At 40.3% G+C, this 72,089-nt stretch overlaps 3 protein-coding genes and 2 long non-coding RNA genes across 10 annotated transcripts in view; 3 read left to right on the top strand and 2 right to left on the bottom strand.

Annotated features, from left to right (window-relative positions):
- celsr3 (cadherin, EGF LAG seven-pass G-type receptor 3) overlaps window positions 1-3,646 on the bottom strand; it is a 127,609-nt gene extending 123,963 nt beyond the window's left edge. For both annotated transcript variants that reach the window (XM_074644701.1, XM_074644703.1), the window contains exon 1: window positions 1-3,646. This exon is cut by the window's left edge and continues 2,821 nt beyond it. In XM_074644701.1, the coding sequence (XP_074500802.1) occupies window positions 1-2,883 (2,883 nt within the window). In that variant the 5' untranslated portion in view covers window positions 2,884-3,646.
- Window positions 3,647-23,600: 19,954 nt separating this feature from the next.
- Window positions 23,601-53,669, top strand: LOC141773053 (uncharacterized). 2 transcript variants are annotated; one of them, XR_012594996.1, is made up of 4 exons: window positions 23,601-23,657; window positions 44,773-44,907; window positions 53,206-53,382; window positions 53,499-53,669. It is a non-coding gene; the product is annotated as an uncharacterized LOC141773053 (long non-coding RNA). The 2 variants fall into 2 exon arrangements; XR_012594995.1 differs by lacking the exons at window positions 53,206-53,382; window positions 53,499-53,669 and adding exons at window positions 51,798-51,844; window positions 52,064-52,163.
- On the bottom strand, window positions 47,770-59,065 carry dalrd3 (DALR anticodon binding domain containing 3). Its single transcript, XM_074644698.1, has 13 exons — window positions 58,841-59,065; window positions 57,100-57,407; window positions 56,130-56,455; window positions 55,154-55,212; window positions 54,927-55,028; window positions 54,769-54,833; window positions 54,358-54,416; window positions 53,497-53,579; window positions 53,183-53,309; window positions 52,052-52,110; window positions 51,752-51,871; window positions 51,592-51,660; window positions 47,770-51,417 (listed from the first exon to the last, which is right to left on the bottom strand). Exons 1-13 carry the CDS (start codon window positions 59,063-59,065, stop codon window positions 51,298-51,300), a joined length of 1,722 nt encoding a protein of 573 aa, XP_074500799.1. The 3' UTR covers window positions 47,770-51,297.
- On the top strand, window positions 54,381-57,252 carry LOC141773052 (uncharacterized). The gene is made up of 3 exons (XR_012594994.1): window positions 54,381-54,857; window positions 56,138-56,464; window positions 57,117-57,252. It is a non-coding gene; the product is annotated as an uncharacterized LOC141773052 (long non-coding RNA).
- LOC141773049 (uncharacterized) lies at window positions 58,957-66,958 on the top strand. 4 transcript variants are annotated; one of them, XR_012594993.1, is made up of 4 exons: window positions 58,961-59,097; window positions 60,862-61,414; window positions 64,081-64,215; window positions 64,729-66,958. XR_012594993.1 is itself a non-coding variant. In XM_074644700.1 (3 exons), the coding sequence occupies exons 2-3, from the start codon at window positions 60,973-60,975 to the stop codon at window positions 65,016-65,018; spliced, it is 732 nt and encodes a 243-aa protein (XP_074500801.1). In that variant the 5' UTR covers window positions 58,957-59,097; window positions 60,877-60,972; the 3' UTR covers window positions 65,019-66,958. The 4 variants fall into 4 exon arrangements, 2 of the variants coding, with proteins under 2 accessions (XP_074500801.1, XP_074500800.1); XR_012594992.1 differs by having other exon boundaries at window positions 64,081-64,211; window positions 64,729-64,868; XM_074644700.1 differs by lacking the exon at window positions 64,081-64,215 and having other exon boundaries at window positions 58,957-59,097; window positions 60,877-61,414.
- Window positions 66,959-72,089: the final 5,131 nt, after the last annotated feature.

Raw genomic sequence — 72,089 nt, 5'->3', positions numbered from 1 at the left:
CCTCCTCCCCCTCTCTCCCTGTGAGATTTCATCATCTGCTACTATTATCAGTCGTTCCAGGCTCCTCTCCCCCCTTGTACTGTGCCTCTCCTCCTCCTCCCCTTCCACCTCCCTCTCATCCCCCTCTCCCACCTCATAGCTTTCATCTGCCTGGCTCTCTTTTTTCTCTGACTGTGTGATGGTGATGGTGGTGGTGCTACTGCCCCTATCCTGACCCTTTCCCTCCTCTGCCTCTCTCTCCTCCTCTGCTGCCTGGCTTGCCTTTGTTATTCCCCTCTCCCTCTCCTCCTCTTCTTGCTCTTCTCCCCCTGGTACTCTCCCTCCCATCAGCCGCGCCTCTCTTTCGCCCTCCCCCACCTGTAATTTTCCTCCCCCAACAGCAACAGCAGCGGACCCTTCCAAGCCCTCTCCCTCCCTCTCTGCATCCCTCTCCCTTTCTCCCTCGGCCCCCATCTGCCGCCTATCTGACTGTCTGACACCTTCGGGCTGTAATGGCACTTGCTTACCGGATTTTAATTGCATATGCGCGCCGTCCCTCTGCTCGGTGGCTGAACAGTCGGTGGATATACTGTCAGCGCACCCTGCCTTGACCAACTCTCGCAACGCGCTCTCCCACATGTCTTGTTGCTGTGTCTGACCGTGCCAAGGCGATTTTTCTAATTCAGATTCATATTCCTTTAACTCCCCCTCTTCGTTGTTATTATTACTGTTGGAGTTGAATTTGCTCCACAAAAACGCGCGCTGGGAGTCTGGAGGAGCTGAACTCACGTCTTTCACAGAGGGAAAGTGAAGTGCAGAGTCAGCCTGCCATGTGGTCAGGTTCATTTCCGAGAAAAACGTGTTTTTTTTAGCTGTGGTGTCATCAGGCTGAGAGAGGAGACGCGGTGGTTTAAAAGATGTTGCAGAGCGAGACGTGGCTGACTCAACACCGGGAGATTTAACAGGCGAGAAAAAGCCTGAGTCACCGGCAGACTCTGGAGTTACTTTTTCAGCACACAGACGGATCGAGTTGGATAGTTTTCCACTTTCTGCATAATCGCCTGTTAGTGTTTGAGGGGGCGTATCGAGCACCGGGCCAGGATATTCTGATGCGCTTTTGCTGGAGAGGAAACGTTGGCCGTGCGTCTCTGTGATGCTTCTGGGGGGAAATTGGATGGGGGGATTCCTCTGAGCTATGACTCCCACCGGGACCATAAACTCTGCTAAATATCCACCCCCTATTTCTATTCTGTCCAAACAACCAAAGCAACCACTGGGAACCTCCCCGCTTCCTCCCCGGGTTTGGCTGCTCTGCCCTCTGGTTGCTGGTGCTGATTTCCCATGCGGAAGCTCATTATCAGCCTTACATGGGAGCGTAAGAATCGGAATAGCCAAATCATTATCCGGATAATTAGATAAATTAATGTGTTTGTTGCCTTGGTTCACCCCAGCCTTTCCCTCCCTCCTCTTATCCATAATTCTGGCGTGGTAATACCTCGCTTTCGCCTCACGGACACAACAATCTAGACGTGCCAGGGTACTGGGGTTAATCAGTGCCGGTGCAATACATCTGTACCCGTCCTTCTCCTCCTCCTCCTCCTCATCTCCCCCACTCCTCCTCACCCCCTCCCTGCACCTAATGCACCCAGTCAAACAGCCATCATCATCCCCCTCCTCTCTGTTGCTGCTGGGATCGATAACATTGTGCCTTTCCAAATGAGAACAATTAGCAGCCCACCTGTCCACGCTGGCGGAGCCCCCATCAGCATCCCCAGCCTTATTATTATTGTTGCTGCTCCTGTAAACTGGGTGAATTTTTTTATCTGTGTGGCCGGTTTGGGAGGTTGCAAAATGACAAATGTAGTCCAATTTTGATCCCTGGATCAAACAGTCTGAATTGTTGGTGAAACAGGGATGAAATTTGCAGGTTTTGGTGGTGGAAAAATCACAAATGTAGTCCAATTTTGATCCCTGGGTACAATCTGAATTGTTGGTGAAACGAGGATGAAATTTGCAGGAGTTTGAAGCCTCACTGTGGGGTGAATTGTATCCAGAAGGAGGATGAATGCAACCGGTTGGCAAGGGGCCACAGGAGGGGTTGTTGGCCGGGGAGAGGGCTTGTTTGTCGGGGCTGAGATGCAGGGGTGTCAGGGAGCACCATGGAGCAAAGAGGAGCCTCCTCACCTCACCAGCCCACTCACACACCTCTCCCCATCTCTTCCTCTCTCCACTACTTCCGGGTGCCCTGCACAGGCCAGAGGCGTGCACAAAGGCTCCACGTTTGGCGAGGTGTGGCCTCGACGCTCTAGTCCTTTGTACTGCCCGTTTTGTGCCGTTTTGAACCGGCGAGGAGGAGGAAGAGAAAGCAGGTGGAGGAGAAACAACGCCCTTCTTCCGCCTCATCCTCCTCCCTCTCTCCACTCCCTCTCCTCCTCCATCAGAGCTCGACCTGCTCCTAATACCTAGATGGAGAGGAAGAGGAGGAGGTGATGGTGATGGTGATGGTGCCGGTGGGTCGTTTCCACTCCTCCAAAACGTCCCGACTCCTTCCAGTCTCTCCATCCATGCCCCATCATCCTCCTGGTGGTATCCTAGCAACGTCCCCCCTGCGCTCTGCTGCTCTCCTCCGGAGCATCCCTCGTTCTGTATCCGCTCTACGGTGCACCTGCTCGGGCGTAGATTCCAGCTGCTCCTCGGTGACTCCTCCCTTGCTTCCTCACTCCGCTGCTGTTGCTGCTGCTGCTGGCTCACTTTACCTTTACCGGCGTCTCGGTAGCAGAGGCCCGGGGTCCCTCCTGTAGTCCCCGTCCCCGGGGTGAGGGCGAACAAAGGGCCGAGGAGGAGGAGGAGAAGAAGCAGGTGGAGAGCCAGAGACGAGGTGAAGCCTGGTAGCGGTGCAGCCATTTAGTCTCTTCCCTTTCCTCCGTCACTCCCTCCTCTCTTCCAGCCTATTCTCTCTTTCTCTCTCTCGCTACTCTCTACTTCTTCTCTCGTTCCGGCTATAGTGGCCAGTTCCAGTTCCAGGACCGCCGGCACCGCCCGACACCTTCCCCCAGGCTCCCCCGTCTCTCCTCCGGCATCTACCCTGAGCTGCGGTCCGTGGAGCTGCTGGAGCTGCAGGTCTGAGCGTTAGAGGCGGCGGCGCGGCAGCAGCATCTCTCCTCCCGTTCATTCACATCCAACATGGCTTACACACTCACTCTGACTGACTGGCTGAAACACACACTAACCCTCCGAAAGTGTGTGTGTGTGGTGGTAGGCTACTATCACACACACACAGTCACACTCTCCTCCTCTCTTTTCTCCACCCCTCCCCCTATTGCATGCATCTCTCTCTCTCTCTCTCTAATGGTTGGCTCCGGTGCGCAGGGCTGTTACACATGCACCCACAGGCAGCCATATCCACAACTGGAATAGGAGGATGGATAGGAGGAATAGCCTGTATATCTTTACACAATCACACCGTCATCACTGTATCATCTGAAAGAATTATCATCTGCAGAAATAGCCCTGCAGGTCTGACATCCTTTACCAAGGTGATACAGTACATACAGACAAATCATGCAATGCTGGATGCTGCAAACCTGAGATTTTTGATATTTTAAAATGAAATGATGCAAATGATGCATTGGGATGATTGCAGAAAAGCAATTCCTAGAAACTGTATCCAAAGGGAAAAAAACAACATCAAGATTGTAGTACAGTATATTGTGACAAAACATGTGTCTATTATGAGATATATATTTAATTTATTTTCATAAATAAGCTTCAGTTTCACAGCATCATAACTGTATCATCTGAAAGAATTAACATCTTCACAAATAGCCCTGCAGGTCTGACAGCCTTTACCAAGGTGATAAATACAGACAAATCCTGCAAGGCTGGATGCTGCAAACCTAAAAATGAAATTCTGACATGTTAAAATGAAATTATGCAAATGATGCATTAGGATGAATTGCAGAAAAGCAATTCCTAAAAACTTTACCAAAAAAGAAAGAAAACAACATCAAGATTGTAGTACAGTATATTGTACACATGTGAGTCTATTATACTACTTACACTTTTATATTCTTTTTTTTCGTTTTTATCTAATGCACTTTGTGCTCTTTTATCTTGCTTTTATATATGTAAAGCACTTTGAATTGCCTTTGTGTATGAAATGTGCTATATAAATAAACTTGCCTTGCCTATTATGATATATATTTAATTTTTTTTCATAAATAAGCTTCAGTTTCGCAGCGTCATTTGTTCATGAGGACAACATTTTCCTATTCTGTGATATCATCCTCATCAAGCTGCTCACAGTATATTCCAGTCCAGTGACGTCAGCTCTGAATCGTCAGGTTACCTCTAGTAAATGTGACGTCATCTCCCGTATGATCACCGATGAGTAATTCACACACACACGCGCACAATCACATGCACACACACACACACAACCACACACACACACACACACACATGCACACACATATACAAGTAGCCTGTAGAAAACAGAGAAATTCTAATATTCAATGACTTTATGGTGAATAATGTTTTCTGTGGATGGATAAACCATATTATATATAATTTATAGGCTATAATAGTCCCATAGGGATTCATATATATCTGCTGCAGTATAGTAGCCAAATGTATTGTAGGATTAGTGTGATTCATTTCAATGGTAAAGTGCACATGCGCGCAATCACTCCAATTTAACACTAATTTGCGCATGGCTAAATGGGCAGATCCATTTCCTGATACTTGTTGGAAAAAAAATATAAAAAGAATCACATTATGCAAATATAATGTAGGCTACAAATTTCCTCCAACATTCACTCACAATCTCCTTCTCATTCAATACCAATTTATAATGCAGGCTGGGTGGTGTATAGTTTTCAAATGACACGGCTAGAATTGGATATGATTTCTTCCTGTGGCTGATGGGAGGAGATACACGAGGCGTGTCAGTCGGGAACCTCGCGCATCAGCGCCCAGAAGAGAGGAGCTCGAGGAGAGGAGCACGAGGAGCAGCCAAATCTGAGCCCTCTCGTGGCCGAGCATGCGCGTGCACGTACACATGCGTCCACACATCCCTCCTTATGTGTTCTTGCTCTCTGTCTCCTGAGTGTGTATGTATAATATTGTGTCTTAGTGCGAGTGATTTTTATGTTTTTTTTTATTTATTCATCCCATTTCAGTCCATATAAGGCTTGTTGGCACCAATCCTTAAAATTAGGATCAGGCTTATATTTGGCTGGGTCATGTGTGGGAATGATTGTCTATAGGACTATGGAGTATTGAACCTGTGTCTGTAGCACCGAGTATCACAAATTGTCAAGCACAGAGAGTTTTCTACTATTTATTTATTATTTGATGAGATAGTTTCCAGTTTAAAGGGGACATTTTATGCTCATTTTCAGATTCATACTTGTATTTTGGGTTTCTACTAGAACATGTTTACATTAGGGCTGTCAATCGATTAAAGTAGTTAATCGTGACTAATCACAAATTAATCACACCTTTTTTATCTGTTCAAACTGTTCCTTAAATGGAGTTGGAGTGGGCAAATATGCTTGCTTTATGCAAATGTATGTATATATTTATTATTGGAAATCAATTAATAACAAAACAATGACAAATATTGTCCAGAAACCTTCACAGGTACTGGTACAAAATATGCTCAAATCATAAAATAGCAAACTGCAGCCCAACAGGCAACAACAGCTGTCAGTGTGTCAGTGTGCTGACTTGCCTATGACTTGCCCCAAACTGCATGTGATTATCATAAAGTATGTAAAGGGGAGTCTGCTTAAGGGGAGACTTGTGGGTACCCATAGAACCATTTCTACATACTGTTCCTTTAAACAACAATGGAACAAAAAGATTTTCTTGTGTTGTCCATGCCAACTAAATTGAGGTGCGTAAACAACACTTTCTAGTCAAAATTAATTAAGACTAAATGTTGTGAATGATCAGCTAAATAGACTGTTGTCTAATGTTTTTCCCCTTAACTTAACTAAGTTGTAGTTTTATTGCCTAAACCTAAATAAGCCTTTTTGTTTGTGTTAAAAACGTAACGTTTCATGCAGTTTTACAAAATGTTACAACAATGTTGCTTTTACACTTTCACTTTTACAATGTAGTCGTAGTAGGCCCCTTATAACCCACATCTATGGTGCTCATAGCAACTGATAACGCCTATTTAACGGCCTGATAACAGTCGAATCGGGTGCAGCGACAGTTATTACAATACATTGGTATTACAGTGAGTTTATGTGTGTGTGTCCCAATCTGTTTGGATCCCTGCCTCTCTTCTTTCTTTTTTTTTTGCAGAGCTTAGCTTGAAACACAGCCACGGCAATATGGTGCTCCAAAATGCATATCCCCCTTTTCCAAATAAGATTTGAATGCACAAAAGAAAAAATGCTCTCCCTCCCTCCTCCTCCCTCCTTCCCTCCCCTCTCTGGGTGTCAGCATCCTCCCTCCAGCCTCGTGCTCTGTCACCAGGATTTGTCGCCGTTTTTTTCGATCGTTGCTCCGACACCCTAACACGCCTCAGTCAGTCAGTGTGATTACTGTGGAATGTAGGTTATTGTGGCGCAGGCTGGCGGCGTTAACAGGATTTGGAACGGGTGCGTGTCGGGGGAGCATGAGGACGTCTAGACAAGTTGAGAATAGGCAGCGTGAGAAACAGTTTGACAGGTATTACTCAGTTTAACCATTCAGTAATGACACTTTAGATGTAACGATCAACCGAGGAGGGGAAGCTTTCTTTTTCTTCGCCACCCATCAGAGAGGTCGGAGGTCAAATTACCCCCTGAAGGCACTTCACTGGGGCATAAAGCTTGACTTCCTCCAGTTGAATCAAGGTTTTTCTTCTTGCTGCTCTGCCCCCAAAATCTCTGAAACTGAAATGGTATATTGTTACGATGCTCCTTACACTCTTGGGCTATTACTGTTTCAATTTCAATGATTGTAGCACAATTACCAGCAAGTGAACCTCATTTCTAAGTGTGAAAATGAAGTTCAGTCAGGCAAAAACTGCAATGTGTCCCCAGCTGAAATACGAAAACGTAAAACAAGTTTACTTTCTCCAGTGGGAAATATCGTCTTAACTCAGATCTTATTTGCTTCAAAAAAAAAAAATTTCTCTCGCGAGGTAACTGGGAAATCCCAAATTGTTAAGAAAAGGCAAAAGAGGGTGCAATTGGTAAATTTAAGTTGTGTAATTTGGTAACACTTTATAATAACCATCATATATAAATGGTAAATTGATAGTTAATTAAACTTAGTTAATAGCAATTTTACTGTTAATAAACATTGAAATGATAATAATAATGTTTCATAATTATTAATAAAGCTATAATTTATGCTTTATTTATCATTAGTTTGTTTAATATGAAATAATTAGTTTATAAATGATATATTGTATCATACCTGATAAGAGATGATAACAATTACAGATGATTACAATAGTAAACTATCATTAACAGTTTATTGTCACACACATTATAACATTTTATATATTATATTAAGTATTTGTTAATGATAACAAAATTATTTGTTAACCTTTAAGAAACTGTTTGTAAAACATCTATAAACATAACATAGATAGATGGACCAGAAAACTATTATTAACCATTAACAAAGTATTAACTATCTATCTAAATCATGTTTATAGATGCTTTACAAAGTATTTAACTAACAAGGTGTTATAATCATCAGTTGCAACTTTATAAAAGCCATTCAGATAATGTTTATAGATGGTTTACAAACCAATTATTAACCATTAACAAAGTGTCTATGTAATTTTTTATAGATTTTTTACAAAAAAAATTTCTTTAAGGTTTGTTGTTGTCATTGTAACATTCTTGTTAAAATGTGTGCAACAACAAACTGTTAAAATAACATAAATTAAAGCATTAATTAGTAAATATAGTTAATTATCATTTTGTTGTTTGTTAACAGTAAAATAACTATTAATTCAGTTTAATTAACTATCATTTTACCTTTTATAAGTAAATTATTTTTAAGAAATGTAACAAATATTACAATAACCTACCTCTAAAAAATAGCACACACAGCAGAGGGGACTTCAGAGGAGGCAGAGGGGATTACAAAGCATATTTCACATGAAAACTATATTCCCTCTCCGCTTTACAGAATATGAAAACTAGTTTAATCCTCGTATGCCCTTGAAAGTCTTTGAGATATTAATAGCTTCGCTCTATCAGGACAAGTAAAACCCAGACAGCAGTGAATCCGCTGGGGGGGAAATTTCTGTCATGAAGTAATTCTGATTCCTACTCTGGAAGACGGACAGTTAATTAAACCGAATGGGAACTCTAATAATACGAGAACATGAAAACCTGATGAGTCTCTGTGTCCAACTTGTTGAGATATAAATAGTCTCAGATTGTCAACCCCAAACTACATGAGTCTCATTTGCAATTTTGAAGAACAGTGGTTGTTCTAGAGAATCAGTATGGGATAATACATTATTAATTAGTAGAGCCAGCAATGAAGAGAAATTGATCTGTCAAAGCCACATTAAAGGTGTAGTGTGTGTTCAGGCGTCCTCCGTTGCTCCTAATGGCATTTGCAAGATTTCACAGACCGGAGAAAAACAACCAATCAGAGCTGAGCTGGAGCCTTGCTGTCTCTGAGCATCTGTCAATCACTCGCAAACTCCGATCAAACGGTCAAACTAGGCAGCGCTGATCAAATATGAATCAATATTCTGTTACTGTAATGCCTATTTCTCTCCTCAACTTTTTTCAGAAACACCTTATAGTGTACTGTTTAGCTGTAAAATGAGAAAATTTGTAACCCAGCAGCCATATTGAGATCTGTTGAGGATATACCAAGTACCGATATACCACCAGCCGGAGCACAGCCAATAGGAACGCTCTCTCTCTGAAATGACCTGTGATTGTCCAAAGTCTACCGTCATGGGATAGATTTTTTAAAGCCTGAAAACAGAGCCATGAGGAGGTGCAGAAGTCTAGTTTTCTCTCAGAACACTTGAATTACAATATGCTGAAAGGTTATTGTGGAATTTTTGCCAAATGATGCCAAAAACTTTCTGCCTACTGAAGCTTTAACAGCTGTGACAAACTATCTGAAATCAGTTCTTCTTCACTGCTCTAAAACAGAAGTTGCCAGTGGCAGCCATGATACATCCAGGGCAACAGCACGGTGAAGGCTACTGTTTTGGAGCGGCAAAGAAGAATTTCCAATTAAACAAGTAGATTTTTTTCTGGGTTAATAAATTACGGTATCGGATCGGTGCATAGACTGGCATACTCGCCGATACCAAATACCGCATTTTGGGCAGTATCGGACGCATTTCCGATACTGGTATCGGTACCGAAACAACTCTAAAAAGATCGATACTTGACGTCCGTGTATCGATACAATATTGCAAAGCGAAATATTGCAATACTATGCTGTATCAAATTTTTCCCCCACCCCCAGTCAGAACCTCAAAGTACATTTGAACCCTTGAAAACTCTTGAATTATAAATAATTCTGACTGTCTAATCAAATAGAAATCTCTTATAAATCGACTGGAGCTGATCTCTCTCTGCTTGTCTGTGTTGCTCTAATTATGTACACAAAGTGATTCAGCTGTCTGCTTAGATAAACACATGAATAAATATTAGACTTCTTTTCATATTTTTATAGGATTTTACATTCAGGATGTAACCGTTTCATGTCCACCTTTATCTTTATTCTGTGCGGATGGTCAGATTAATTAGTTTGAGTAGGAAGTCTAATAGATGAAGTGTTGAGTGACAGCGATGAGGGAATGCTGTGCCACTTAGAGCTATTTATAATGGATCAGAGAGGCTGGACGGACTATAAACACTAAACGAAACTGACTGACAGACAGTTACTACAGCACCCTGTGGGGCTCTGACATCAGAGAGAGAGGAAGGATGATGGGAGGAGAGACTGGGAAAATAGGGTGAGCGATGAGTGGCGAGGAGACGGGGATATTGGGGGAGGAGGGAGAGATGGGAAATGAGCGAGAAAAGAGCAGAAAGTTAAGCCGCTGTAACACATGAAACTTGAAAAAATCTGTTTCTGGCTGCAGTTTAAATCTGCCTCCTCTGACTACTGTCTGTGAAATGTCGAAGTGTTCACACATAACATGAAAGGATATTGAAATTCGAGAAAGTAAAGAAAAACCACAGCTGCAAAGTGCATCATAAATAAGCAGGAAATACACACAGATCCAAGCAAATGCTCGCTGTGGGGAAGCTGCAGGGGGAAACACATTGACCCACACTCTCTCGTGATTGGTTTGCTCGCTGTATTTGTTTTATGTATTATGAATGAAATGTCATAACCTTTTGCATGCTCAGCCCTGGAGAGTTAACAGTCCTGGAAACATCAGGTCCTGGAAATATGCTGGATGATTTTAATCCAGAACATCAACGCCTGTTCACACACAATTCAAACAAATAACATTTGACTTTTCTGTTGCTGCACTCTTAAAGGAAAAGTGCATAATATATCTATATCTATATATTCATAACTATTTTTTCATTAGTGTATAATCACCTCAAACTAAGAATTGTTGTGTTTTCGTTAGCTTAGAATGAGCCCTTCATATCTACAAAGGGAGCGGGTCCTCCGCTCACATTACCGGAGGGGTACTCAGTTGGTTTCAATCTGCAACCAAAATCTTGAGTACTGTCCAGTCATTCAGTCATCTGCAGCTAAGAATGATCCAAAAAATTGTTTGCAAAACAGAGCCGCCAGATTAGCTCTCCATTGTTCAGTGCACACATCTGTTTTTCAAAATGCACTATAAACTCAATGTCTCAATCCAGTCTTCTGATCTTCTTCAGGAACGACAGGAAACCACAGTATTTTACTGATCAAGTAGTGTACATCAGTAGAGAACATAATTATCTGACAAGACAGGCCAGTTCATCTTTTACCACCTAGGCCGAAAATAAATCTCAAAATCTGCTGTTATTTACAGAGCCGTTGCAGGATGGAACTCTGAACCAAATCAAGTTACTAAAACATACACCAGAGCCGCTTTCCAGAAAGCATTAAAAGAGCATCTAATGCAATTAACTGCATGAACGAACCTTTAATGATTCTTCTGCCATTTTGTTTATTTGTTTGTTTTCTTTGTGGTGTCCTAAGGTTTGAAATATGTATACCTCACTGCATGGAATTTGCGAGTATAATCTTTTCATATAAAAGGTAATATGAGAACAGTGATTTTTTTGTATGTATATAATGAATAAATTGTTTGTGATTTCTGGCTCGGACCCCAGGTAGACTAACTGGCGTTAGCTAACGGGGATCCTAATAAACTAAACTTAACTAAACACCACTAGATGCCACCAAATCCTACACACTGTACCTTTAAGAGGGAGTAAAGAGACAAGAAAAGACGACTAAAGGTTAAAAAAGAGACAAGATAAGAGATGAAAGAGTGAGATGGAGGTGACGAGAGGAGGGGAAATAGTTAATTAGAATGAGAGATGAGGCATGCAGTCTGACTGCAAGTGTCCGAAACTAACGCTTTAATAACAAACACTGATCTTAAATCAGTCCATCGACTAACAGTCAGTCCATCAACAGCAGCCAAGCCCTCTCATTCAGGTCCATGTAATTACATTAGGTTATTTAATCATCTAATTCCAAGCTATCAAACTCCCATTTACAGATTGAAACCTTGACAGGTGTATATATAGCCCAGACTGAATCTAACCACCAGGCTTGTTAAGTGAGGTTGGATTTGAAGGTTTGGGCCTATTTCACAGCATCGCTGCCCTCAGAAAGAGAGAAGGACGAAGGCTGAGGCAATGTCGGCCAGCAGACTCAGAGCAAAACAGCAAGACACTGTTTTCTATTAACAGCTTACAATGTTCAATTCCCAGTGTGAATTCCCAGTAGACCATGCACATACTCCTTAACACTGACCTCAACCTGCTGTGTGTTTGTCTATTTCAGTTAGTCATTTCCTGCATTACCCAGAATGTTTCTCAATGCTTTCCCTCATAGCTGTGGACTGTAGTTATAGGAGCAGAGAGTGATATCGGAGGGATGTATTCTTTACTCTCTCTTTTTAAATTCTTTGTTTTTGAGAGCAGTTTAAAGAGGACTTATTATGCTTTGTGCTTTTCCCCTTTCCTTCAGTGTGTTATATAGTTGTTTGTGCATGTAGAAGGTCTGCAAAGTTACAAAGTCCACACCAAAGGGAGTTACTGTCCCCCACAGAAACACTGCTGCTGAACTGCCTGAAACACCTTGATCGAAGTTCTGTCTTTTCTTCCGTAACGTGGTGATGTCATCAAGTAACACACTTGCATAATACCTGCCTAACGGCTAGTTGGGCACACCCTCACAAAGCTAGTTAGAGCGGAGCTGGAGTGGAGACTGAAGACTTTGGTTCAATTGAACAGAGCATTTCAGAGGGTGAAAAGAGGTGCTGCAGCACAGCCAGTTTGAGAAGAATAAAGCATTTTTTTAACATTAAAGCATGTTAAGATGTTCTAGTAGAAACCCAAAATTCAAGTATGAACCTGAAAATGAGCATAATAGTTCCTCTTTAAATGACAAAACATACCTCAGAACAAAAGCAGTTTTATTTCCTCTGTAGTCCACAGATTTTTAAAAACATTTTCTAGCTTTGTAATTTTGTACATTTTGGGAGAGGTAGAGTGTGAATGCCAGAGCAATGAAAAATATGTCAGGGGGAGACTTGAGAGGAAATAGAGTAAAAATCAATGAGGTTTGGTAGACTAAGACAAGATTAAAGGGTCATCCATTCAATACCTCCACAAAATCTGTCCGTAAGGGCCGTTACATATTCCGCCGATTAGACTGTTGTCAGGCCGTTAAAGAGGCGTTATCTGTCGCTAAAACCAACATAGATGTGAGTCAACAGGGGCCTACTATACACAATATTGTTGTAGTTTTATTGCCTAAACTTAAAGATGTTTTGTTTTTGTTCAAAACGTAACATTTCATGCAGTTTTAGAACGTGTTGCTTTAAGTTTCGCTTCTACTTTTACAACGTAGTAGGCCCTTATTGACCCACATCTATGGTGCCCGATAAAAGTCACATCAGGTGTAATGAAGGCATTTCTTGAACGACAAAGAGAAAAAATCATCTTTTTTTATAACATATAACTGTCATTTACTATATCTATCCACTCCTGTACTGTGGGGGGTTCAGGAAGTAACCAGCGCCTTGTGAGCGCTTTTTTTATAATATGAAAATGTAGGGCTGTCTCCTCTTAGTCAATTAGTCGACTAATTGGCCGTTTTGGTTTTAGTCGACTAAGATCTCTTTAGTCGACTAAGATCTCTTTAGTCGATTATTTGTTTTTTATGCCTTTTTTCAAGCTGAATGACTTATTTCCAAGAAACTTATGCGCACATCTTTGGTAAACACAAGATTTAAATTGGTGCTTTTGTGTGATTCTTTGTGGAGAAACTCAGATTTACAGATCTGATTAAATTGACTAATCGATTAATCAACAAAATCGTGTTAGTCAACTAAACATTTCTTTGGTCAAGGACAGCCCTTCTTTACATTTTGTTTCATTTTGTTTTCAAGAGAAAAGTGCTCTATCTGCCCCTGCAAATAATAACCTGTATGATTTTTACATGTCAGTGCAAAGTGACTCGAAAATGATTTTCAAATTGATGTTTCAGGTAGCTGAAAAATATTCTGCCATCAATGTCCATGTTAGCTTCCTCTGGAAATATCCCAAACGCTGCAGGGTACATTGTAAGTATCTGCTTTTTAATGGTATGAATCGAGTTCAGGTCCATGGACAGCTACCTGCTGCAAATTTGATTTTCGACTCAGTCTTTCTTCTAAAGTGCAGCATATACAGTACAAACAAAAACAAACCAGCTTATGGCAGGAGGTTTACTGGCAATACCTAAGAAAATGAACTCTTCCGACCACAATCAATTTCCTGAGTCCGCGTGCAGCCTGTAATACCACTCGCCGTGCAGTCAGAAATGAGTAGACCTAATTCAAATGAGAAAATCTTATTCCCAGTTTAGCTGAGGTAATGTGGGTCAGGAGCAGCTGGATCCTGCTGCTGATCCACTCTGCTGTTGCCGTCTGCTCTGCAATCCATTAATAGCCGGGTTTATGCACACATGAACAGAATCTAATATTGTTCTCCAAACAGGAAAATAATGCAGCTTCCATGCAGCTTCGTCTGACTGCTTCGACAGGCTTGAAATGACCAGATGTTGTGCTAACTCCTATAGCCTGCTGACTGCACCTGAAATAAAGGCTTCTGATAGAAACAATTACATGGTAAATGAAGCATAACGACTGATTTCGGTGCACGTTTCTTGATGAGCGTTGGCAACGCGGCAATAACGCGGTGGCAACATTTTAGGCTTGTTTGGAAACTTTCTTCTCTTATTTCACGAAAATAGTTCACCGAAATGTGTTTCTGAAAACATTTGAGGCGAGAATTAAGCCATGCAATTGCTGAATCTGTCTTTATTTTGGATCGACAACGTTTATTTAAAAAGTTTCTCGGGAGTTTCGAGAGGCAACGAGTCGCGTCGTTACAGAGTTTGGACAGAGCCCCGTCCTTTCCACACTTCCCATTCATTATTTATGTAAGCAGCTGTGCAATGCATTCTGGTAGCATGGCGGCGCAATTAGAGAAACGGAGTGTCACGATGCCCGCTCCTTATTTGCATAAAGTTGAGGTCTAGTCTACTTTATGCAAATCACAGGCGTCTGACGCGACTCGCTGCCTCTCGAAACTCCCGAGAAACTTTTTAAATAAACGTTGTCGATCCAAAATAAAGACAGATTCAGCAACTGCATGGATTATTTCTCTCCTCAAATGTTCTCAGAAACACATTTCGGTGAACTATTTTCGTGATATAAGAGAAGAAAGTTTCCAAACGAGCCTCCATATTGTTTCCAGTTTGAAAGCTGGGAGCAGCAGCCCACGGAGGGAAAGCGTTCGTCCAATCAGGAGCCTAGTGCTTTGTTTCTTGTGACAGCCCACCAAGCGTCCAATGCTGGGAAGCGGCGCGTCCCCTCGCGATAAAAAAACGCCCCTGCGGACATGTACCATAATGCGGTGGCAACGCGGTGGCAACGCGGTGGCAACGCGGCGGCAACACAGCAATAACACGGTCATAACGTGGTGGCATATGGAGGAAAAGTATCATTCATAAATGTGTTTACAAATTAATTTATTAATCTATAAATAAATGGACAAAATCACAAAGTATTTCATCATTTGACATTTTAATGGGCAATAAAAAGATGAATTATGAAAATAATTTACAAATGAAATATTAATCCATCAATAAATACTTCAAATTAAAAAAAGGATTTACAAAAACACCATAAACAGTCAATAAGATGATGAAAATGATGAGTCTTGTTGACCAGCAGTTTAAATAGATGTGCCAGTGTGTGGGCTTATTGCATCCACATTAAATCAGAGGAGGTGGAGAAAAGAATTTCATCTCAGCTTGGGAGAGCGCTACAAACATTTATACAATTTCCTGTTTGTGTCACGCAAAATATCTGTAATGCTGTGAATTGGATTTTCACAAGCCGTCGGGGGAATTATTCATTTCATTGCTCAACTGTGATGTTTTCTGGCATTTCATGGCAGCAACATTACAATGTTTGTTTGCGCGTTGGGTTTTGTGAGAATGATCTCACTGCTGTGTTCTTACATTTCTAAAGCCCATTGAAGGCTTTGCTGTTTTGTTTCTCATTCATAAACGCAGACATCCCATGATTGAACTACAATCACAGCTTAGAAATGAGGTGATGCATCTGTTGCTGGTGGGATTTTATAATTCATAAGGGCGACAGTGGGCCTATAGTGTTGAGTTTTTATTGTCGATTGATAACGCCAAAATGGGACCAGTTGTAGTGGATTTGTTTTTGTGTCTAGAGCAGCAGTGTGCACGTGTGTGTTGTGTGTGTGTGTGTGTGTGTGTGTGTGTGTGTGTGTGTGTGTGTGTGTGTGTGTGCGTGCTTTGCCAGTCGGCTGGCCTCCGTGTGCTGAAGGATCAATAACCGGCTGACTCCTCGCGGGAAGTCTCCTCGCTGCCTCGAGCCTCCAGGCAGGGGGACGGCGGGCTTTCTGTCGGTGTGGGTTTCCATGGGAACAGTCTGTGAAAGTGTGTGTGCATATGTGTGTGTGTGTATTGAGGGGGTACACTGAGACTGGAGGATTACTGCTGTGTGTGTGTGTGTGTGTGTGTGTGTGTGTGTGTGTGTGTGTGTGTGTGTGTGTGTGTGTGTGTGTGTGTGTGTGTGAGAGAGAGAGGGAAAGAGAGAAGAAAAGGTGAACACAGAGGTTGAGGGAGACGACAAAACGGGAAAGCTAAAAAGAGGGAACATGAGTACAGAAAATGCACGCACACACAGACACACACACACACACACAAAGATACAGATGGATAAACTACATAAAGGAAGGACAGGAATACAAAAAGAGAGACTGTCTTTACAGATAAGGTCATCTTGTGTCCTTATTGGCTTCCCCCTCTCGCATAAAGCTCCCCTCTAATTGGCTGCTGCCCTCGGCCTTTTGCCTCTCTGTTGATCCATCTCACAGGGGGGGTATGTATGGAGGGGAGTGTGGCTGTAGAGGAGCCGGCCACAGGCTGTCTGTTACCCTGCTTCCCCCACTCAACAACTCCCCCCCCTAAAAACCCAGGGAGATCCTGAGCGGCAGGCCAGCAGGTGGCCGTTGGCCTGCTGCTCATCGGTCCGGTTTGAAAGCAGTGATGCATATTCAACACAGGGCGATGGTGACGGAGGTGGGACAGAGTGTGTGTGTGTGTGTGTGTGTGTGTGTGTGTGAGAGAGAGAGGCAGACACATTCTGCCATTCAGACAGGAAACCCTCTCTCCACACACTCTCACAAGGGAGGGCATATGGCGGCAGCTGCCCGGCGCGTGTCGTGATTGTGTGAATTAGAAGCAGCGTGGTGCGCGCACGAATAATGAGCCTCGCCTCTCCGCGGGGACGAGCCTCGCACGAGCCTCGCACGATGAAAAGATGAAAGAATTATGGGAAGGAAGGAGGTGAAAGCCTCCTGTAGAGCCGCTTCTCCTCCTGTGATCCATAACTGTTGATTTAACAGCTGGCTACTCATTTCATCATTAAAGTCTCCTCTGTCCTCGGCTCCTCTTCTCCCGCTCGCTGTCTTGTTCACATTCAATTTAAATTTGCTCCCTTTAGGTCATTTAGTTCCTATTCAGGCTGAACAGCGGGGCCGTTTTTACATGGTTGCCTTTTCAAACAAATGTCATGTCCACTAAAGAGACTTCCTGACACAGTGAAGGCCTCTCTGCATCTACAAATTATTATTATCTTTTACAGATTGTCAACTGTATTGGGGAATATTACTATTTAAAATAACTGCTGCTTTTCATTCTTCACTTTGGAGAAAGTAGTTCGACAAAATAACCTTGACTCAAGGTCCTCTTACTAGATTTTTGTAGAGCTTTCTACTGCAACTCATGCTCTTCACCAGCCAGCTCAGTCGCACGAAAAGGTGCATGAATGACACAATAATGGACAAGGCAAAAGCGTGAAATTTTGTCTTTTGGCTTGTCATTTGTACGCCATGTAGTCTGTACTGACCGTAATGTAAACGCATCCGTGTGACTATGATACGCTCAGTGCTAGTGACGCATAATAAAAAATGAGAAAGGCCGCTAATGGCGGACATATAGACAGGACATTCAACCAGGAGACAGGTGTTTTTTTTTGTTTTTTAGCTACGTTAGTGACGATTGTGACGTTATTTCCTTACTTTTTTTACGTTACTTCCGTAGGTATTGTACTTAGTTTACGTACTTATTTTAAGCCCAACCATGACGTTTTTCCTAAACCTAACTAAGCGGTTTTGTTGCCTAAACCTACGTTACTGTAGTTTTGTTGCGTGCCGTACAAATGACACGTAGAATGTCCTTTTACTGTCCAACACGTTCTCATCCCAACCTGTCACGTACCGCCGCTTTGTCACACCCTTTGGCGTCACTTTATTTTCGGCATCAAAACCACTATAGTTAGGTTTAGGAAAGAACAACTTTGTTGGGTTTAAAACTACTATGTTTGTACAGTGACAATCACACTGAACGTTGTGAAAACAGGACACGAACGAAAGGCTTATTGTAACGTGACACACGGGACAAGAACAGCGGTCTCCTGGATGAAAGCCTTGTGCTTGTTGGACCCATCCACCTCGCCTCCCGCCCACTTGGTGTGTCTCTTTCGCTCTTTAAAAGTACTTCACCACACCCCCCGGTGCACTGTCTCGGAGCGTTTACTGTTGCCGCGGATAGGTTTACATTATAGTTAATGGAACGCCTGGTGTTTCATACCGACACTAAAGGATGCTGTGTGCGGTGGTACCGAATGCCGACAGCAGTGACAAAGCGTCGGTATTTAACGCCCTGGTAATGAGAACGAGCTGTAATGTCGTGTCATTCATACGCCTTCCCATGAGACGGTGTTTACTCAGTGTGCCCCATATGCTCTACTTGCTTCTCATCCTTACTACTTACTCTATTAAATTAATAGTAACAGTGCTTCCCCATTACGCACACCTTTTTATAGATTTGCAGTATAATTAATGCTCATGAGGGATGCCTCGGTTTCAACAGGTTTACGCTGCTGGGACTGCTGTTGCTAGGTGACTGATAAAAACCGTTCCATTCCCAAGAATGACTAATGATTTTGTGCTTCCTATATTTCATTGTCAAGGGGTGTAAGGCAATTGCTAGTAATAATAAAAAGTAACTTCCACATCAGTATATGTCACAACTCTTAAACTTGGCATCATTCACGGTTTCACGGTAGCTGTTAAGGACTGTGATGCACACACTATTTGCAATATTCCTGTAAGGGAAGAAGTTACATATTTGGGGCTCTCTATTTTTAAGTCCAGAAATCAAGATGCTCTTTAAATTCAAACCAGAAATAAATTGAAACTGTTTTTGCAAAGAGATTTGTCCTTGAGTCTTAAGGCTGAAGGAATATCTCAAGGACACATATGCAGCTTTTTCTTTACATCTACAACCTATTTCAAAGAGATGTTGTCTCTAGTCCATATGTCATGATGGCATATTGGAATCAATTTGTAAATGTTATGGCTTAATGAAAGAAGGTCTGGATGCTTCCTATATCTAATCGTAAATAAAGGTTAAGGAGGTGTCCGTCAAAATTATTCATAAATATTACCCTGCCAATCACTACATGCAGAAATTAAAAAAAGACATAAACACAAACTGCTATTTTTGTGATGAATATTCAGAAACAGGTTTTCTTCTCACACCAAGAAATTCATTCTGGCAAGACCTCTGCAGATTCGTCATTGATGATATCTTTAAAGACTTTACATTATCATGGGAAAATGTAGGGTTTGCATGGTTTCTTCAAAAACCCAAGAAAAGAAGACATTTTTTTTTATAATAAATTTGATAATTATGTATTTTCTTTATGCATAGATATAAATTTAGCAATAAATGTTCTTATTTTGTTGTTTTCCTACTACTACTTTCTAATTTGATTAACAAAAAGGCTATCAAGACACATATTACTATAATATTTTTGTCTAGTATGATACTGGCTCCTTTGGTATAGTTCTAACTACCTCCTATACTGAATCTGTATTCTGTTCTTTTGTTTATTAATAATAAAAAAGGTAATTCAAACGGACTCATTAAGCAAATCTGTTAAACACGATACACTTGAAGGCATCACTGACATAACTAGCTTGTCATGTAGCTAGTGAGCTTTTTCCTTCCTCCTCTGTTCCTAAAGCAACATTTCCCCTCGTGAGTATAAAGTAATACTACTTTAAATACCTGTGATACGTAGCTGGCCACGTACAGTACAAGCTGCTGGTTGCTTCCGTAACGTGTGGTGAACATAAACACGAGCATTGTTCAACCTTAGCAGATATTTGTTGTTATGTTAGCATCCAAGCTAATCGCTAGCTAACGCCAGTTGCTAGCTAGCGGAACTGTTTCCTAGTTCGGACACTTTTTTGTTGTTGCTAACATTCAACTAAAATGATACTTTAACTACTAATATAAATGATCGTGTAATGTTTTACGTTAATTTAATATATTAAAACTAAAGTCTAACTTGTTACCTTTCTATCCGAATATCATTTTAAAGGGACTGTTTGTAACTTCTTACACGTATAAATCAATCCAGGTCGGTGTCCCCTAGACTCCAACACAAACTACACGGAAGCACCAGAACCGCAAAGTTATATCTAGTGAAGCCCGTCTTGCAAAACAGTGTTGGCCGCGGTTGGAGGACGTGGGGGGAGACCGTAGCTTTGGTCTCCAGGGCCGGAGTCTCTGCTCCTCTGCCTGCCTGCCTTCACTCAGCTCGCTCCACCTCACGTGCATGCGCGCCCACTACGCACTGCAGGAGAGTTAGTAGCTCTGAGAATATCTAGTGAATGTACAGTGGACGTTTGTGCAGAAATAAATGCTGCAGCTCCTCCAGACCAACAGAGGTTTCCGCAGCGAGAAACATTATCGTCTCCGACCAAAACTCCGGTGTCTCCCCTGTTCCTTCTGACCGCGGTCGGGAGGCTGAAGCAGGAAAAGTTGACACTAGGATCAGCAGTGATTCATGGAGAGACCTTCGTCTGGTCAGCTAACATTACTGCCAGGTGAAATATAGAGTGATATTGTGGTGTTAACTGATGTGTGTCGCCTCACTGTTTTGACGGATGCTCACTCACATTCACGTAGCGCGTGCACATGGGCGAGCGTGGGCAACAGGACGCTGACTTCCGTTGACTTAACGGCCACATGTGTCGCTGTTACAACCAATTTCCGATTCTTACAAACAGTCCCTTTAAGGATGCTTCAAATTGAATGGGGCAGTTTTGTTTGTTTTTGTCTTTATTTTCAACTTTTTTTATTTTATTTTTTTACAATAAACACACACAAGACACGAAACACCCAGTACCCTTATACAAAATAACAGAAAAATAACTGGGGATTGAAGGAATTCCCCTCAGGGAATCGTCACCTTCATGCGTGTTGGTTTATCTTCTAGGCAGCTGCAAGCTCAGAGTTAAAATCATAAAAGATTGCAAAGTAGGTTAAATCAGTATCAATTTATTCCGCAGATATATTCATCAAAGTTGCACAGAGTTATTAACAGAAGTTCTGGATTCATCAATGTGTCCCTGATACCATGTAGTACAGTGTTCAGTTCGCAGTGAATGAACCCCGAGCTTTTCTTTACTTTTGCCTTTATACACAGCAGTAAACATTCTCTGAAGGGAGGGGCAGGGTTTTGATCAGTCTTAGTACTTTTCCATAATGTCACTGTGACCTTCCTCTTATCTGACTCCATCCTTAGACAACGCTGTCTACTGTTCATATCATTCTGTCCTCTCCCCCCTATCTGTTTCTTCCCTAAGGCTGTGTCCTTGAGACTGTTCTATCTACACAAAAGTATGTTTATGCCGTCCCACCCTTGTGACTCTGCACGAGAAGTCCCTCAGGCGCCACAGTATTCATCTTATAATTCTTAGTCTAAACATCTTCAACCCAATGAACTCGTAACATAATAGTTTAAGCATTGCCATATTATTCTTCATGATATATTTCCAACATTTCCTCTTTTGAACTTGTCTAAGTTCACTTCACAGAAATATATGACATGAGGTTCAAGCCATTACCGCCCTCTGAATCTGGGTCTGTGTCACGGTACTCTAAATTAAGCCTTTCTACCCCTTCTTCCGCTGTGTGCATGCTCATCTGATAAGCAGGTGGGTTGTCAGGCCGTCTCTTTTCTATAGCAGTAATTATTACTCTCTCACTGAGATGACGAATACATGGAATGCAACAACAACCACATAATATCAGGCATGCAATGGCAACGAGGATAGAGGAAAACAGAGAAACTATCATAGACTTCCATTTCCCAAAAGTACGGTCTAACCAATCATTTATCGGGCTGTCAATACCAGAATCCTCATGCATTTTGTCAGATAATGTCCTAAGTCCTTCTAATGCTTTGGTCACTGTCCCGTCAGGTGCTGTATTGTTGGGGATGAAAATACAACATGAGTCTTGGAACATTGAGCATACACCGCCTTTCTCTGCCAGCAGCATATCTAATGCCATTCTATTTTGGATCACCATCAGTGACGTAGGAGCCATTTGTTCAGCTAGTCCGTGTCAAGAACAAGTGCAAAGCTGCCAGAATTCAACAATATTGGCAAGACAGGAGACTGCTCCTTCAGGGTACAGAGTGAGAAAAAAGAAACAGCTAAAACAACAACAAAAAAGAAAAAACACATATGGGTGGGAGACTGCCAGAATATCAGTCAGCATACAGAATAAAGCAGAGTTTGCACACATAGCAGCAAATCTCAAGAGCTATATACAGTTCGGTCTTATCAAGAAATGTCAAAAACACCTTTAAAAAAGTGTTTTGTGAATTATGTTTGCTATAGCAAATCTGTTCCATCTTAGCAATAGAACGTATTTCGTTGAGCCACCTCCTGAAACATGGTGATGATGGAGACTTGCAATTTAATGATATTCGTTTTTTTAGCTGCAATCATGCCTGCTGTGAGAGCCTGCTTTGATGGGAGGGAAGGGCCCTTGTCTTGTCAGAGCAGCCAAATATTGCCCCATTACAGTCTCGCTGAATGTTTATTTCATATTGTTTTGGGGCAGATGATGGGTTTTTGACAGACCTGTATGAAGGATATACTGTATAAAACCTTAGCTCTTAAAGTGGCAGTAGGCAGTATATTTTTGGCATCATTGGGCAAATATTCCATAATAACCTTTCAGCATATTGTAATCCAAGTGTTCTGAGAGAAAACTAGACTTCAGCACCTCCTCATGGCTCTGTTTTCAGGCTTTAGAAAATCTAACCCGTGATGTGAGACTTTGAGCAATCACAGGTCATTTCATTGAGAGAGCGTTCCTATTGGCTGTGCTCCGTTCATGTGACTGGAACTTGGCGTTCTCCCTCCATATTTCACAACGGTGGCGGCGTCAAAAACGTTCTCATTTTACAGCTAAACCGTACACTACAAGTTGATTCTGAAAACATTTGAAGAGAGAAATAGGCATTAACGTAACAGAATATTGATTCATATTTGATCAGCGCTGCCTAGTTTGACCGTTTGGTCGGAGTTCGCAAGTGATTGACAGCCGGCTCTCATAGACAGCAGATCTCAGATCAGCTCCTACTGCTTGTTTTCCTCCGGTATGTGCAATGTTGCAGATGCTATTAGGAGCACTTGAAGACACAGAGGAACATGATTTTTGTCAGGTTACATGTTTCATGTACTACTGTCATGATATAGCGACCGTTTTATAAAAATAACTTTTTTAATCATATTTGCTCCAATCTCGCCTATACTTCAGCTTTAATGCAGAGCTATCAAGCTATAAAACACAAAAAAAATTACTTACTTGGATGTGTTTACTTGTGGCTCTAAGTGTACACCATGCAGTGGTATTATTTTGGAAAGAATAAAATGCAAATACTGTATATTATAAATAAAATATTGGATGGCACTCAGAGTGTGTGTGTGGAAACATAATGTTTTATTGTGAATATTGGACTTGTATTTTAACAGGTGGTGAGACTGAGGACTCCAGTGGGATGCCCATGTTTCTCTGTTTCTGCTGGATGTGTAAGTAATGTTATGAAAACTGGAACTTGATATGCTAAACCCAAGTTTGTAAGATTGTTTACTTACTTTCCTCCTGCTTTCTTCTCATCAAAATTGATTGAATTCAGGTAATATTTGTGCTGCAGCTTTTCATTTTCTACTCCTGTTTATGTGTTATCCTTCCTCTCTGTGTAGACCAAGTACTATTACATTAAGTGTACACAGTTTATCACCTAATATCACATCAAAATTAACAATATGACCAAAGCCTAGATGATTAAACATATACTGTAAATAGGCTTCTCTCCAACCCACAACCTCTCTGTTTCTGTATTGCCTCTCCATTTCCCTTTCTTTTTGTCCCTTCACCTTCTCTCTGCGGTCTATTAGATCTTTTCACCCCTCACTCTCTTTTATTCATGCATGCTTTCTTTGTTCCTGTACTCCTATTCTGTCTGTCTCTCTCTCTCTCACTCCCTCTTTATTACCTCTGGCGTCCAATTGGCTGGCATTGTAGAAGCTACAACCAAAAATGATTGTCATTAATTATTTGGGTAGAGATTATGTGATTAAGCTTGTGTGTGGGTGCGCGCTCTTGTGTATGTGCATGTAAATGCCTCCGTGAGTGTGTGTATGGATGTATTGTGTGCCGTATCTGGTGGCCACATTATTAGATTCAGATGAGAGCGGCGAGCCTGCATGCGTGGGCAATTTGTTCGTTAAATTGTTGACCCACTGCTGTTCTGCTGACGCAAAGCAAACAAGCACAGGAACAACAAACAATCAAACAAACAAATAATGTGCCCTCCGAAATTGCTCCTGCTGCCAAAAATACAATAAATAAAACAGATAAAAAGTGATAATAAATGGAGTTGGCATCCAAAAGATCAGACACCCCCAGCAGAGGTCTTTGGGTTGAGAAAATGAGACCCAGATGTTGAATCACTATTACAGTATTTCTAGTGCACACTTTGTTTTATTCAGGTCACAGAGTTTTTGTTTATGAAAAGACTAATGAGGGAGAACGATGAAGGAGGAGCAGCAATAAAGAAAGTAAGAGGAGGAGACGGGAGAGAGGTGAAATATTAGAAAAGAGATACAGAAGTGAAAGACAGAATCAGGTGAAGAAATCAATGCAGAGAGAAATTTGTGGTGTGATTTGTGAAGTTCAGCACAGATGCACATGATGGACCAAATAAACAAATGTTTCAGGATACTTAGTTAGTGCCAGAGCGTGATTCATCATAATGTGTGTGTGTGTGTGTGTGTGTGTGTGTGTGTGTGTGTGTGTGTGTGTGTGTGTGTGTGTGTGTGTGTGTGTGTGTGTGAGGGGAGGGGACAGAGCGGTTTATAGGCCAGCTGTGTGTAGTCTTTTAGTCAGGCAGTGACCTAAATCACTGAATAAAAAGAGAGAGAGAGAGAGAGAGAATGAGAGGAGTGTGTGTGAGAAGAGGAAGAGGAGGGGTTGTAGATACAGGGATATGTAAGAAGGAGTGAGTAAAAGACAGAGAGGAGGAAGATGAGAGACAGAGGTTGAGGAGGAAAAAGGATGTTGACAGAAAGAAGTAAGGAAGGAAGAGTTGGAAGTGAAAGCAAAGAGAGAAGAGGGATGCTGGTGACAAAGGTTGAGGCTGAAATTATGCAGCACAGACATAAATATCTGGGCTTGTTATTCATTCTTTGCCTGCTTTACATTTCCAGAGCAAAAAAAACCTTCCAAACCGCCACGCTGGCTCACTACACGAACGCACAACCGCTCCCTGCAGCCACAGCTTTCTTTCTCTGCGACTGTTTACTAAACATAGCATCACACACACCGCAGCATGCATAATGGAAGAAGAACTATAAAAAGCTATGAACCCCACACACAGAGAGATAATTAGCTGCACGAGGACAGTGAAGTGCCCTCGACACAAAACGCCACATTAAGAATTTATCACCATGTTGCAAATTAAAGAAGAAATTCATCTTTATGTTGTAAATATCATCATGGTCAAATAATTACATTTGTGATTCAGAGCAGGGGAGGCGCACTCAGAGGGATCAGAGACACAGGGGCAGAATCCATTAGCATCACTTTCAGGCTTCACATCTGCTTGCTGCCCTGCCAGCTTAGGACCGCAGCACCGCAGCACCGCCGCGGCTTCGGCACCGCAGTACCACACCAATAATTCAGTCATATTGATTCAATGATGAACGACCCAATATCATCGATGCAAAGTGAAAACATCGTTACATATCATCATCTTTAAGATACACCTTTATTTTGAAATTCCCATTCCCATCTGTCACCATCTCCGTCCAAACGCCTAGTAATGAAATTGTCAAATCATATTTTAGTTGCTTTTCATGAGTTGATATAAATGTAACTGATTATGTTAAATGGGCATAATGATATTGTCTAATATTGATCATAGGCTCCTGAACTGAATCGAATCAAAGTCATATCGTAGCAGACTTTTGACCTCAACAAATATCGTATCGTTGTCCAAAGAATCAATCAATGTAATGAAACTTGTGATATTGTTTTAGGTTTTCTGTGAATTGTTTAGTTCAGATGAGTCTGGCAACTGTTAGCAAGTCATTACAATGAAATGCAGAGTGGTGTGGTACATCTTTAAAAGAAAATGATGATACAAAAGTGAGAAAAAAATGATCCTATTAGTTCTTAATGATGGTTTAAAATGGTTTCTGCTAATGCAGTGTTTTCTCTGAGGTTGCTCCACAATCTGGGCAGCTGCCAGGTGTGACTGTGTTGAACTGTATGAAAATAACAAGATGCTGCTTAAAAAAAGAGTATGCTTGATCAGCAGAACCTTTCACTGCATATCTAGAGCTCTCAAAAGTTTCAAGTCCTCCTGATAATCATTGGCTTTCTTCCAAAGATTTTTCTTCCAAAGGGTTTTTTCTTGTAGTAAGGAAGAAATCTATCCAGCGAGCCTTGTTGTGTCATTTCCTTCTGTTAAGGTGAAATATGTTCACATGTGACAGGCGTTACAGTGTGCTGCTTTTTATGCAGATTCAGGGCTTGCGGACAACCGCTATCATAATCCACTTCTGCTGGGCTTTGCCATATTTCCAGTTGAGTAGTCAGGCACGCTCTAAATGTTTGGGGGCATGGTGTTGATGATACAGAGAGCACCAGACTGAAGACGCAGTGAAAAATCTGCATCATTTTATTTCTGCTATCGGGGTGGAAAACCTGTTGGAACAGCTTGTGAAGCGTGTAACCTCATATTAGACCTCGTATTATTAAGTCTGCATGGTTAGATTTTCAAAATATAGAGTACTGTGTTTCAAGATAAGAATAGTGTTTTCGGAGTGTTTTTGCAAATTCATGTAATTAAATGGAAATGTGCTCATTTAAGTCCCTGGCATTCACAAGAACAAAAAACTGCTCATCTAATTGAAATGAGACAAATCTGCTGTTTGAAACCTGTCCAGGAGGGCGACAGGTCAAATCATGCAGACTCACCTAATTGGACGGATTTCAATAATTGTTTAGTAAAAGGAGCCAATTGAGGTCGTGTCCAGTTTGTGTAATGCGTTGATTGGAATGAGTCCAAAACAGCATGTGAACACAGATGGATTTGTAACCACTCCAACCAAATCAAATTTGATTAATGCTTTCATTGAATGACTTTATTCGTATGATTACATAAACGGTGAATAAGTTAGATTGTTATAAAAGAGCGTCTTTAAAACCAATGAAAGCAGTAGTAGTTAAATGCTTTCAGGGTGGCATCTCTCCTCACACAGCAGTGACCCAATAATCAGATGTAGAGGAAACACTTGACCTCTAGACAATAGATGAAGGTTTTGTTTGGTCTAAAATAGGGCTGCAACTAACGACTATTTTTATTGTCGATTAATCTGTTGATTATTTACTCTATTAACTGATCAGTTGTTTGGTCTATAAAATGTCAGAACATGGTGAAAAATGTTAATCAGTGTTTCCCAAAGCCCAAGATGACGTCCTAAAACGTCTTGTTTTAACCATGCCGCAAAGAAATTCAGTTTACTGTCATAGAGGAGTCAAGAAACCAGAAAATATTCACATTTAAGAAGCTGGAATCAGAGAATTTTGACTTTTTCTTTCTATAAAAAATGACTCAAACTGATTAAAATCAAAATAGTTGGCGATTAATTTAATAGTTTACTTTCATGTGGAGAGAATTATTTTTTATTTTTACCATAATTATATTTCCATAATTGTATCCATGGCTCAACCATACTGTAGTTGTAGTTGCGACCGTGCATTGTCCGTGTTCTGTCTGCCGAATCTGTTGGTAAATCCAATATGAGACGTCCAACGATCCCATGAGAAAAGAGGGGGAGAGCGATTGGAAGGCACATGACATTTTCCATGAAACCGTTTCCAATCTACAACACTGTGAGTATGTGGCAGGCATCATCTCCCACTGAGCCAGCAGGACAGTCAGGAACCCAGATTGGTTGTAAATTAGTTACACATTGTTACAGGGACAGACCTCCATGTTGGACGGAGCAGCAACACTCGACGAGGAAATCTTTACCGCAATTATGCTCATGACAGTGATGCAGTTTGATATTCGGCACAGCTCTGCATATATAAGGAACATCTTCAAAGGCATAATGGCCTTTATATGGCAGGGTATCTACATAACAATGCATTCCTTATAGACGAGATACGATTCATATATCTGGATATAAAAAGAACAGAGCAGCTGGGACACTTCTTCTTTGTGTGAATAAAAGCGGCTCTATAAATAAACCTACTTTGGTTCCCCAGATTACTATTGGTATGTCCCATGTGTCAAAATCTGCTTTCTTGTATGTTTTTTTTTGTATTTTATACCCCCCTCTTTTCCCTTTACAACAACAAATAGCACAGAAATTTGATGTTTTCTATTTGTTTTTCAATTCATTTTATTTCCAGAACCATAGTCCCCAAAAGCCAACCGCTGTTCATGATAGAAAAAGAGAAATGTTTTGTTTATACCTGTTATATCAGTAGCAGTTCACAGCAAATCCCTCTCGCTTTCTTTCTCCTGCACACCACTTTTGGATCAGTGCATCATTTCCCTCTCAGTCTGGATTTCATTCAACATTGCTTCACATCCCTCCTCCTGCAGCACACACTATAATAACAAAGAGAGACACTCAGCAGATCAGACAACCTAACTGGTAATCAACCTCTAAACCAAATCTGTAATCTGACTCTAAGCACCACTCGTAACTGGATCCCGTACAATTTCGATCTGCTTCAGTCTGGACTTGAGTCAAACTGCATTCGTATTCAGATCAGCTTAGCTTTGTGTAGTTCTGGCTCCGGGTTCCTCCGTCATCCAGTCTGTCTGTTTGGCATCAGGCGAGCCGGTCTGCAGCCAGAGCTCAGATGGAAATCACACCAAATTGGATCAATATTGAATCCAGCGGGGAGAGCTGTGTCTTATTACAGCTCACTATTGGAAAGTTATGCTCCTGATTACCTGCAAGCAATAGGATTACAGTAATGCCCAGAGAGAAGAAGTAACCCCACTTTAATAATGTCGTTATTATACTCCCATGGATAGACAAAAAGCAATAGGTCGTAATCAGTCTGTATTGGATCAGTATTTAATCCAGCTCTGTCTTTTAACTGGACTGCATTAGGAAGTCACTCCTTTTGTGTAATAGGATTACAGGATTACTAGTTTTCTGGTTCCAAAAAATAGTATGATACATTTTTTAAACGGGACTTAAGGTTTATAGCCACACTAACAGCCCCACGAGGCTGTAATACACGGCACAAAACACAGTTTTTGGATGGATGAAAAATTGAAGGACATGGTTGTGGTTCTCACTTCTTTACCACTAGTGCGGCAAAAAAAGTAAAGTTTGACCTAAGGGTTGCACCAGAGGAAAGGTCACGCCAACTTCTGTAAATCAAGAGGGTTTATTGCCTATACGGTGACCATTTTAGGATCTCACACTCTTTCTCAGGATCAGCTCTACTTAATGTCTGGTCACTTCAAACAGTGGCACATTAAAATTACTTCACATGACACAGCTCAAGATTCAAGCTTCTTTATTGTCTTTTTAGCTCCCCTCCTGCGTACCATAGCTCTGAGCATTGCATATTTACAGAGATGTGTTTACATTACATTCAGTACTACGTGGCGTACAAAAGCAAGAAAGGTGTTCTTATTGCACGCTAAATGCCTTGCACATTATCATGTCATTCATACGCAGAAAACAGAGTAATCCCATATAATAAATACAATAAGTGCAATAAATAGGATGGTTGGGAACTTGTGCAATTATGCAATATAGATTATTTAATTTCAGACTCTCTGGTTCACTATTCCCTCAAACGTCCGCAGTGTTAAAATAATTTGCGATTAGTCCATTGTGTGAAGTCATGCACGATGAAAGTTCACAGTTAAACTATGCGTGAAAGCTCAGCATGGATTTACTTGGCCTTCGCTGAAAAAATTACAGTAGTTGAGTTGCACCAATTCCATTTTAAATTATTAGAGTTTTTGTCTGAAAATTAATTGTATTCCAAATGTTGGTGAGACTGGGCCCTCAGACTTGGCTCCACATTAATCAGTCTAAGCTGTACTTTGTCAACCTTAGCTGCACATATAGTTCCAGCTGTAGTGCAGTAGTGGTATGCAGCAGTATTTCACTGCCTGTGTGCAGTAAAAAGTAAGACTTGAGTGGAAGAGACATCCATAGAAGCTGCTTCAGATAAAAATCTATCTGTACTGGGTATTGCGTCAGTTGAAATATAGTGTGATTTGTGACGTTAGGAAGTTTCATTGCACCTATCACATTTATTTCAATCCCTGGTGTCCAGAAACGTCTCCTCAGCTGTTCAAACATGAAATATAAAAGATCTGATGACAGATCTGACACTCGTCGAGGGGCCAGAGGAGCAGAGAGGGAAGTCTCTTTTACTCAGCAGCCAGTGACAGGCTGCCATTCAACAAAGCACTAATAACCCTCTATTAGTCCCACCTGTGCTTTTCTACTATGGTTAAAACCCAAACTATTAAAATTGACAACCTATTATACCTATTATAGCAGACAATTTGCATTTATATTTCAATCATTCAGCTGACAGTCTAATTGAAGCCAACACCAGTGTTCTTTCTATGGTGGAAAACCAACCCTATTGGGATGTACGTAGAAGGAATAGGCTTATCTTTTTAACATAATCAGTGAATCAGTGAACATGGCAAGGCCTTGAGACGTGCATTAGAGCAGAACAGAAGAGAGTACTCAGCAGAACAGAGGGAACATCTCATCTTGTATTCTTTATAGGTATCTCTAGATTGCAAGGCGTTCTAGTGCAATTTACATTTCCACATTTACATTTTAGCCCCATTACAGCGCACAGCCACTTATCATGAGTGCATCAGCAGGAGTTGGGGAGGAGGATCCAAAGATTATCGCGCTATTGTAAAATCCTTTCAGAGAGGTGATTGGGGCTCGGATGCAGACAGGAGCTCTCTTGAAAATGTGGACGGGAACTGGCCTCATTTATCCCTCATTCAACACCTTTTACCACATGAAACGCGAGAGTAAAAGGTGCTAACCACCTCTGAAATAGAGTGATATTACTCACTGTGATCAGTTATGTCCTATGAAACTCTTTTGCATCTACAACTCACCATTCTCTCCATCTGATGTCGACTATCATTGGGCCACTTGCCTACTGTAGTTTTTGAGGTGTCAGTGAGAGACGTAGCGGTCTGACTGGCTGCTCAGGTGGTGTTTTTGGAGAGCTGGGAAGAGAGCCATACAGGTCTGAGTGTTCTGAAGGCATGTCTTGCTTTGCTGATGCGTAGCTCCACATTCTTATCTGCTCCTCCGTCTGTGCTGATGTTGCTTCCCAGGTAGACAAACTCTGCCACATTTTCCAGTGGTTGCTCCTTGATATTTATTGCTTTGTGGGATTTAGCGTTGATCCTCATGACCTTGGTCTTTCCAATGTTGATCATGAGGCCTAACTGTTTGCTGTGTTCATGTAATTTGTTTGTCTTCTGTTGCATTTGTGTGTGTGTTCTTGAGATCAGTGCCAAGTCACCTGCAAAATCGAGGTCCTCCAATTGTGTGAAGGGAGTCCACTTCCACTTTTTTAATTGAATTTTATAAATCTCACATTTAGCACCTTTAAACTGATTCACAGTGTTAAAGTGTCAGGCTAGGAGCGCTGCACATTACTGCAACGTCCCGGGTTCGATTCCAGCCTCGTGACCTTTGTTACATGTCATATAACCCTCTCTCTCTTCCCGTTTCCAGTATCTGACTCTACACTGTCAAATAAAGGTCAAAAATGCCAAAAAAATACAATATAAAAAGTCAGTTGTTTTTCTTTTTCTTTTCATCATGTTTGGTCGTCGGGTTTGGTGTGCACGTTGGGCATCGGCTGCAGTCTTTGCCTTGTGTTTAAGAAAGGTGATTGGAGGCAATGTGAGGAGGTGCAAAGCATTTGATCATTTGGCCTTTGTTGCTGCTGTCTTTGAGATGGGTTTGGTGTGTCAGGCCAACAACAACAACAACGTGGAAGAGTGGGTACAGAAATCAATAAACGGCAGATTTCTCTGACCGAAAAACCAAAGAAAATTGACTGAAGTAGATCCTGGAAATATAGATCAAACTGATGACTGAAATTATCTTAATGCTAATCTTTCTATATGGGTCACATACATATAGCCAGCAGTCAGCTGTCCTATAATTAGCTCCAGAAACTAGGAGGATGTATAGAATCTGTGTGTGTGTGTGTGTGTGTGTGTGTTGACTTCCTACAGTAAGAGGTGTGTGACTCATTGTTCGTTATGAGTGGATGAATATGTGCTTACAGTTGGATTCACACTGAACTCCTGCTCTGTCCTCTGTGTAAATGGATGTGTATGAACTGTGGTAGGATTAATCACATCCCTGCGCCGCAGTCCTGAAGAGGAAATTATGTCCTGGTGGTTAAATATTTAACGAAATGAGCAGTGCTGTAATATAGAGGCTAATATAGAAAGGTGAGGTGTGTGTGTGTGTGTGTGTGTGTGTGTGTGTGTGTGTGTGTGTGTGTGTGTGTGTGTGTGTGTGTGTGTGTGTGTGTGTGTGGTCTTAAGACAGGAAGAGGAAATAGGCCACGGTTTTATGGGTGTAATTAATATCAGTGTCTGTTAGTGCTGAACATTTTTTGATGTACATTGTCAGAATATTAATTGTCATTTTGATAATATTTTTCCATTTTAAATGATTTATAAAGTCAATGAACAGTCGCTCGTTCCTGCTTTCCAATTGAGGATTTGCTGCTTTTCTCTGTTTTATATACAGTAATTCCTGGTTTTTAACAATGTGAAGATGTTCCCTTTGACGTTGGGAACTGAGCAGGCATTAGAGAGAGTTATCGTACGTGTCCACAGGATCCGTCATTTCCATGCTTCCCATTTCATGCAATACATTCTGGTAGCACAGCGTTGCGCTTCGAGAGACGGACTGTCACGTTGGCCCTCCTCATTTGCATAAAGTTGAGGGCTAAGCTACTTTAAGCAAATCAGGGATGTCCAGCTCGACTCGCCGCCTCTGGAAACTCCCAAAAAACTTTTAAACTAACCGTTGTTTCAGATTCAGAAACTTGTATGGCTTATTTCTAGGGCTGTCCTCGGCCAAAGAAATTCTTAATTGACTAACGCTCATATGATTTTGTCGACTAATTGATTCTTAGATTTAATTGACAGATCTGTAACTGAGTTTCTCCACAAAGAATCACACAAAAGCACCACTTTAAATCTTGTGTTTACCAGAGATGTGCTCATAAGCTTCTTGGAAATAAGTCATTCAGCATGAAAAAAGCAAAAAAAAAAAAAAAGACTAATCAACTAAAGAAATCTTAGTTGACTAAGACCAAAACGTCTGATTGACTAATCGACCAAGAGGGGGCAGCCCTACTTATTTCTCGCCTCAAATGTTTTCAGAAAGATATTTCGGTGAATGTTTTTCATAATATAAGAGCAAAAAGTTTACAAATGAGCCGCCACGTTGGTCCGGTTTGAAATCCAGGAGCAGCAACCCACAAGTGAAAGCGTTCGTCCAATCAGGTGCCTGGCAGCCCATCAAGCCTCCAATGCATGGAAGCGCCCCTGTGGACCCTTAACCATTAGTGTGTAAGAGCAGACGTCCATTAACAGACGGGACTTATTCGAGTCAGGTTGAAATCGTCAGACAACATTTGGCAGGATCTTGTCTCCATCCTGCTGTGAGAAGGTCGGCCACCGCTGTTCCTTCCTGTTGCTTGGTATTTGCATTGTGTCATTCTGGCCAATGATATTTCAGCATTGTCTCTCACCATGTGCTGCTACCTGACTGTTACTGACTTATAGCTGCTACAACAACCACAATGAAATACAGACCAAAGTTAGTTTTGCTCTCTTGCTCACCCCATCTTTTGATTTTCTCTTGTTTTGTATTTTTAAACTTAATTACCATCTATCATTTTAGCTAGCACCTGGTACACACTTGACAAGCTGTATCTTATAATGTGCTGCCCCATGTTCGTTTCTTTTCCCAGTTTGCCCATTGTTCTGGTGTCATGTAAGTTTTACTTGAAATGGGACGTGGCTTCATCTTAAAGTTTGCGTCGGACTGAGTAAAGTGGGTATATGCACTGTAATCTCACATTTTCAGGCCAGTTTCAGAAGCCTCATCCCTTCACACACACACACACACACACACACACACACACACACACACACACACACACACACACACACACACACACACACTCATAAACCCAAACTGGAGAGCTTTCAGCTCGATGGGGGCTCATTACACACTCACACACACCCCTCGACTCCCTGCTGCTCCGTCCCAATCACTAATGCTGGATGTGCAGTTTGATAGGAGTGTGTTCGTGTGTGTGTGATGTCAAAAGAGATGGAAAAAACAAGTGTATTAGCATATGTGCGTGCCAGCTTGCATGTTTAAAGCGATTGTGTGAGTGTGTGTGTGTGTGTGTGTGTGTGTGTGTGTGTGTGTGTGTGTGTGTGTGTGTGTGTGTGTGTGTGTGTGTGTGTGTGTGCTGGCAGGGGGGCTTGGATGTGCATTTTTAGAGATACAGCATAATAAAAGGGCTTGAATAGACAGCTTGATGACGGGTTGGGACACTGACAGATTTTGCAGCATCACAGTGAACTCAAGCAAAATTAGGCTAAATGCAGTTTCATAGCTTAGTGACCTGCACTTCCAGGTTAAATGTTATTTCAGAGCCAATACGGGAAGTTATATCAATGCAAGAGCAGTGTAATGGAAATTAAAATGTTGGTAGCCGCTTAATATTTTATTGTTGTCTCAAACCTCCCCTCCAACTGTCTCGTCTACTTTGACTCAGGTATTGATTTCCAGTATTTCCCTGAATGCTTTTAACTTTTATGTTTCCATATGCCAAAGCACCCGCTCTGTGTGGAAAAGAGAGGTCTGTTGTTGTGTTCAGGAGCTTCAGGAGCTTCTGCATCTAAGCTCAGTTGAAATAAACAACTAGAAACATTAAAAAACAAAAGTTGCTATCCAGACTGCAAAACAGTATTTAAAGTACAGACTGTGTGTTTCTTTCAGTAGAGCAAACAACAAATGGAAAAGGAGTACTTCACCCCCAAAATGATCATTTCTATATCAATTTCTCACCTTGTGTTACCTTGAATTCTTGAAGTAAACTTTGTTTTTCACGTATGCCTGCATGTAGGGCTGGGCAATATGGAGAAAATCAAATATCACAAAATGTTTTTACCAAATACCTCGATATTGATATTGCAACGAGAGTGTACTGTAATATGGCATAAGTGTTGTCTTTTCCGGGTTTTCAAGGCTGCATTACAGTACAGTGATGTCATTTTCTGAACTCACCAGACTGTTCTAGCTGTTCTTTTATTTACTTTTACACACTTAGTCATTATATCCCATTACCATTTATTATTTATAAGAAATGTCATTGTGTAAATATTCTGTAAAAGCACCAATAGTCAACCCTACATATGATATTACGATATGCAAGATCTAAGACAATATCTAGTCTCATATCATGATATTGATATAATATCGTCGATATATGACCCAGGCCTACCTCCACAGTGAAAGAATCCAAAAACGGAGAAAAGTCTTGAATTGAAGTAAATGGGGCAAAGCTACATCAAAACATCCGTTTACAAACTGTCACGCAACTCGTGCAGTATAATCCAAGTCTCATTTATCCAGTTGTATTCTCACTCGTTCCCAAACATATCGCTAAAACCTTACTATTTAAAACACACCCACACAAACAGTACTCAGTTTTCTTCACTAATTTAAGGTAACAAAAGGCGAGTAATTGATATAAAAATGGTCATTTTGGGAGTGAAGTATTCCTTCCATTTTTCCAGCCTAAGATTTACAGGAAAAGACATTCATTCATTCAATTGAATGACATTTTACATGTAGGTACCCACCACAGACTATATGACCACTGATAGTAGAGATGTGTCAGCCTCTGTATGCAGTATATGCAGATATGCAGTATATTTCATGCCTCCCAGCAAGCTGTACTTGATATCTGAACATGGAGGTTCTTTGTTGGCCTTGGGGATACATGTATGTGGTAAATATTCTAGATGCAAGGTCCACTCACTTGATCTGTCTTGGCAACAGACTTGCAATGTTACAGCACGGTGTGATGACGGCTCATGCTGGGTGTAGATGTTGTATCCTGAGGACCTTCACAGCTAGAACAAGCTTTGTGACCCAGAGGCTCACAAAACGTAACAAAACACAACAGCCATCAATTCAATTCAAGAATGCAGTTTTTTTTACTACTGCAAAATGTGTCTCTTTCATAGACTGTGTAAAATATGGACATAGTCTCAGTGACGTCACCCATAGGGTTTCTGAGGAGCAAAAATTAAACTCAACCAGGATGGTGCCATCTTGGCAGTGATGACTCCGGCTCCCAGACAAAAATGGGCAAAGGGGTGGAGCACATACCTGCCAACCCTCCCGATTTTCCCGGGAGACTCCCGTTTTTCATTGCCCTCTCCTAGTGTCCTCCCAGTTTCACAACAATCCCGTATTTCTCCCGATTTATGGCACATTTTCACACTTTTTTTTCTCCTTTTTGTTATCTTAACCTGTTCTTAACTGTTGAGACAATTCTCAAGTGGCCATTCGATGGACTGCAGTTTTTGGCACTCTGCCGTTGGCTTCATTTTTCTTGGAGGTTGCATCTTGTAGGCCAAAAAAAAAATTCCATGGTATAAAATTATAGTAAATATACATTGATGAGGAGGTTTGTTTATCAATACCAGTGTCTTAATGGTGCTGAGATTTTATCTTTCTGGCTGTAACAGAACAAAAGCTCCTCACCCATTTTATAACAGCCATAGATTTCAACTATAATCCAACAGCAGAGATAAGTAACGCTCACTGGGAGAGAATGGGGAGGCAGGTTGACCTAGTGACACTCTGCCATGATGAAAAGGTCAAAGGTTAGATCTCCACAATACTGAATGTTGTGTTCATCAGCTACCAAAGTGTCTTTCAGCCGAACACTGCATGCCCATGCTGCCCACTCATAGTAATTCAATCTGTATCAGAACATCTGCTAAAACATCTTAACAGTACACATCAGGTCAGTGTGTTTGTTTGTGTTTTTTTAAAAAGAAAGCTTTATCGAACCAGATCCTCATCTGCTGAATTAGGGACTGAGATGGATAACGGACAGTATGTGTGTATGTGTGCACGCCTGGGGGTATGTGTGTGTTTTCCTAAGTCCACTCGCATGCACACAAACTGACATACTGACAGAGGCCCGGATACAGAGAAGAGATATAGAGGCTGAGAGAGGCATTAAGCGGAGATGGAAAGGAAGAGGGGGAGAGATTGGGTCATAGACAGGCCGGGTCTGGGTGACAGCTGTTGCATCGAGAGTTTATCAGATTAAATCTGACCATCTCCGCTGTGGGAGGGAGGGACCCAGTTAACTGATGTCCCAAAGACCCGGACACACACACAGACACACACACACACACACACACACACACACACATATATACCTCAGTGGACACATTTTAGACTTTATACTTTGAGCTGCTTCGACCAAAATGTAAAAAAAAACAAGACATTTCATAGCATAAATAGAATAAATCACAAAGAGTTGCAAAAGAGAACAATATCCCATCCTAATGACTGAATACACTGACGGACTTTGACCTTAAAGGGATAGTTTGGGTGTTTTGAAGTGGGGTTGTATGAGGTACTTATCCATAGTCAGTGTATTACCGACAGTAGATGACGGTCAGCACGCCCCCAGCATGCTTCTCCAAACTTGAAGCATGCCGACCGCTATCTAAGTTACTGTATGTAACATTAACACACTGACCATAAGGATGTATATATATATATATATATATATATATATATATATATATATACTGTATATGTGGCAGCGTCATCGTGCTGAAACCTACGTCAGGTCACGTGGGAAATTTAGACGCTAAAGCATACGTACATTGACCAAAATTTGATTGTTCTGATTTGAATACATAAGGAACACCAATGGGAAACTACAGAATAATATAAAAACCTCCAAAAGAAAAAAGAATAATGGACCCTCCCTTTAAGAAATAGGTGAGAATTGTGTGTCAGGCTCGGTCCCTTATTCAAGATAAAACCTGTCCTTGTGGCTGCATTGAATTCTGGTCTATATTCTGTTACTGAGGGTGCAGAAATTGGTTTTATGATGGATTTTCTTCCTATATGATTGTTAAACATCAGTGCAAAGTGGCATCTAGAATTGGATCAGTAATCTTTTTCTTTTACCAAACTCCACTGTAGCTGCAGAATAATAGTTTTCAAGGAACATCATGTTTTCTGTGTAAATGCACCAAACAACAGAAAAGGCGTTTTAAGTGGATTTTTCCTTTAACCCTCTTGTAGTCTATAATGAATGGATGACAAGCTGTTACTTTGCCCTCTTGATGTCTATAAAAGAACACAACATTTTAGAATAATTCCTCCCAAGGGCAGAGCGTCACTGCCACTGCCTCTCCTCCACCCAGCCCCCATCTCAACCACGAGCCATAGCCTTGGGCAAGCAACCGCAGTTCACAGCAATTAGGTATACCCAGAATCCTAATTTATACGATTTAATTTAATTCAATTCTCAATTTATTCAATTATTGTATAACACAGGCCCTGCTTCTACAACTCACCCTCCCCTCCTCCACCTCTGTCATGACCAAACCCCCACCAATCTCCTGCCTGTCACTTACACCGCTGCTGCACTTGACAGGCGCATTTGCAACTGTTTTGGAAATTAATTGAAGGGGCACGGTTCACAAAATACTCCACATGTTGAATCCAGCAGAATGCTGAGTCTCTGCTGTTGAGAGATTATTCCACGCTAGCAGCCACGGTGATATCGGCAGCTTGCCTTCAGTCTCACTCTCATCTTCGTACTAAACCATTTAAGTGCAGTGCTGTTTCCGCTGAATCCACACGTGTGCTTGTTTGCAGAAATTTTAGAATTGGCTGTAAGAACATGGTGGAGGTATGAGTGTCATGCAGCCCTGCCCATGCTCCAGTGCATCAGTACACCAAACAACTCCCTCTTAGCACTCTGAAATACATGCAGATTAAAGGAGCACATTAACACTATACATTGCTTTTTGAGAATTTGGCATATTCTTGACTAGACATTAATGATGCAGCATCATAGAGATCTTACAGTCCCCTTCCATTCAGAAATGTGTTTTGCTTATTGTTGAGCTTCACTGTTGCAGAATGATGATGATGAGTAGAAAATGGGAAAGGGGAAAGTTTCTCTGTGCTCACCTTGAATCTCAGTTTATGGTGACGTGTGATGTTTTGTGACATCAGAAGTAGTCTTGAAGCCAATCATGGTCCAGTATGCAATTTACAGAAGCGTGTAGGGATGTCACGAGAACCGATACTTTGGTATTAAGTTGATGCCACAATTCTGAAAACGTGGCGGTGCTCGTTTTTCTACAGTACCCTATTTTTCCCCCTGATAATGCTACTTTGCGAACAACAAATCTGTGTTGAAATCAGCAGGACGAGAGCTTAACGTTAACTGTTAGCTCCGTTCAGGACTGTGCTGCTTACCGGCTGCTAACAGCTAACGTTAACTAGCTCCTGTCCTGCCGATTTCAACACGAGGTGCCATTGACATTATGATGCATTCAGGCTCTATTTAGTAAAAATGAGTATTAGGCAAAGGTAAATTCTAACGTTATCATGATGTGTTCAAATGTAATCTTGACCTGTTTAATTCCTAACTAAAACCAGTATGCAAATGGTAATAAAGGAGAGTATGTTGAAGTACATGGGATTTATTGTTGTTTTACTTATGTTTTTTACCGTGGTATCGAATTGGTATCGAGAATCGTGGAATTTCACTGGTATTTGCATTGACTACTACATTTCTGGTATTGTGTCTTCTCTAGAAGTGTGATGTGGAAACTTGAAACCTTCAAGTCCAATACACTGATAATTTATTTCTCAGTGAAGTAGGAGACATCTTGTGCCCAGCAGTAACACTTTGAAATGGGAAAAAATATTTGCATATTCATAGATTCTGAATTTTTTTAATGAGAGAGAAGGAATGGATGTCATCCTAATTTTAATAAGGTAATTTAACATTTGTGGAAAAACCATATCAGATACAAATTAGTACTTTTTTATTAGAATCATGATATTGCGATTTTCAACCATTCCCATGAGTCAGTCTCAAACCCCCCTGCAGCCAACTCACAAACTCAAACAGTGCACCAAATGTGTATTAATCTGTAGTTGAAAATAATTAGGCCCAGTTAGGATGGCTGTAGACGTAAATTACAAGTCATAGGCTACAATTATTATATAAAATGTGTGGGCCGGCCAAACCAGCAGTGGTTCACCACCTGCCTGACTCCTCCAACCTTTCCAGCGTCCTCCTCTTTCTCTCTCTGAGCTTTTCCTGCTGAGTCAATAAACTCTTTGGCTTGTGGAGGATGAAAACAGCTCAAAATAGAGCGTCTGAGCTTCCACGCCGGCGAGATATGAGCAGCGTGTGATCTTGAGCTGTGTGTTAAATCTGTTCACACGAATGTGTCAGACGCCTAGATGTCACTGACGTCTCACCCGGCTGAATCTTCTCGCATAGCGAGTGGAGATAAATCTGCTGCCTGTTGACTGCTCATTGAGATCGCAGGATATGAATGTTTCACAGTTACTATATCGTCATTATTTCTTTTATCTTGTGTTTGCGTTTCTGTGGTTCACAAACACACACAATAATACATATATACTCATGTACAGTAGGCAAGAAAACACAGTTCCTGTCACACAAAGCTCTGCTGAAAAGACACTTTCTCCTTCAGAGACATCATCTACATCTGGTATTAACGTGGTATCTGTTAATCTTTTCTGGATAAGGAAAAAACTAATGTTAATGCAAGCACCTAACTTCACCTCTTCCTGCTATCTCATGAAAAAACTACAGGCCAGACAGCAGCATCGTTTAATCTGGGACGCAGCGTGATTGTTGACAAGTCTGCCAGCTCCGCTACCAAATTAGCTTATTGAGATCTGATTATTTACTCTATTAACAGCAGGTATGAATGCAAAGCTCCTTGATGAGATGTCGTTAACATGTCAGATGCACATGGCACGTTACCAGCTGTTGTAGCAAAGTGGTAAGAATTACTTTGGCTGTCAAGTTTTCAACCCAGTCGGCAGAAAAAATGTTGGCATTGTACGTTTCTGCAAAATCACAGATACATTGAACGTTGATGTTTCTGAACCAAAAATAAGTTTCATAAATACATTTCTTATCAACCTCGTATCACGCTTGCAGAAACACATGATGCCCTGTAGTGAATATTTTGAAACGATTGCATACAAAATATTGTGATACTCGATTTTTTTATATTTTCTTACACCCCTAATGTGAATGGACAGCAAAAAAAGTCACAACCACAAAGCATGGTTAACAAGATGGGCTCCGTGTTTCAAGACGTCTCGGGTGGGTTGCTGCCATCGCTGCAGACCCCCTGACGCACTGAGGACAGTCTGCCCTGGTTAATAGTTGCACCCCAACATTCAGGAAAGTTTCTCACAGGCTGCCGCTGCAGGGTGCACACACATCGACGCATGATGGCTACCCAAAAAGCCAAGCCAAAACATCTGGCTGTTAGTTTAGGAAGTGCTTGATTTGATAGAGTTTTCTATGAGCGGAGCATTTTAAACATCAATATTGCAGAGGATCATGTTCATTTAACTTTAGGAAGCCAAAATGGTGATTGCGATATAATTTTCAATTAATTGTGCAGCCCTAACTGGTTCCCCTCCTCTTTTAATCTCTTCCTCTCACTTTCTGGTCTTCCAGTGAAACTGCATCTCATGATCTCTCACCCACCATCTGGCCAACTCTCGTCTTCTCCTCATTTCCATGTTTCCTCTCCATTTCTCTCCGTTATTTATTTCCTCGCTGCTGTCGCCCTCAGTCTATTTCCACCTTCTGCATTTACTCCATCCTACCTTCTGCTATCCCCCTTTCTTTCTCTCACTCTATCAAGCCGTCTCTTTCTCTCTCTTTATTCTCAGGGGCGTCCCTGACCCCATTCATTCATCTCTCTTCAAGACAGTGGATCCACTCTCAGCGATTACTCTACATGCTCCGCTCTCTCTAATATCCCATCCCTGTGTTTATCAACCACTTTCACGTCCACCCCCCCACCCCTCCTGTTTTACCCTCTCTCCCTTTCTCTCGCTCTCCTCCCTCTTTTGTCTGACTCCAACCTATCGCCCGAGGGGAGTGATTGACAAGCGAGCGGGGGTCTTGTAAAGGGGAGTCTGTGATTGGTGGTGAGGGAGATGAAAAGGATAAAGCCTCCTGGACCTGCCCTGACTGCACTGCAAAAAAACACTCATTGTAATTTATCTTGTGCTCAGTCTGAAGGTGCATTCACATCAAGCATGTTTGAAGTCTGTGAAGTCCGCAGTGTTTACCGCTGTAGTTTGTACAGGTGGGAACGATGCCATCCAAAACTGAGATAGGAAACTATTTACACAAAAACAGTGCAGAAGTCGGTGTCCCAAACAGATCGGTAGAAACTCGTGGAAAAAGGGAGGGAAGCCATTCAAAAGTGTAAATTAAGCTTGAAACGCTTTGTAACCTGAGTAGCTGCTAATCCTACAGCCTTTGTGTGTGTTCTCTATGCCTCTAAGTGCTTGTATTGTGTGCACAAAGAACTGCCCAATTGAATTTCACACGTTTTGCATGCCACATCTTTCCTGTTTTTGCTTTTTACCAAACGTTATGATTTACCCAAATGTTCTTATCAGGAACTGTCACATTATAATTTCTGATGCCTCCACGCCGGCGACAGCCGTGGACGGAGGCATTATGTTTTCGGGTGTTCGTACGTCCGTACGTCCCATTCTCGTGAACGCAGCATCTCAGGAATGTCGAGAGGGAATTTCTTCAAATTTGGCACAAATGTCCACCTGGACTCAAGGATGAACTGATTAGAGTTTGGTGGTCAAAGGTCACTGTGACCTCACGTCCGTCTCATTCTCGTGATATTTCGGGAATGCCTTGATATCAAATTCCTTCAAATTTGGCAAAACGTCCACTTGGACTCGAGGATGAACTGGTTGGATCTTCGTGGTCAAAGTTCACTGTGACTTCACGTCCGCCCTATTCTCATGAACCTGATATCTCAGAAACGCCTTGAGCAAATTTCTTCAAATTTGGCACAAATGTCCACTTAAACTCAAGGATGAACTGATCACAGGTCAAGGTCAGTGTGACCTCAGAAAACACGTTTTTGGCAGCTTCAAGTTTAAAACGCATACACATCTTTTTTATAACTTAATTAGCCCTGGAAAGCTCTATTACATTACTATTAGAAATGGCAATCAATCATTCATTTTTGTTAAATTTTGACAATAAAACACCTGAATGTGAACATGATAGTTAGTTTGATGTACAGTATTTCCATACAACCATACGGCACTTCTAAATGTGTGATGTGATGTAGTCTTTTTTTTGGGACTCCCTCCTCCTGTTTTCACCAAAAATGTATATATATACATACACAGTGAGCTTCTATGTATATACACTGTGTTTCAAGGATGTTTTAACATGCATTTAAAATGTATTTAAACTGCATTCAAGACATCATCTGACCACACTGACAAAAACAAAATGACATCATGATACAGCTGATAAAAAGACTTCTGTACATCACCTTTACAGCTTGGGCTTTTTTTGCAGTGTGTCTGGCTGGGTTCAAGACCCAGGTGTCAGCTGATTGAAAACACGTCCGAACATCGCCACTGTGTGGTGAACCTGTTGTACTGCGTTGAGATTACATCATTGCTCTACATGCCTTCTAGTCAGTTGTGTTCCAGCTGTGTTTAATGTCAGGAGTTGTGAGTATTGTGGGTGATTTCATACCCAGAGACGGCACAAACACACATGACAAGAACAGATAATATACTGTTTACTGTTGTTTACAGTATGCATAATAAAGGCATTTGTGCTGTGGTCACATTACACAATTTGCAAAGAAGAGACTAAAGAAAGAAGCGTGCAGCCATTCTTGATAATTGATATACAAACTGAAGAAAACTATGTGTAATTATAACTCATGTAAATATGCAGAAACAGTGAGTGGGAAACTCCAGCAGCAGCTGTGTTGTTGTTGTTGCTCTTGTTAAGCACACAAGAGACCCGGGAGCAGATGATTCCCCAAATGAGAAAATCACAGTGACCTCTTTATCACCTGACTCGTGTGTGTGTGTGTGTGTGTGTGTGTGTGTGCGTTCTTGCATCTGTGCGTGTGTTTGCTTGCCTGAATTAGTGAACTACCTCATCTATAACAGATACAGCTGACTGCAGCTCATTACTGCAGGTCAGGAGAGGTTGTGGGAAGGAGGAAACACATCATTAGCCTGGGCTCACCACATTTATTGGCCGTCGTTTAGGGCTGTAAATGTCAGGAGTTTATACCATTATTTCAAATCAAATCTGAAAGTTCACTTGTTATTCTTTTTTTTTTCCCTCTGAGATCTTGTAGGCCTACTATTTATAACGACCAGTCATTTGCTCTATATGTGTGCGTTGTGTTGGCAGGAAGATCTAAATCATGACTGCGCAGTCTTGGACCATCTCTCCCTCTCCGGACTTTCCTGCAGGAAACGCTGGAGGAAGAAGCTGATAGCCAGAACAGGTGGAAGGTCTCTTGTCTGTGGAAACTCCATAAATCAAGTGAGTAAATTTCCCCTCCTTTTTAAAGAGACAAAGTTCTGTCTGCAAGCATACTGATAACATGAAGACACTGAATATAAACGCATACACAGATGCAGAAAATAAGTACTACAGTGTAATTTTAAGATTTTAATTGAATAGTTAATTGAATATGTGAGATTTTGTGGTTTTACATGAACAAATTCAAATAATTAATGTGGACATCTTAGTTAATAGAACATGATTTACTCTCTTGAGCTCTAAGTCTATAAACTCTACCACCAACAACACCCAAATTAAATTAAAAAAAACACACAAATGGCACTTGACAGATGTTTTTATCCATCATGCTCATTCATAACTATTCCAGGAGAGATACCACTGCAACATAATTGTCCTCACTATTATTATTATAAGTGGCTTGTAATGATCTGTTTTAATGGTTAATTACATTTTTTAAATTCCTTCATTGTTAAGTTGAGCTAATTGGGGTTCATCTGTGTAGCAGGATTACCGTAAAATGAACCAATAACGCTCAGTTACCATCTTCTCTCAGAGGTTTCAGTAATTGCCTTCGTGGTCTCCTATCTAGGCTACATGCTAATTGCTGCTAGTGACCTTAACCATGCTGAAATTCTCCACTCTTAGCATTATTATTAAGGCACTCAAATGATTTGTCTGTGCTGCTCAGTTAATTAAAACAGAACCAATTATTACCTTATCATTCAACTATTACAACGTGTGCCTGGGACTCTTTGTTTCAGTCCAACACCATATAAACGAGCCAAAATGTTAGAGATTAACAAAATCAACCCGTGGGTGTAATCAGTAATAATTTATTGATACCACATGACATACAATTAGCAGAGCTTGGAGAGTGCAGATTTGATTCAATGTTAAACAAAATGCACATCCCCATAATGTAAATCATTACATTTTAGGGTAAGGTTAGGTTTAGGCAAGTAGCAGTTATGGTTAGGGTTTGGGTAAGTCTCCGGGAAATGAATGTAAGTCAATGTAATGTCCTCTAAAGTGATGGAAACACAACATGTGTGTGTTTGTGTGTGTGTGTGTGTGATAGGATCAGACGTACTGTATATATTGATTTGAGGGATTTTAACCCAGACAAAATAACATTTTGGGGACATACACATTTAGTTTCTTTAAAGTTTCTTTAAATATTTATCAGTTACTTTTCCTCATGAAACACTCTTCACATCGGCATAAATCAGATCCACCGCAAAGCACTTACTTTAAAAGAAAACAACTCACTTTTAAAGCTGGTTCGCCTGTTACTCCCTTTATTTCCTTCTTCCAAAACAGTGGTGAAGAACACCTGGAGCAAATGCAAGCAGTTTTTATTAAAACAAAAACAAAAATATTTATGTATGTTATTTGCATGCCAAATCAATCAAATTACATTTTCAATTAGTTTTTTATTTTAGTTTAGTTTTGACTTTTCAATTTCATTTTAGTTTAGTTTTAGTTTTAGAGTGTGTTTGCTAGTTTTAGTTTAGTTTACGTTTTTCAGAAAGGTTTAGTTTTTATATATTTGGTTTGTTTTTGTTAGGGACAGCTATAATGTCTCAGAAGTATGCAGCTACATTAACATACCAAATTCATGGTTGGAGAACTGTGTAATGTAGGAATGGCCATAATGTTTAATGTTTAATCTTCTTTAGAGAAGCAATTGTGACATAGCACCATCTACTGGAAGGTAAAGTCAGTTCAGTTTCTGTGGTTCAGCGTCACAAGGGTTGACAGAAATTCATGCCGTCTCCTTTATTCGGTTGTGATATAATAAAGCTAAAAAAACTAAAACTGAAATTAATTTACATTCATTTTATATTTTATTTTTATTAGATTTTACTCAGGTAATATTGGTTCAGTTTAGTTTCTCTTAAAGGATATAGTTTTTATTTAGTTTCAGTTTACTGAAAACATTTTTCACTGCTTATTTTCCTTCTAGTTTACTATAATAACCCTGATCTACAGCGATGAATCACTGTTAACAGCGTGTACTGTATATCCATGGATCTATGTGGCCTAAGGGAAGTGTGCTGTAGTGGAGCATGAGGGGATTTATCTATAGAATAACAGTATCAGCATGTACATCTTTCAGAGACAAACACACAGCGGGAGAGTCTTGTCATGGTTATTTTAATTCTGCAGACAGGAAAGACACGAGAACTGTAGGTGGACAGATGTGCGGAGGAGAGAGTTCGACAGTACATTCAGAGGCAGATGTAGAGATGTTTCAGGATAGGAAGGTGAAGTTGAGCTGCAAATGTTACCACCTTGTGCATGGTTGTTACAAAGATTTTTTTTTTTTTTACTATTGAAAACAAGAGAAAGAAAACAGATGACATCCGTCACAAGGTTGTATTGGATGAGTAATTATTTCTTTCTTGAAAAGCATTATTTTTGCTCCAGTTGTTAAAAATACATTTGAGTCATCTTGTAGCTGTTTGGTTTCTAGTTGAAAACTCTTCATATCAAGATTTCCATCAAGAAAATGGACAGGAATGTACTTGAACTTGCAAAACCAGTGGCACTAAAATTAGGGCAGGCAAGCAGTGTTGTAGTCAAGACCACCTAAGCCGAGACCAAGTCATGACCAAGACTTTGAGGGGTTGAGACCAAGTCACGACCAAGACCAAGACCAAGACCAAGACCAAGGCAGGGCGAGTCCCACACTGCATGACACACTTACGTTAAAATGTGGAACATGCAAACCATATAGGCACTCCTCAAACTGATCTGAAAGATCCACATTCCCATAAAAACACCCACAGAAAACAAATGAAGATTCATTCACCTCTTTTGTTGCCATATTTATACTGTATATGTGTGTATGTAGAAGTGTAACATGAGAAATATCTTGTCCAAATCTGTTTTTATTGGGGTTTTTTTGCAGTCATGGCAAAGGTCATCATGTCAAATGCAGAACATAACTGAGTGTCCGTGACTGGAAATAAAAACATAGAAAGAGGACTCCCCACCCTCCCCATGTTGGTCAAATGAAAGAGAATTTTTTTTTAATAAATAAAATAAAATAAAAAACTAAATAAATAAAAACTAAAATAATAAAATATAGAAGAAAAAAAATTAAATAAAAGATTTAGCATAAAAAAAGGAAATCAAATGAGAAATATCTTAGTAAAATTCACCTCTGCAATGCCTTTTGATTATTTTATGTGTGAGAATTTCCCATTGTTTTCTGTGAGCAATCACAGTAATGATGTTAACAAATAAATCAGACCATGCACAAGCAGTTTAGTGATATCCCTGCAGTTCTGGTCTTGACCGGTCTGGAAATAAAATCCAGAGTCCTCTTTGAGACCGAAACTAGACGGAGTAAAAATACGGTTGATTCCGAGATGATACCTTCAAAAAGGTAGTCTTGAGACCATTCTTGAGACCAAATCCGATCTTGAGTACTACAACACTGCAGGCCAGCTTAAGCTCTGAATGTGAGTATATAATACAGCACAGGATAAAGGGTTATAAGGGCTCTTAGCAGAGAGACGGATGGCAGAGAGAGGGGGAGAAAAGAATGAGAGAAGAAGGTCAGAGATGTTGAGGCCTGAGGGGTGAAAACATGGCAGCAAGAGAAACACACCAATGTATATCTATTATATACGGAACATCTGTTTACAGATACAGTGAGATAGAGCTGCCACGATTTATCGATTAGTAGTTCACTATGAAATTAATCAGAAATTAATTAAACAATCGATTAATTGGTTTGAGTATCTTTTTAAGAAAAAACAAAGTCAAAGTCAGCTTCTTAAATGTGAATATTTTCTGGTTTCTTTACTCCTCTATGATAGTAAACTGAATATCTTTGAGTTGTGGACAAAACAAGACATTTGAGGACGTCATCTTCAGCTTTGGGAAACACTGGTTGACATTTTTTACTATTTTCTGACATTTTATAGACCAAACAACTAATCGATTAATCGAGAAAATAAACGACAGATTAATCGACAGTGAAAATAACAGTTAGTTGCAGCCCTACAGTAAGACATTGGACAGTATAAGGTAGGGAAAAAAATCTTCATCTCTCCTGCTTTAATACTGTGGTAATTACATCTGTGGTTAACAAGACAGTCACTGTAAATAAATCAGTGTATTGTAAACACCCCATTCCCTTTTTTTATAGAAAGCAAAATGTAAAAAAAAAAAATAGTCCATTAAACAATCCATAGATTCAGGGACAGGCAACATTTGCAAGGGGTCAAACATTTCATGCAGTGAGAAGTAAGATATTTGATACTTGTGTACGTCAACGGTTTTGTTCCAACATGAGAAAAAAATACACCAACTTACAAAAGCATAAAGTTAAAACAAGCTATGGCACATTTTAACAGACATTAATTGAAATGGCAACACATTTCACATTTCAAGGATCAATTTTAGGTCATTACCAAAATTTATAAATAACATTTTTTGGCATAAAACTCTTCATATATATTATTTTCATGCCAGTTCATGCAGTTCATTTCCTAACGTTATGGCACGAGGCCCTATGAATGCTGCTAATGTATGTTTTTTTTGTCAATAACTTATGAACACCTGTTATATCTGGTACATGTTTGATACTGAACATTTTTGATTTGTCAAGCAGGATAACGGTGATTGGAAGGCTCTGAATAATCATAGGAACACAGCAATTAAGACTCGTATGCAGAATATAGATTCTGTAATCTTTTTTTTTTTTTAAATGACAATAAATATTTGTGTGGCATTGGTAAATACAAGATGGGTAACATACATGAAACGGGACTTTCCCAACAGTTGAGCTAGACTTATTAAAAGCAACATGTTTTTCTTCAGGCAGTGACTAAGACACTTACAAGTGATTCAAAGAGGAGAGGCTGTTAGTGACAGTATGTGGGGGGGGGGGGGTTACTGTGTTAATAATGAGGCAATTTAGAAAGTTTAACAAATCTTATTACAGTTTCGATAGGGTGTCTTGACAACTAGCAGGATTTCGGCACCAAAAAAGTGGTGTCTGGTTCATATAAATGTCCTGTATGGTCACATGATTGGAGCAGAATTGTAGGGCTTCAACAGAAAAAAGTCATCCCATCTTTGCTAACAGAGACACTGTAGATTTGGCCCATTTGGCCGTTGAAATTCTGAGCATTAATACAAACTTAAAAGGAATAGTTTGACATTTTGTGGAATACGCTTATTCGCTTTCTTACAGAGAGTTAGAGGATAAGATTGATTCCACTTTCATATATGTACAGTAAATATGAGCAGCTGAAACTCAAAAGCACCATGACGACGTGATTAATTAATCAAATTTCATTTACGATTTTGGCTTCCAACGATTATGAAAACAAGATAATCAACATAAAACGTTTATTGTGCCGCCGCATTCCATTTCACAATGATGCTCTTGTTTCGTCTTGTGTTATAAATCCAGCGCACCCCTTTCCTTTACAGCGGTGCGCTTTCACCCTGCTCGGCGGGTCTGGAACGGCCGCTCAGTGTGGGAGGATCCCCTCATGGGAACTCTACCCTGCGACCAGCTCTAGGTCGGCTTGCCAAGGCCCGGGGTGAAGGTGAAGCTTTACCGCACCCGTCGCCTGAACCTCGCCGCTTAGTGCTCGCTGTGCCCTCTCTCCCTGTGTCTTGAACCATGGACCCAATCTCGTTTACCATGCTTTGTGGGTGTGACTTTTTTTTGCTGTGTCATCGCCATTTATATCCATACAACCAATGTGTTTATGATTAAAATAGTTTGCTAGAGCATAAAGTCCTTCATAGATCTAGCTTCTTAATTTTGCATCAAAAGTGCACCAGATTGATGCGTTTCACTTTAAAATATAGGCTAAAAATGTTCTTTCTAAATGCATGATGTTTCCAAAGTCAATGAGTAATCGTGTTAAAAAATCGTGATCTCAATATTGACCAGAATAATCATGATTAGGATTTTTGCCATAATCGAGCAGCCCAACCGACTATTTTCCGACAGGGACCATTAACTTCCTGCAGTCTCCACACAGTGGTATCAAACTTCTCCTCAAACTTTCAGTAAGAAACAAATACGCTCATTTCCTAGAATGTCAAAACATTTCTTTAACATACAAAGAGCTCAAATTTTCCAGGAAAATCAATCCGCCCAGGTAGAGCTGAACTCACAGAATGCAGAGTTTATGGACGTAATGACGTCCTTTAAATACTTTAACATCTACAATATGTCCAGCTACAGTAATCACGGACAGTGGGCAGGTAAAAAATCAATATCTCATATTGCCAAAATGAAGGAAAGGTGACTGTGTCTTAGTTGAATAAACGTGTACATGATGAAGCTACGATTGGTGAAAACACAGGTGAGTGTGTGATGGGGAGGTAGGGCCAACAGTGATCACACAGGGTGAGTGAATTATGGCGAGGCTATAGTTGCCTGATGGGGGGAAGATTAAGGGTGTCCAGAGCGCTGTGGTAGAGCTCTCTCAATGCTCTCAACAGATGCAGACGACAAAACATCTGATTGAACAGATGAGGCAACGGCTCCTAGAAAGAAAGACAGAAAGACAAGAGAAAGAGGAAGTGTGAGAGAAGTGTGTGGGGGAGTGAAAGAAAGGAAAAAGGGAGATTTAGAGACAACAAATATTGCTAATCTCATACTGGACTGGTGGGTTTTTGTGCGACAGTAATCACATTCTGTCAGTGTAAATACATCCTCACCCCCAGCACATGGACTCTGTTGTAGTAGGAGCTGAAGTCTTTACTGAGAGACACGAGGAATTTACAGATCTGAGGAACACAAACACGTACATGGGTTAGATAACAGTTTGGTTCCATACACATCTTTGATCAGTAATCAGTGAATCTCAAATCGTCTGACCTGTTCAGTCTTAATGTTGACTCTGGCTCCTCCTCCTCCTTCACAGTCCAACGCTTGTCTCGATTGGTCCAGCAGCTCGGAGAACGGAATGAGGTAATTGAACAAGAGAAGCCACTCGCCCTGTCAGTCAAAACGTAGAGACGGCACGATAGGATTAACACTGAAATGTTGCTGTGAGGACTTCTAAAAAGTGGACAGTTTAATATCTTTTTTAATGGAAAGAAAGGAAAATAAAAACAAAAGTAAATCTAAAGAAATGAAAGTCTTGACAGAACAGAATAGAAGAGAATAACGTGGTACCTCTTCTTTCAGAGCAGAGAAGTCCAGCTGGGAGCCTTCAGGGATTTCTGGGTATAGACCTGCAGATAAACAGTGAACAATATGATACAATGCTTATAAATCTGTTTTATTATTAAAATGAAATAAAATACTCAAAAAAAACAACATTAACAAAGTTTATTTAGCTCCATCGCGCCTGTGAACCCATGTTGGCCTTTACTTTATATACTTTATCTTTTATATACTTTATCTGCTGGGTAGCTTGTGAATTTCTTGTGATCAATAAAGTTTTATCTTAATCTCTAATATTACATAGAAATGTATTTGTTGACTGTATTTTGTATTATTAATCTGAATCTGCAAAGTAGCTGGTAACTAAAGTTAGCAAAAAAAGTAATATTTGCCTCTGAAATGTAATGGGGTAGAAATATGACGTAGCTGAAAATAGAAATACTCAAGTAAAGTACAAGTACCTCAAAATTGTACTTAAGTACAGTACTTAGTAGTAATTATCGTAAGCTTCAACAATTAATCAATTAGACAACTATTAAATTAATTGCCAACTATTTTGATTATCGATTAATCAGTTTGAATATTTTTTTTAAAGTCTAAATTCCAGCTTCTTAAATATGCAATTAATCGAGAAAATAACCAACAGATTAATCGAAAATGAAAATAATCGTTAGTTGCAGTCCTAATTTTAACATATACAGGTAATTATGACATTAGTGTAATTTACATAAACCACTGAGACCACTGCAGAAAAGTCCTGCATTCTACACTGTTTACCAACAGGACCAAACTGGCAGGAAATCCATCGTGTTCTTATTTGTTTACAGTGGTTATATAGCACAAATTGATCACATTCAGTTATCCGTATGGATTTTTTTAAAATGTGCTTAACAGGACACTTTTACAAGAGAGCAATTAAATCAGGCTGTAACTTATCAGAGTATATCGTCACACTCGTGCTGAACTTTCATGTCCCCCGCATTTGCTGTCGCTGCTTCCTTTCATTGAAATATGGATTTTCTTTAATTAAGTTTTGTCTTCCAGTCTGAGGTTTAGGGAATACTGCCAGGACACAGCTGTCTGAGTTATTGTTTTTTTTATTATGTTGTTGATCGGAGAAATGAAACATGAAACTCTCACCCTTCTCCACTCCTCTCTCGTAGCTGTCGAACAGAGTATGCAGTCTGGCACAGTTATACATCACAAACACTCCTCCTCTCGGCCCCTTGGTGGACACGCCTCCCTCCCTCTGGACGTCCAGTGTCACCTAAACAGACAGCCGTCAATCATACTGACTCAACTGACCTCAAAGAGCAAACTGTCATCAATTTCTGGGACAGGTATGTCAAGTCAAACACAGTTGTTTTCAATTGATCAATATGGCCGTTAACACAGCACGTCACAACCTGCATGACACATTCAGGTGCAAACACACAGCTGTTATGATGACTCACAGGACTGGTGTGGACCGTTGACAGCAGCTCAAATCTGACAGTGGCAGAGGTCATGACCCTGATGATGTCATCCCACGTCTGACCTACAAGAGGACGAGGAGGAGGCGGTATTTTATTGGACAAAAAACGTCTAGTTCTGCATCTGCATTAACCCTCCGAGACCCACAATAGACCTGTTTTTGTCTTTTTTATGGGGGTACAGGGGTCTTAAGGGGGAGATAGCAGGTCAACAGTAGATGTCACATAGAAGTGGTGTACATCATCTGAAAGCTGGGAACCTGAAGATTAATTTGAGATGCAGCTCAGCACTGTGTGTCAAGTTGTTCTAGTCATAAATCAATAATAAACATGACTTAAATGATTAATGAATTATTTAAAATAGATTACAAAAGTGTATAAGGGTTTAGAAGAATATAATGGAGGTAAATGATGGCCATTCCCATGCTCTATTATGTCTCACAAGTTGTGGCAGCAATTTTTGGGTTGGTACCATTTGTTACACAGATTTGGTGCTAAATTTAACCATATTTACCACTTGAGAATTGATAAAAATGATCAAAAATCCCTCCAAAATACCACATTAAGACACCAAGACTTTGAGGACCATCACAGAAAAAGCCACGCTGTGATTTGGTATTTAAAACTTTGGACATTTGGAGATTTCTGCAAGAATGCATTTTTTTTATTTTAGATGGCGAGCACTTCTGTTCTGGAAACTGCTCAGAAACCCCCTTTTTGTCAATCTAGCTAGGAAAGCCATCCATCCTCTGAATGCTCTAGGTCTCTAGTTTGTGGCTGTAAAGTTTCATGAGGCTGTGATTATCCTAGAGGTCACCACAGGTTCCACATAAATACACTCACCTTCTACTTGATCTCCATACTTCATCTCTGAGGCCTCCTTCATCTGACCTCTTCTCAGCCTGAGGAGAGGAGGAAGAGAGAAACAATAGGAGCCTTGTTTTGACAGACAGCTCTGCTAAAAATACACAGCGATAACGCAGAGGTGAAGAAAAGCACCATCAACGCCCACTAGTGTTCTCTTAATTTAGTTTAATTAGAACTGCAATTAAACAGTGCAGACAAGATGTCTTTTGTGATGATAAACATCTGTCTGGTGGAGAGCTGGGCCGGGCAAGTGGAGGCAGAGAAGGGAAGGGGAAACAGACAAGTGGAGACAGAGGGAGGATAGAGAACCTCAAGACAAAGACGGAAACATTGAGAAAAGACAAGAGAAGAGGCACAACGGTAGACAAAGAAAGTGATGTGTCTTACTGCAGATATTGTGCTGCAGTGAGGTGAGAACCAGGAGTCTTCACAGGCCCACACACCAGATGTCTCTGAAGACGCAGAGAGCAGAGCAGGTAAAAATAGGAACACAATGCATGATTGTCATTGTGTGTGTGCGTGTGTGTGTATGTGTGTGTGGTTACCTGTGTGTGTGTCGCTCCACTGGCTCTCCACAGCACTGCTATCTGCTGCTGGCGGAACTCATCCTGACAGGAAGTCACATGTAACGCTGTTTCCATGGCTACCTATGAAAAGGGCAGCAAGGACATACGAATCAATGCTTTGATTTTCTGTAAGTCTGAGAAAAATCATCAATGTGTGTTTGAAAACTGCATAGTTCTGTGTGTGTATGTGTGCGTGCGTGTCTTACTGTGCAGTCAGCAGTGGCTCGGTCCAGTTGCGCCAGGTGGGAAACACTGTCTCTGTGCACTGAAACAGATACAGCAACAATGTCTTACCAGTAAATATACAGTACCTACTATCTGTTATCCTACTAATCTTTTCTCCTAAAGGTGTGGTTACACATGCAACACTGCCAAATGCATTAAAGGTATAGTTCAGCATTTTGGGAAATAAACTTATTGGCTGTTTTTGCAGAAAGTTAGTTGATATAACAACTTTCATATCTGTCTGTTAAAGGTTCCCTGTGGAGTTTTGACCTCTAGTACTGCTATGGAGCAGTTAGTTTTAAATGGGTCACACACATGGCACGAGGACCCACACAGATGATGTGATAAACTATCCAGCCAATAGTTTCACACTGTTCCACAGGTGGCGGTATCTTATGAGAAAAGAAATGCACTCAACAAGTTTGTTTGTTTGTTTACAAGGAAACTCCTCCGGTCTGCACTTTTAATTATGGAGCTGGAGACAGTTAGTTTAGCTTAGCATAAAGACTGGAAGCAGGGGGAAACAGCTAGCCTGGCTCTGCCCAAAGGCATCACCTCTAAAAGCTCATTAATTAATATGTTGTGTCTCGTTTGTTTAATCTGCACTCGAAAGGAAATGAAAAAAAAGACAATTTGTGGTTTTACAGGGAGTTACGTGCTGTAACTATTTCTTGGCCAATTACTCCCTCGAGTCTCTGCTGGTTGCCTGGCAACCTCACGGCACTGGCCTGGCCAAGAAATAGTTCTAGCATGAAACTCCCTGTAAAAACACATCCTGTTTGTTTGGTATTTATTTAACTAACCAGTAAATTGCTTCTGTAAAAACATGTTGCTGTTGACTTTCTAAAATGCCATTTTTCAACACTTTGAACACTACAGACTCGATTGTTTAGCAATCTCAAACACAGATATCTCAAAACATGGGCTCATGAAACCCAAATCTCCTTGTGCCCTCACCTATGCAGGTACCGAGGCTGGGGTCGTATCCCAGCAGCCCCTCCTCCTGGAACACTCGTTTCAGGTTGACCCTGAGCTCTCCCTCGTTCTCCCCCTCCTCCACCTTCCTCCCTCCTCCTCCGCCTCCTCCTCCTCCGCTGGTCCTCCTGCCTCTCTCTGTTTCCCTCTCTCTGTAGGGGGAGTTCTCCAGCGCCTCCTGAATCTTCTCCTCCCGCTCCTCGTTGGTCCAGTTGGCTGGGGTTGTCGGCCAATCGATGCCCAGAGCTCGGAGGAAGGTGATGATGTCGCTGTCTTCGGGAAGCGTGGGGCAATAGGACACTGCAAATCTGAGACAGGTAAGGAGATTGGTACTGATCACAGCAGCAGTTTTCCACACACATCAGCCCCCCTACATGTACACACTCACTTTACAATTTTGATAATTTTTGTGTATCTCTTTATTTATTATAATGTGCATATTTATTGTATTTATCTTATTTTTTCTACTTGACTGAGAACAGCACAATTCCAATGCCCTTGTACACTACCTGAGCAAATAGCTAATAAAAGTCTTAAATCTTGACTGCAATTAACAATTATTTTCATAAGTAATTGATCCCCCAATTACTTTTTCAATTAACTTATTAATCATTTAGACTTTAATTTGTCAGAAAATATTGAAAAATGCCCATTAAAGTTAAACCAAGCCGAAGGTGACATCTACAAATTGCTTTTTTTTGTCCAAGCAACAAAGAACAAAACCCTAAGATATTTAATTTACAATAACAAAACAGCGAAAGCAGCAAATCTGCACATTTTACCAGCAGAAACCAGCTAATGTTTCAAAATGTTCCTTGATACAATTTTAGGCAACTTAGTTTTAGAACTACATTTATTGTTATAAAGAGGTAAAAGATAAAGCACAGAGGAATTTGTTTAGGATGAGAGTAACTTAAAGGAAGTGTGGACAACATTTAACCCACAGACTCACCCCTGTCTTCTCAACAGCGCCCCCATGTGGTCAGCCAGCAGAACAGTCCTCAGCTGGCCCAGAGTCAGTGTATCAGGAGTGGGTGTGTTGGGTTTAGGATGCAGCGCAGGACAGTTGAGCACCACACAGCCTTGCTTCTGACTTGAGGGCTTCAGGTACTCCGTGGCTCCGTCTGCCAGGACAGCCCTGAAGGCTGCGGGCCGGTCCACCCTCACCCTCAAGCCCTCACCCATTACCTCCCCACCGGCCACAGGGAGAACCCCACCGCCACGGAGGGACAGGACCCTGGACATCACTGCTGGAGGAACCTGGGTGGATAAAGGGGAGACATTAGAGACTCATATATAAATTTTTTTCTGCCACATGCTGCCTCTCGACTGGCAGCCTGTTGCAACAACTCGTATAACTCTCTGAGTATTTTGTGTTTTTGTACAACCAGTCCCCTCTGTGTGTGTCAAGACAGTGGGGTCGGGAGGTGAAGCGTCACGCGTCCTCCCTTACAGACTAAAGACTAACATTAAATAAAACAAACATTGTCACATTTTTGCACTACTTGCGCTATGTCTACCTCATAGCATTACACATATATGTACAGTAAAAGAAACCCTCTCATTTTATATTGCTAACTTTTGTTTATTGCTAATTTTTGTATTTTTTAAAGGGACTGTTTGTTAGTTCCTAAACGTATAAATCAATCCGGGTCAGTGTCCCATGCGCACTCGTGTGTGGCTACGCTGTTCAGACACAGGTGTCGCTGTTACAAACAATTTCTGATTCTTACAAACAGTCCCTTTAATACTAATAATTTACTTAGTGGCTCTTAAGACATGCCTGTCTGAAAAACTTTTGCACATGCATTTGTGCTTATAATCTCACAAAAATGCATATCTCTGTCAGTGGAACAATATCAGATGTTGGTATCTGCATTAAAAAAAACAACTCATCAGTGCATCTGTAAAATCATCATACATGCTTATGATGGAGTATACATGCAACAATATTAGCATCCTCTTAAACAAGCATGCATGAACACGCCCACAGGTACAACGTGCCTGAGGTGTGGCTTCAAAAGATGCATTTGCTAACATTATATTATTTATTATTTTTATGATAGATTAACATGAACAAGCTATGGAAGAGGCCTGAAACTGTGTTCCAGTTGCAGCACAGCTCTAGCTGCGTGTTTGCAGTGACCCACATTGCATCTGCAACTCATGGGTTAATAATGACTGCCGCAGGCTGTTAATGTCTGGTCGATCATGATGGGGGCAAAGTCAGCGGCCACTGATCAATTCAGGAGGATTTATCTGTTCTCAGTATCACTCAAACATATTCATGATTTGTAGGATTGAAACCAGCAGCTTTCACCTGCTGCTCATTAATCAATCAGGCAGCGGATTGGGTTCAGCTGAGCCTTATAAAGCAGGTAGTTCCGGTCCCCTGCTCCTATTGGCCGAGTCACGTTCGAAACCGTTGGAACACCTAACGTCCATTTAAATATCACTGCGCCCCCTCGCACCACAGCCACCTTTAAGGCAACTGTCAAGGAACTATACTGCCGCGTGGAAGAATACAATGTGAAAGAAGTTTGATAACAAGCAGTGTGTCCGCGCGGCCGTTGCTCAGCGATGATTCCTCTTTTTAAAGAACGGTCTCTTTCGGTGCGTTAACAGAAAGCTTTAAAACAACACAAACATCAGCAATAAGCCCGTTAAAGATACTAAGTATGAGTGAAACCAACCTGTCCGTCCGCGTACAGCGTGTTGAGCATCGTGGTCGGCGATAAGAAGTCTCTGTTCCGGAGGTTTTTAGCGCTGCTCTCTTTGAACCAGAGCTTCTCCGGGTCAGGGAAGATCCTGTCGCCGCCGCCGGAGCCGTTCTCCCGGCTGGAACCCCGCAGTGCGGAGCTCAGCGCCTGGACGGTAGGAGTGATCCGGAGCGGAGAGGACTCCTCGATGTTCTCCATCACCACCAACCAACCAACCACAACACAGACAGGTGAGCTTTGCTGCTACCAGTAGCTAACTACACCCGCACCACTCTGCTCATATCTGCTGTTAAAACCTGGTCTCACTAGTCGGTGCGGATGTGATGCAGCTCTGCTGAGCTTCAACACGGCCGGATTGAATGCCAGTTCAACAGCCGTGCTGTTAAATCACAGATCGATGTCAGATATTGGCTGTAGCTAGAGGAGGACTGCATTGGCTGTTTTTTTTTCGTGGCCGGAACTAGTGAAGGGCAATCCGTGTTTCTTTCCGAGGTGAATTTCGTGTTGGACCAGTGGAATTTGCCTAATAGCGCCATCTAGGTTTGTGGACATGTGGTGTCACGTGTCTGTAATATGTTTAGAGATTATTTCCAGTGCAAGCAGGTGTCTAATGGACAAGGTTGGAGTGTAACATGTACATAATTTAATTACAAAATAAATGTAAGTATAATCAGTTAGTCATCTAGTTTGTGGCAGTCTGTGCAATCTTTTTTTTATAATATTTTATTTAAAAAGTTAAATACAATATTATTCGCATGTACAGATGCTTCATTACAGTTCTGCAAAAAATACCTTACAGTATAAAAATTAATTATAAAATATACAACAAATAAACTGTAAGGAAAAGATGAAAAATAAACAAAACACATTCGGGGTCTGCTAAACAATTGGAATACATTTTTTTTATTATATTTTATTTCAAAAGTTCAATACAATATATTCACATGTCCATATGCTTCATTACAGTTCTGCAAAAATACCTTACAGTTTAAACAAATATATATATAAAATATACAAGTGTTTCTTCCGAGGTGAATTTCGTGTTGGACCAAGTCTGTTCAATCTTTTTTTTTTTTATAATATTTTATTTCAAAAGTTCAATACAATATATCCACATGTTCATATGCTTCATTATAGTTCTGCAAAAATACCTTTCAGTATAAAAAAAATATAAAATATACAACAAATAAACTGCAAGGAAAGGAAAAGATGAATAAAAAAAGACTAAATAAAAAAAAAAACTAAATAAACCAAAAACATTCGGGGTCTGCTAAACAATTGGACAATCTGGTCAATTTAGATTTTTTAAGTTTTCAATCATAGTCAAATATGTTTTAAAATCAGTATCTTTAAAAATAAAAAAGGAGGGTAGTCTTTTAAGGCATTTCATTTTATGTATATAATATTTAGCTAGGATAATAATCAAATTAATTATGTAAATCTCATCTGCCGAAAAACTGTGATTGCTGACAGTGAGTAATATCTCAATCTGTGTTAGTATGATATCCTTTTTGAAATTACAGATTCCTCTGCAAATGAAACCAAAAAGAAATGACATGAAAACAATCTACAAACACATGTTCAATAGTCTCCCCTTCACAATTACCTGTGTACAATCTTAAATAGAAACTCCTTGATTTTATTTGTAATTATATATTTATGGGGTAACAGAAATATAGTGTCATTAACTATTTATGTATCCACAATTTCACTGGATTTTAATTTAAAGAATATATGAAGGCTCTCAAACTTATAAACACAAAAAAATGTTATTTATTTTGTATATATATTATAACTTATTATTATCTTTATTTAAATGAATATTCTTGTTTCTCTGTTGATATATTTCAACGTTGTTTTTTTTCAATAAAGACTGAAAAAAAAAGAGAAATCTTCTTCCGGCGCGGAAATGTGACGTTTAGGGCGCAAATAAACAAGGGAGGTGTTTATAATAAGTTCAACACCTCCTCTCACACATTATACTAACCGAGAAGATGCACAACTGGCAGGAGAACGAAATCAAAGAGCTGTTGACGATCCGCGGCTCTGAGTCGATCCGGAACCAGATCACCGGCACCGTGAAGGACTCGGTGGTTTACAGCCGGATGACCAAACAGCTGGCGGAGAGAGGAGTGTACCGGTCTCACATGCAGGTGATCAGCAAGCTGAAGGCTCTGAGGAAGCAGTACATCAAGTACCAGCAGCAGAAGACCCGCTGCGGCAGCGACCGCGTCGACTGGCAGTTCTACGAGCAGTGCCACCGGATCTTCGGGGATCCCTACCTACCCGGGAACTCGGTGAACCCGGTGAAACGGCACCGGAGTCCCTCTCCTCCTCCACTGCTGCTGCATCAGCCGCCGCTGTCTCCTCCGCCTCCACCGCCTCCTCCTCCGCCTCTCATCAGCAGCGAGGAGCATCATGAGGTGGTGGTCGGGCTGTGGGACGAAGTGGACGACCGGGAACTCAACAAACATCTGGGTCCGATGGAGGGGGAGGACGAGGAGAACCAGTACAGCCCATCAGAACAGCTGCAGCCCATCACCACCAGTAAGTGTTTCTATGGTTACTCTGTTGAGATAAGTTACCTGGATGACCTGCAGGGTCCTGAGGTCCCAGACAACACAAAGGGTCGTGGTTAGATACCTTATTAAACCCATTTCAGTTAGCCTCACACAAATTATATGTAACTAGACATTCAAAGAACTATAGCTAGTTTTATGATAAGATGAACCTTTATTAATCCCCGGGCGGAAAGTCAGGTGTCAAAGCAGCAAAGTGCAGATACAGAGGTACAGGTGTACAAAAAGATTATAAAACAATAGATGGATCAATAAATAGAAATACAGAATATTCATAGTGAATGGACATAGTGAATGGACATAGTGAATATTCATAGTGAATGGACATAGTGAATATTCATAGTGAATGGACATAGTGAATATTCATAGTGAATGGACATAGTGAATGGACATAGTGAATATTCATAGTGAATGGACATAGTGAATATTCATAGTGAATATTCATAGTGAATGGACATAGTGAATATTCATAGTGAATGGACATAGTGAATATTCATAGTGAATGGACATAGTGAATGGACATAGTGAATATTCATAGTGAATGGACATAGTGAATATTCATAGTGAATATTCATAGTGAATGGACATAGTGAATATTCATAGTGAATGGACATAGTGAATATTCATAGTGAATGGACATAGTGAATGGACATAGTGAATATTCATAGTGAATGGACATAGTGAATATTCATAGTGAATATTCATAGTGAATGGACATAGTGAATATTCATAGTGAATGGACATAGTGAATATTCATAGTGAATGGACATAGTGAATGGACATAGTGTACCGTCTGTAGTGTACAATAAATAGATGTAATATGTGCAGTCTATAAAATGGTATATGGGATGTAGTGTAAAGTAAGTTTAAAATTGAAAGGGCACCAGTGGTTAGGAGAGGTGGTTGCAGGTAGTGCAGTCAGTTTTCATATGGCAGGCGAGTGCAGGCGTTACCTTTTTCTTTACAGTGGTTAGAATGGAGCCTGCAAACTGGGGAAACTCTCGCGAGACTGTTATGGTAAGGCATTGATCTTGAATTGTTAAAGTTCGGCATTGACCTCGAATAGTTGAGGTTAGGATAGGGCGTCGGGCAGCGAGTCTTACGATACTTTTTTGCAGATCTCAGATCAGACTTTGCGGTTTGTGGGCTCCCTAAGAGACACGACCCATATCGATCTATTGCTAGATAGACATATTTGGCATTTAGCTTAATGTTTTTTTTTTTATCTCTTTGCATATAAAACAAAGAAATTATTCCATGAGATTTGTCAGATAGTGAGATTATTGACCCCGGTGTTTTACTAACTTATAACCAGATCAAAAGTTCTAGGGACACCTTTCCAAAGTGTCTTCATGCACTTGTATGAACTGTGTCAGCTAGGGCTGTCCCGAATACCACTTTTTGGGCTTCAAAGCTTCGGTGAGAAATATTCAAAGGTATTCGAATCTTCGCGCCGCAGAAGGATGACATGTTCTTCTGTCTGTCTGTCTCTATCTGCCCTGTTTCAGTGCTGCTGCCGCACACACGCACCTCTACACACAACAAACTGCGATATCCAGCTGAGAATAACTAATAATAATTAATGTTGAATATTAATAATGTGGGATTCCTTATTTCACGGGCTATTTGGGGATTTATACTTTATTATTACATACTTACATAAAAGCAAAACAAAAAATATGCATGTGTGGAGTCCTACGGTCTTTCTGTCTGGGGAAACTGCACACTGCTATGACTAAAATAAGGCAAAAACAGACACATCAGGACACACCAAAGTACACAAAACCCAAAACCAACTCAAAGAAAGCACCGGAAAGGGGGCGGAAAGTGGCGTGTCCACCTGGGTGTCATGTTTCCATCACTGCCGATTGCAGCTGGAGCCGATAGATATCCGTGACTACTGCAGAATCATTTCTCCCGGGAATGAATGCAGATTGTAACCTTCCCCACTAAAGACAAAAGCCAGATGTGTTTTGTTGTTCAGTGGGAAATGGGCTTTAAGTCTTCTCACATGGAGTCAGACAAATAGCCCACTTATTTAAGGTTTAAAACCCTCTGAAACTGCACTGCTGCCACAAACGCCACAGAATAAGGAAGCATTTATTGCCATGCCTCCTTAAAGTCATGTAAAGTTAGTCCTTCTACCCTTCAAAAATTCTTGTGTTATATTCTGTTATTTATCTCTTTGTTTTGCCCAAATTCTCATAAGTCATGATGATGAACAGCGACATTTCTCCTGTCTTTGATGAGGCAAAGCTGCGAATGCTTCCTTACTTTGTGTACACAGTTAGTCTTAAAGGGATAGTTCAGGTGTTTTGAAGTGGGGTTGTGTGAGGTACTTATCCATAGTCAGTGTATTACCTACAGTAGATGACGGTCGCCACGCCCCCAGTTTGGATAAACAGACTGGAGTTACTGCATGGAAGCAAAGCAATGTACTGCTGTGGACAGTATAAAAATGACTGCTTTTTTCAATGGAGTCTGGCTGCTTCAGCGAGAGAATAGATAAACGGCTTCAGCTACCCGTCGGAAACATAGACTGTATAGCCGCCTAACGGCAAAGGTAAAACTACGAAAACATTCTTAATGTAGCGTACACTGAAACGGATATTGATTTTTCTTTTCTTTTTTTAGGTGGGTCTTTCTTTTAGGTGGCTAAAATACGTTTTGCTGCCGGCCTCGTCCACAGCAGTACATTACTTTGCATCCGTGCAGTAACTCCTGTCTGTTTCTCCAAACTGGAGGCGTGCCGACTGTCATCTACTGTAGGTAATACACTGACTATGGAAAAGTACCTCATACAACCCCACTTCAAAACACACAAACTGTCCTTTTTAAATATGTGAGCTAGTAATCATTTGGTCCTGTTTCATCTTAAAACAACCCCCAACTTAATAAAACCATTTGTCCTCTTAAGGTGAAGTGTCTGTTTTTACCCAGTTTTAATCACAGCTCTCTCAGTGGGGAAGCCGATGGACAGAAGCATGTCAGCCCTCACAAACCTGAAAATGTATTTAAATATGCATCACATTATTGTGCATAAACCATGTTCTGTTCGGAGTGTGAAGGCCTTGTTAATGCTGGTGTTGGCTCTACTCCAGCACACTGGATTTGAAAGCAAGATATAACTGTAATGTTTAATGGATGTGGACACCCTTACAGCTGAAAGTCAGCACTTTAACCTCATAGTCATTGTTTTATTTCAAGTCCAGTGTGTTGAAGCACAGAGACGGAACAAACAATAAAATAAATGTGTCACTGACTGTCTCTTTTGTTTTCTAGCGTACACGACTCCAGCGAAGAAAAGGAAAACGACGGTGATGGAGCAAGTCTCTACGTTAGTGTCGGCGACGGTCAACCAGCTCCGAGAGATGGACGCTGCCATGCAGGCGCAGGAGGACATCCGGCTACAGAGGTTGATGGACCACGAGAAGGAAATGCAGAACAATCTAATGAGTCAGCTGGCGAACATGCACGAAAGGATCAGCCGAGAAAACCACGAGAGACACGTCGAACTCGTGGACAGGATAATGTCTAGGTTTCCTTCACCTTCAGAACCTTCGGGTCACTGACTGACACTTCCTGCGTGAGTGACGACGGCGTGCGACAGGGTTATTCAGGTGTAGGGAACACCTCTTGTTTCTCTCTTCCACCAGCTGACTTGTGCCTAATTCCTTTATTTTCACTGTATTTTTCAACAATGTACGGAAAAGTGAGATAATCTTGCCTTTTAACCTAATCCAGGTTAAAAACAGGACATGTTCCCACTGCAGGCCTTCATGCTCTGTTCTGATTCGCTGCTCATATAACTTTGTTTTTATCTTTTTAGTTAACCCTTTAACAATACCATTGTAAACTCACAGTGGTGCTGAAAACGGAGAATAACGAAAACACTAATTTGACAGGAGCAATGAAGCTGCATCATAATAATAATAATGGACTGTAGCACTTTACTTATACTTTTAAAATGATTAAGTCCATTTAAATTGGCTAGCTGGACTATGAATTGTTAAATTTATACTATATATGCGTAATCGTGTAGAGCCTATCAAAACATTTCCAATCATTTAAAGATGTATTATTGTTACATGTACATTTATCTGACTCTACTGACTGAAAACGTGTTTTTAAAAATCTCTGAATGTGTGAATCAGAACATCAGATCTGTGTCATCTGAAAATCTGAGTTTGGAGGATTAACACCTACAGTGTGAACTTAGCCTTCCGTTTACATGAGAGAAGACAAATGAGTCACACAAAACGTAATGTGGTGTCGGACTGAACACCGGCAGCTGCAGCCTTTTGTTGTAGGAAACTCTTTACTAAGCATTTTCTTTCATTTGGGATCATGATGCTGTTATAATGTGTGACTGCGGTACAGTGTTTCCCACTAATTACCTAGACTGTAGAGGCCCGCCATAGTCTATTTTGTCCCCCCACAGTTTCATAATGAACCGAAAATATTTTTAGTAATAATAGTAATAGTTACATAAAATGGAAAAACTCAACCAAGTAAAAGTACCTCAAAATTGTACCGTACTTGAGTAAATTGACTTAGTTACATTCCACCACTGCTAGAGCACAAAATTGTTTACAAGAGCACAAAGATCTTCATAGATCCTCTTAATTCTACTCTAAAATTGCACCAGATTGATGCATTTAACTTTAAAATGTACAACATTTTCTTCCAGGGGAGCATGCCCCATGTCCACTCACAAAATCCTGTGTGACGCAGTGCAGTAAATGATAGCAGTTACTGGTAACTTTGATGAAATTTGGCATTTAGAGAAAGCGTTGCCGTGTCAAACATTGATATAATATATCCTGTTTCAGTCGTGTCACCCAGCAGAGCTCCCAGAGGGAGAGGAACCAGAGCAAGCTAACCACTGAAACACTGTAGTAGAAGAGACTCATGAATGGAAGTGTATTTGTAGCACAGCTCATAAATAATGTACGGTGATGGATATTGAAAAAAAGATATACACAGTAACGGTTTAAAAATCTGAGATTTATGAGAACACTATACAGAGAACACAAACGATGTACGTTTTTACAGACTTGAGACTCTAAAATGATGTGCCGTACGCCCTCGGGGTCGCGGTTCTCGGTGTCATTCTTGGCTGACACGAAATTCCCGGTTGCGTTCACGGTTATCAGCAATCCGGGAGAAAACGTGTCATTGAGGAAAAACACCTTCTGCATCAGACGAAACTAAATCAATCATCGTCATTTCACTTCTACATCCAACTCCAACTCCAACATCCTGTTCGAGATGGCAACACACTAAACACACTAACGCCTTACTGGTGTTAGTTTCACTTTCCTTATTTTTTCATTTGAGAGAAACGAAACTTATTCCACCTTTGAATGGACCCTCTGAATCAGAGAGTATAAACTAAAATAGGTTTTATACTTGTGGCTCAGTCAGCTGGGATGTGTATTTTTACTGTAGATACTTTTATACTGTTCTTTACTGTTACCAGTGTTACAACAATAAAGTTTTCAAACTGAAATGAATCCATTTTGAATCAGAGGCTGACTTGAAGGAATGCAGAGTAATCTGAAACGATAAACGGTTTGCGATGTTCAAGTATCATCTTGTCCCGTCTGCTCAGGATGTCCTGTGCGCTGTGGGATGGAAACGGACCTCATAACCAGCTGGAGCTCAGAATCACAGCTGCATTATGGGTTCCGTTACAATCCCACCCACCAACATAAGCTTCAGGTCCGGGCTCAGGTCCGGGTTCAGGTCTGGTCCGGTTTACGCAGCTAAAAGAAAAGAAAAAATGTGATTAACAGGTGACTTTATATTTCATGAGTCAGACTTTTACAATCAGTTCTGTTAGTTAGGACAGCGTCTTACTTTGTATACTGCTACTTTTATTTTGAAACCAAACAGCCAAAATGTTGTAATGTTGGTTCTTGAATGGACAGTTCACTGTATTTTTGTAATTTGGGTAGTCTGGCCCTTTAAATCCAATTTTATGCAGCCATATCTTACATTTGTTTTTGGTGACTCCCCATAAGCCACAGTTAAAATGCACACAAATGCCTCTCTCCTCCTTTCAGCACAGCTTAACTTTAGCTTTGTTCAGTTCAATAATTGTAAGACATTATCAGCTTCCTCTGGCTGACTTTGTTTTGCCCTCTGTGGTTTTTCACGCTGATATAACCTCGCTTCAAACGATCCGTAATCATTCACAGTTTAACCACAGCTAACGGCTCTGTTAGCTGTGGTTTGAATTACTTTTGTATTGGATGGAAAATCCTTCTACTTGAGTTAATGTATGTACAAGAAGCATTAGCTTTTCAGCTTAGCATTATACTGTGTATATACATAATGCTCAGTTGATAAGCTAATGGTTTGTTCATTCGTTCTTTAAGTTTAGTTTATAAATTTGTCACTTTTCAGCTGTTTTATTGAACTTTAACCTTCATTTTTACTCAATATTACAGTTTCTGCAGCTGCTGAAAAAAGTTATCAAAGTTCACTTGATTGTGGTGTAACATAAAACTAGACGACCATTAAAAGTCATCCATGCACTCAGCTGTAACTCTCAGTGGTTTAAAAGTCACTCCTGAGTGAAACCACAGAATCATAATGTGATGATGTTCAGTCCAGAGCTGAAAACACAATAAAATGAAAGTAGGCTAATAAAAACAAAATAAAAAAATCGCAATGTCACAAGCGGTTAGTTTCTGCCCAAAGAAATCACTGAAAACAAGACAAAGCACCTTGTGAACACCAAACAGCTGCCTGATTATGATAACTGAAAGAAAAAAAAAAGATGCTTATGATCAAACCTAAATCAATGTTGTAAAAGTATTAAAGCAATTACTGTGTATAACGGCTCTAAAGACCCGGGATTCACAAAACCTGAGAAAATATCAAATTATTGCTCAATTTGTTTTAAATTTTTTATGCACATTTTTAAATAATTTTATATTATAATACATTTTTAAGAGCCTATTTTTTGATCTGGTGTTTTTGCAGTACAATTGTAAGTAAATTCGACGCATATTAAACTAAAAGACCTCCATCCAAGAGGTATTAAAGTCTATTTTCTGTATTTAAAGTATGAATACAGAAACTGTAAATATGTTTTCTTGTTTGCTGGTCAGACCATATTTAAAATTTTGTATCTAAAAGCTTAGAATAAAGATTTGGTTAATCTTCAAGGAAGTACTGGTTACATTTGAAATGAAAAGTGGCTCTTGAAAATTTTAGAAAGCCTACATTTTTAAAAACTAAAAAGAATTCATGTCCACTTTTGAAATGCAGACATTAAAGCTTCACTACATTTTCTCCAAGTCTGTCCATAAAATATTGAAGCAGGGAGTGTTGACCTATCACTTACAGTACTTTGTATCTTTGTACCATCTTGAAAAACCTGTTGTGTGTGTGTCATCTATTGAGTGCCAGAAAGACAAAGATAGCAAGCAAGAAGGGACACGAGGTCAGCCCGACAAGGAAGAGCTGATAAAAAAGGAAGGAGGGGAGAGCTGAAAAAAAAAATGAAGGAAGACATTTACATCATAAAAGTTTCCTGTGGAGCTAAAAATAGCTTTTAGACTCTGTTTTAAAGCTGTATTAATTCCTCATGTCCTCAAAAACAAAACTTAAAAATTACAACTAAACATTGAAAGAAAAGAGACAGTTTGTGAAAAAAGAGAAACACTTTCAGTTTGTCACCTGTAATTCAACCCTTAATAATTAAGGCCTGAGGACTTTTTCCAACAATGAGAGGAATGATCGAACAACCACAAACAGTTTAACAAGCTGTAAGACTGGAATTTTATGAGAACAATGTGAGGACAAAGTTTAAGAAGTCAAATCAGGAGAAAGAGAGAGGTGGAATGAGGACTTGGCACTTGAAGCCAGTAGAATGAAAGCAAAGTGAAAGTACAAAAAAGACACCAGTATGAATTCTTCACATGATGATAAAGGTTTGATTAATAGTGTCTAAAAGTGTTCCAGCTCACCAACATGTCAGAGCAGCGAGTCCTCCTCTGTAGTCCCGTCTGCCAACAGCTCCGACAGTCCAAACTTCCTCTTTAAATACCCGAGACAGTAATTTCACTTTCACTTCTCCTGATCAGATAAAACTCCTCCTTTACTTCCTTTGTCCACTCCCTCCCTGTCTTCTCTCCCTGCTGGAGACACACAACTACTACTATCTAAAAGTCTCTTTATTTCAAATACACTCAACTTAAAATGCTCATTCTTGTTTAAGGTAAATTACATCTTCACTATTTATAAGCAGTCAGTTGTCATGTGAAGTTCTTCTCTTGTCTTGAAGTGCTTTCAGGTTTCATTTATTAAACTTGTGCTGATTAGGTGTAATTTGAAATAAGAGTTTCAAAGGTTTATTTTTTAATATCTTAAGGACAGACAAGTGAAGTAAAATCAGTTCATTCTGTGAACTGATCCCTGTTAGTGTTAATGGTTTTATGTTATGACTGAATGTATTTATTTTGTATGCAGTATGTTCACCTTGACTGTTTTATTCAGATCTTTTCTCAGTGTAGCCGTTCGCCAGTTGTTACAGGTCTGCCCTAGTCAATGTCAAGATTTAAATCTATTGACATTTTATAAAGGGCCAGTTCACCCAAACTACAAAAAAAACACATTTTGTCACATGTAGTGATATCTAGCCATGCATATAGTTTTGGGTTTTATTTATAAATTAGGGCTGTCAATCGGTTAAAATATTGTCTATGATTAATTGCGATTAATCGCACATTTTTTATCTGTTCAAAATGCACCTTAAAGGGAGATTTGTCAAGTATCTAATACTCTTATCAACATAGGAGTGGACAAATATGCTGCTTTATGCATATATATGTATATATTTATTATTTGAAATCAATTAACAACAAAATAATGACAAATATTGTCCAGAAACCCTCACAGGTACGGCATTTAGCATAAAAAATATGCTCAAATTATAACATGGCAAACTCAAACACTTGACTTGACTATGACTTGCCCCAAACTGCATTATGTATGTATACATACTGCATGCAGTATGACATAATTGGTATCAATGGATTCATTAGGTTTTCTATTCTCATTTGATATCAGTATATTCACGCTAGCTTTAAAAAACTGAGCCCTTTACAACCTAAAAATCGCAAGTTGTGTTAATGCTTAAAATAAATTCAACAGCAGTGTTTTTTCTGAAACAAATGACAAAACAGCCCCCACTGTCTGTGAAGAGCTTTCACTGGAAATATTTATATACTATGAAAACTGTTGACCGTGTGTTCAGTAAATCATCCAGACTAACGACGGCACTGTATGTTATTTTTCAGAGCTGTGAGGCACTGCAAATGAGACTCCAGAGACAACATCTCAAAACCTGGACAAATGAAACAAAATTCATCTACTACTGCTACTGGAGGTAAGTGAGAAACATTTTTTTATTGTAATTTGAGTGAACCAGCCCTAACATGTGTTGCTCCATGCCGCTTTGCTGACCTTTTAGTCCCCCATGCAATTAACTTTTGTATATATGCTTTTGTTTATTTGTAATTTAACCAGATTTTTCTAAGTAAAATGTCTGAAGAAAACCCTCAAATTTCATAGTAAATCAGGTTCTAATAGTATTCATGTAGTTTTGGTCCAATTCTGCCTTAAATTGTTTTGTCTGTGGTGTTAATTTATTTGCTGGCACTGCCTTGAAAACTACAGTTTACCCCTAAATACTTCAGACTATCTCATATTTTAAATACATTTTTTTAATTCCTTGTAATTCTTTGTAATTGTTGAGCACAGTTAATGTTAAATCTGACTTTTGATATGTGGCATACAAAATACCAACCATTATTATCAGGGGTATTGGTATTAGTAGTAGTGGTATTAATAGTTTTTCTAGTGCTGGTGGTTGGTATATTAATGGTTACAGTAATGGTCAGTGGAGGAAGAAGTACTCAGATCTTTTACTCAAGTAAAAATATAGAAGTATTAATTTTGCTCTTTTTAGATGTGTTATAATATTGGATTATGCTTATCGATGCATTAATGTGTTCACTTGTTGCAACTGGTAACGGTGGAGCTGATTTGAGTCTACACTACAATATACAGTATATATATGTATATATATACTGTATATTATATGTATTGAGTCTACACTACAATATATACAGTATTTTTATATATATACTGTATATTATCAAAGTAGTTGGCGATTAATTTAATAGTTGATTAATCGTTGCAGCTCTACCCAGATATATATATCCATCCATCCATCCTCACTTTCCCATCATTTTTTTTTTTTTTATAATATTAATCTGCTAAGTAACTAGTAAATGAAGCTTTTAGATTGACGAAGAGGAGTAAAAAGTACAACATTTCCATCTGAAATATAGTAGGGTAGAAGTATAGTAGCAGAAAATGTATTACAATTTTATTATTGTTGTTATTATTATTATTATTGTTATTATTATTATTATTATATTATATTTAATGGTACTTGTCATGATCATAGTAGTGACAGCAGTACGAGTAGAGGTAGCAACAGTAGTGGTTCCCAGTCAGCTTTCATTTGGTGATTTGCATGTTAAAAATCATCTAGTTGTTTAGGTATAAAACGGGCTAAATCTGGTTTAAAAGTGAGTTTTAGACATTTAGGTTACCATGGT

Source organism: Sebastes fasciatus, chromosome 8, assembly GCF_043250625.1.
Source record: "Sebastes fasciatus isolate fSebFas1 chromosome 8, fSebFas1.pri, whole genome shotgun sequence".
In the NCBI taxonomy this organism is placed as follows: domain Eukaryota; kingdom Metazoa; phylum Chordata; class Actinopteri; order Perciformes; family Sebastidae; genus Sebastes; species Sebastes fasciatus.
Note: the sequence above shows the minus strand (reverse complement) of the source record. Positions and strands in the feature narration are given on the sequence as shown.

Excerpts from the sequence above, each read along its gene's own strand:
- dalrd3 (XM_074644698.1), bottom strand. The coding sequence starts at position 59,065 with ATGGAGAACATCGAGGAGTCCTCTCCGCTCCGGATCACTCCTACCGTC. Across the intron at positions 57,408-58,840 it reads CGCTGTACGCGGACGGACAG|GTTCCTCCAGCAGTGATGTC; the intron begins GTTGGTTTCACT and ends TTATCCACCCAG. Across the intron at positions 51,418-51,591 it reads ACAGAGTCCATGTGCTGGGG|GAGCCGTTGCCTCATCTGTT; the intron begins GTGAGGATGTAT and ends CTTTCTTTCTAG.
- LOC141773049 (XM_074644699.1), top strand. The coding sequence starts at position 60,862 with ATGCACAACTGGCAGGAGAACGAAATCAAAGAGCTGTTGACGATCCGC. Across the intron at positions 61,415-64,728 it reads GCTGCAGCCCATCACCACCA|CGTACACGACTCCAGCGAAG; the intron begins GTAAGTGTTTCT and ends TTTGTTTTCTAG.